The sequence below is a fragment of the Pyrus communis genome, chromosome 3 (assembly GCF_963583255.1).
Source record: "Pyrus communis chromosome 3, drPyrComm1.1, whole genome shotgun sequence".
NCBI lineage: Eukaryota > Viridiplantae > Streptophyta > Magnoliopsida > Rosales > Rosaceae > Pyrus > Pyrus communis.
Window position 1 is genome coordinate 30,461,192 of NC_084805.1, and position 68,667 is coordinate 30,529,858.

A 68,667-nucleotide genomic window follows, 5' to 3' on the forward strand; every position below is an offset into this window, starting at 1 on the left:
GAAGAATGTAGGGGCGGTGTGAACAATAATGCATGACAGAGACAAATACACCAACGTGTATAACATTTCTCTCTCTATATATGTATCAAAATATATATGAGGATGTATATATGTTTTGTTTTGGAGTCTTTGGAATGGAATGGCATGCAGAAAAGAGAAAGCTGCGGATACAAGAGGAAGTAGTGGATTATTGGACGCTTCTTTATATTTTGCAGCAGCACAACTGCATAAGAAGAAATTGATCATTAATCAGAATTGAAATTACTTCGATTCATGACTTCCTCTCACATTATTTGAAATTGATTAAAGCATGGGAAATCATAAATCATAACAAGTCTAATACCGTTTGAAGGGCCAAGTGTTTTTCCCAAATAAGCAACTTCTTGTGTATCAATAATTTAATTGAAAATTCTAAATTAACTAGTTAGTTGTATGAAGTCGAGAATAATATTAGTGATGTTAATTGTGGATCATGGTATGCCTAAAAATGTTTACCACCCATCTCCGTTGCTTCTTGACCTTTTCATTTGTTCACCAAAAATTGAAAAAGAAAAATATATCAAACTATTCCTTTGCTTTGGGCTTTTTATGACGAGGGGAGAGCAAACGATAGCAGCTCCAATATCAGAAAAGTCCATCATTAATCATAACTTCTTGTTGTTTTTGGTTCCTTGTAGATTAGTGAATTTTAATTTTTGTAATTTTATAGGAATTGGAGAGCCGTCTCTAATCTCTATGATGACGTCATTCCATGGTTGGGGACAAATTCAAGACCTGTATTTCACATGATACGTCCTGTGTTCGATTCCTAATGCTAATGAAACGCATAATGGTGTCCAAGGGGAGGCTGAAATTCCTCCATAAATCTTCCCGGCTCACGGAAGGTGGAATGCCATGATGAAGCAACCAGCTAGTCCCTTTTTAAAAAATAAAAATAAAAATCTCTACGGTGACTGAAGAAGGTCTAGGTCTCTAGGGGTTAACTTGGGAATTAGAGGTCTAAGGAATCTGAAACCTCTCAGTTACAAGATCAAAGGATGAAAAGGAAGGGTGCTTCGTTTTCAATATTTTAAACCTTGCAAATACTAATAAGCCTCCAAAACCAAAGTATAATTCAATTTCATCAACAAAAACAATTGCATGTACAAGAGCCTGGCTAGCTCTCAATTTTATGGCAAAATTCAAAGGAGACTAGTTCTTTTAGTTACATGCAACTGGTTGGTTTTGGACTTTTGGTGGTTCCTACTCACAGAGCTGCCCGGCCTACCACCTGCTGGCAGCGGCGGTCTTGTTTTTGTTGCCACCGTAAAAGCGGAAGAGATTGAAAGCAGACACACAAGAGAGCAGCACTGTGCTTAGACTGACTAATAAAGCGCCGGCAATTCCCTCCCCAACTTGGTTGCAGAACTTGTCATACATATTGCATATCTTCATCCATTGCAGCTCTGGCTGCCCCAACTTGGCCAACACCGCCGACTGTGCGGCAGCACCTACTGCTGCCACACGCACATATGCCATCACCTACGTACACAAAAAAAATCTTGACACATTTTTTTACACATTAATTTAGTACAAAATTCTGATTAATTAAGAGGAGGTGAGGATTTTCTGCTGACTCTGACTGTCTATTATAAGTGCAAGGTTAATGCACAATCACAAACTAGGTATAGTATAGCACATATATCTTTGTCGGAAATGGAACTAATGAAGGTGTCCCAAATCAATCACGAGAGGATATTGTCTTGAAATACCGCCATAAGGGCATCTGGCCATTGAAGAGAAGTTCTTCACCTTCCACAAGAGTGGGTATAAATTACTCCTCCAAGTCAATAGCTAACTGAATGCACTTAAAGATGCGAAAACTAACAATAAATAATAATAATCGGTAGTACTAACTAAAAGGAGCTACTTAATAGATAACACTAGTGACATATCAGCTTAAGTGAGCTGATGTGTTGTCTTAAGATAGTTTAAGTGGTGTAAATTTAAGTTTGCTTTATGTAATGAGCTATATATACTATCCTAAAGAGATAAGGCCTGTAATGTTCATTCTTCACATAAATAACAAAATCAGTCTTCCTCTTTTAGCTTTTATCTTCAAGCTTTCTCTGTTACATTCATGGTGGTTTATGGTTTCGATCACTGCTTAATTTTTATATAAAAATTAGGAGCTACTTACTAATTAGGAATTTAATTGATGCAATTAATCAATTATGTTTACCTGATCCCCAGAGAAAATGATCCAAGCGATGGGCTTGCTGAAAAGCACATTGCCCCTAACCATGCTCGCAACACAACGCATCACTTGCACCAAAGAGTAGGCAGCAACTATCCCATTTGCCACCACCAAAAACCTACATTACAAAACGATTTAGGTAAAATTAAATCGACTCAAATAGCTAGGAAAAGGAAGAAAATTGTCAAATAGGATAGTGATTTTCGCACGCCACTACTTAGTTCTGGTGGTCAAGTTGAATAAATCAAAGAAAATCAAAGAACAAAAATAAGAGGTGGGCGGAAATTATTTTCCTCTCCAACATAATATGATCATTTGCGATAAAGAGAATAGGAGGAAGGTTTGAGATGTACGTACACAAGAGCCTTCATGTCTATAAATTTAGCTTTCTTCTGGACGGTGAAGATCTCTTTGACCTGAGTATCAGTTCCCACAAGAGCAGCAGCAACAACTCCTAGACCGCAGATCAAGCACCTCAAAACCAACTCTGCCACCCTCACCCTCCGATCATTCACTTTTAAATTGGTGCTGTGATACACCGGAACATTTCCAGGACTCACACCAACAGCTAAGTAGCTCATTCTTCTTCCCCAAAAATTTGCACTGCTAACAGCCTAAAAGTGCTTTGGGAAGAATCACTTAAAACAGAGCAAGAAGAAGAAAGACTCAAACCCACATAACACCTCACTCGGACCCAGAAAATATGAACTACCATATCATCACTCACCCACCTAACATCAACTTCCCACTACAGTGGTGATATATAGGAAGGCTTCTATTTTTGTATTAATATTATTTATGTGCAACCTTTTTCTTTTATAAATTCCAAATATTTTGTGATTGGCATGCAAAGGCCCGCCAATTGGTGAAAGGGGCCTGCCAAGTGGTGAAAGACTAGTAGACCTAGGAATAAAGGGCACCCTCACCGTCCACTTAATTACGGGCATAATGGAGCCTTAGTTTTAATTGTGTAACGTGTTATTAAATTCACGTGAGACTGAGTACAATATATCCCCAAAGACTCGTCTAATTCGTAAGAAAGATCACATAAAGACCTTTAGTTGTGTTATTAAGCAATAAACGACGTGGATTATGGATTAATCTATGTTTCTTTCTTGAAATGTGGCCGGTGATACGGATTTTGTGATGATACTGGAATGGAGAAGGCTTGAGAGTTGGAGAGATCAAGGATGGAGTGGTTGTTGACATGACCTTCTAGGGCTCTGGCAAAAGCCAGCCACACATATATGTCTGAAAGTGACGATGCACCCCATCTTCTTTTAATGCCACGCTAAGATGAAAAAGAAGAAGACTAGAAGAGGCTAAGATGATCATGTTGTTTCATTGCTCAACGTGTTCAATCGGCTAGCTAGCTTTCACGCATATAGATGACAGAAATATTTTATGGTCCTACGGACGCGACTCACTTCATGTGAATTGGCACCAGCTACCCATCACTGTGTCAGTTTTAAGAACGTTGCTCTGCCTATAAACATGACTCACAACCCATGTATCTGGGTCCCCAACTTGATACTAATGAGTTATACTGCTCCAAGATCAAGCAACGCAACACGGGAGGGAGGAGAGAAACTTATCTTCGATACCAGTAGAGGAGCCAGAATCTTAGCCTAGGAGAAGCCAAATTGTCTCAATCTGAAATGCTTTCTTGATCTTACAAAAATTACTTTGCCGTGTGGTGAGCAATTGACTGACTTCGTTTGGGCCTGGTATGGTGTCGTCCTCATCATCATCTTCCTTAAACCTAAATCCCAAGCCTTCTTGACTTTCTTCTTCACTCCCTCCACTAATCCCCGAACCAAAGTCCTCCACAAAGTTCACATGCAACAGATTGTCTGAACTCCATTGGAGCCACCAACCTTAAATCAAACCCAATGAAAGAAATTAAAGTAAAAACGTCGGGTTGGGGTCCTGAGCCTACAAAAAACCTTGAAAATCAAAAGCATAATACAACATTTTTTTTTCGTGAAAAAAATGTCAAGATGGACCTTAGACTATCCTAATCACTTCATAGCTCCGCCGCGTTCAAAGGCAATATCCGAATCTAAAGAGAAACATGTGGGGTTACTGGTAGGAGGGAGAAAGACAATAGGAGGGAGGGAGAAGGGATTTTTGTAGAGCAAAAAATAATCAAGAAAATTATGGAGGTGGCACGTGGACTTTTGGTTGAAAAGGAAAAATTTACCCTTGAGGCACAACGGGATTTTCACGCACATGCAACGGACAATAACGGCTCAATTAAGGAAGAGTCAAAGGTGATCAAAATGATATTTATTCGAATCCCTCTCATCACTCCTCATCAAATCCTTATTCAAAATGTAACTCCCAATTTTCCTATTTAATTTAGGATTAATTGCCATGTTAATTGCAAGATATTATTAATAAGCTAAGCCATTATAAATAGCTCTATTCTCCCACTAAAATACTAAGCCATTTGGTACCCACAAAGCTCCCCCATTCATAGTGGGAGCATGAGCCTTTTAGCCTTAATCTTAGGTATTATTATTTTACAGATACATTTTCATCAAAGAAGAAAATGTCGGAAATTTGCATTCACAATCTTTACGTGATTTGACTTACAAGACCTAGAATTTACCACATTGGAAGGCCAGAGATAGGTTGACCTTTATTTATTTATTTATAATCTTTTTGTGAAGAAATGGTTATAGGTCACTTTGCTAAAACCTGCCCAAATATTTGTTGTGATTCGCAAACCAGATACTGGGGCCTTTATACCTAAGACTTGGGCCTACTCTCTGAATCCAAAGCCTACTAACTAGTTTAAGCATAGCCCATTCAAAATTTGCTAAGAGTCAATGCATCGATCACAACACTGTTTGGAAAAATAATCTAAGGCACCTCATTGAATAGAAACTAAAATTTTCATTGGATCTGTATGTATGTGATACCACTTGCAAATCTTAACAACTTTTACCCCAAATCTTCACACGCTTTCCTCAAGGAAGATACTCAAACTTGCACGAATTATGACCTGCAATCAAAGGAGAAAAAAGAAAGAACGGTATCTGTTAAATAGCAAACAAACTAATGAATAATGACTCGTCAAAAGATTGATCCGAGCACAAGATTAGGTTAGTTGCTCAGAGCAATGTGTTTGTCCTATTGTACCTTAATTCGAATGTTCCTCCCCATAAATTAGAATAGTTTGAAATAAAGTATTGTCAATATAAGCGACAGAAACGAGTGCATGCTAATTAAGAGAGTTTGGAGCTCAAAGATGAAATTAGGTATGATTATTACTTGGATCAAGGGCCGTGACCAATGCAGCAGAATTGAAGTAGCAAGTTCCTCCTTGCTTCTTAAATCTTTGGTAGTAATAGTTGAAGACATAAGAGGCGTGGTCCTGCATGGTATTAGGTAAGTAGCAGTCTTGGTTTTCTTGTATCTTGCTGCAGTCGGCTCCTCCCACTTCACAAGCCCACTTCATCGCCATTTGCAGATCCTCATCGGGTGTCTGCTCATCTGCTATGCACCAATCCGGATCTAGCTGCCCATCTAATTTCATTTCACAATAAACCAATTCGAATACTACTTAATTGGCAATTATTACTAGTAAACAGCAAGAATTAGGATAGATGACATGTTCATCTATTATACCAATGATATTTTCTCAACCCGTCTTGTCTTTCTTAAAGAAAAAGTTTCTCCAATATATATGAAACTGCTTCTTAAGGGAATCGCATTCCACTGTTCACGTAACATTACTGAACCAGATTGACAACATGTAGCTAGAACATTTCGACATTCATATAGACATCGATATTACATATCAACACAATATCGATAATAATTAAAGTTTATAATATGAATGACATATCGAGTATCTCACTGTATGAACAGCGAAACAAGATCTACCTTATGAAATTTCTCATAAACACACATTCATGCAAGGCCAACATAAGAAAAACTTTAACAGATAATGATGAGGTTAACTGAATATTACCAGATCTTTGTGGAGTTGGAGACAAAAATAACAGAGCTAGCAGAATGCTAAGGAAAATAGAAGACATGATTATTCAACGGAAGCTGTTCTGTTCCAAGAGCTTTAAGTCCACACTTGGAACTGGGATTTCAAAGATCTCCACCGACAACCAGACAGCCCAGCACTATCTATATTTATGGAGAAACTTTGACAAAACAATATTCTCATCTTTTAAAAAAGTTGAAGTGACATGCTATATACGTTCCTTCTCCTCCACGAAATAAGGGATCAATCTAAGCTAAGCATTACTTTCTCTATAATGCGTAATAAGCCCTCATCTTTTAGTTTTGAGTCGTATGCTAATTTAATCTAAACTACGACGAGATTTTAACATACGTGCAGTGCAGAAATGGTCATATTACTTTGACAAACCTGCTCAAGCCTTTAATTCTGAGAAATTTAAGTAACAAAAAACAAAAACTGAAAAAGAAGAAAATAATTGAAGGTGGGATCGATATGAAACTAGCGACCTGCTCTAAGTGCAGCAGCTATCTTACTAGCGACATCGTCCCGAGAGGATTTGAAGAGATAGCGACATCGTCCCGAGAGGATTGGAAGAGGGGTACCGATTGTATCATTTTCTATTTGTTTATTTTCTTTTATTTTCTTTTCTCATTGATTTTTTTTCTTTCTGCGTTACTTTATTTAGATTCTAATACATTAACATTTAGATTTGTATCCTTCGTCCACCGGCCCGCCTCATTTTTTGTGCCTCGTTTCCGAATGTTGTCCGCCTTGTTTTGCATGCTGTGTTTTCCGTGTGCCAAGCCAATCTTTGTATGAGTGACATATCCCCCTCGTTTTTTGTGAGTAGAGCCCGTCTTGCTTTGTGCGCCAGAAGCCAACCACATTTTATGTGAGTGAAGCTCGCCTCGTTCTGCATGTGCGAAGTCCGCCACGTTTTCCATGCGTGGAGATCACCTCTGTTTGCATCCACCAACCAGGACTTTAGTGAGATTTTGTACGTGGAAGTTAAGAAAAATGCTAAAAGACATTTGAATGTGATCCTAATGTTTATTAGGTCCCGAAACTCATTTTTATTTATTTTTTTAAGTTGAAAAATAGAAAAATCAACATAAACTAGTAGTCCCCCCCCCCCCCCCCCCCCAAAAAAAAAAGAAAAAAAAAAGAGATTTGTAGGTGTCGAACATGGAATTTCCTAAATTAAGTTTATTAAACATGTGGTGCGACTAGAATGACTCAAAATTTGGGTTATATTGAATCTTGTTAAAATCCTCAAATTTCATTAGAAAACTATGGGTTATAACTCACAGTTTTTGTGAGAAAATTGAAATTTTTAGTTTTAAAAAATATTTTGCGTTAGAGTTGAAAAAAACATTATAAATCCTTTACATGTGATCCTACCGTTTTGTGAACGAATGTACTCCTATTGTTGGTTATTGTTCGTTCACTAAGGCATGCTAAAGAAATCATAATTTAATCGATTGAAGAAATGGATAGCTTATTATATAACAGAAAAAGGGATCCACAAAGCATTCAGTTCTTCATTATTCATGCTCTTCAAGTGCAGCATGTGCAAACTTTTCTACAGCAACAAAAGATGGAAAAATAACAAAAGGAAACAGATGACTTATAGAAACCATATGACCTTTGATCTAGATAAATTTACGATGAATTTGTTTTCCACAAGTTCGTTTGGCATCACCCGATCTCCGATTTCCTTGAGCTAATCTGCTTTCTGTTTCGGACTTCTGGCAACAATCAGAACTTTTGGACAACTTCCTGGAACAAGAGTTAAATCCAAACTCCATATTGTTTTCGGATAAGCTTTCATCATGTCGATATGGAGAGTCATAGCCCATCTCATCAAATTCCTGCAAAAGATCAACCCTAATTCAAACATTTATGATTTAAAACCAACCTTGAAAAGCATGTAGGGTTTCTGAGTCATTCAAGAAACGACTAGAACCAAAGGAACACGTAATATGTAAAATGAAATATAATGTCACCTTGGACTTTGTTTTTACATTTAAATCCTTCAGGAACATGTCATGTGGACTACCAGGGCTGGCCAGATCACCAGAACTGAACTCCTATTTGAATGAACAGATTATTATTGGAGAACGGATAGGAAATGAAATTTAAGATCAAGTTGTGATTGGCAACAATGACAGGAGCCGTTTGTAAAATGACTTGGAACCATCAACAAGTTGCTATCGTACTAGCGACAACCCCGCTGAGAGGATTGGAAGAGGGACAAACCTGCTCAAGCCTTTAATTCTGAGAAATTTAAGTAACAAAAAACAAAAACTGAAAAAGAAGAAAATAGTTGAAGGTGGGATCGATATGAAGCTAGCGACTTGGTCTAAGTGAAGCAGCTATAGTATTAGCGACATCCTCGTGAGAGGATTGGAAGACGGATACCGATCATATCATTTTCTATTTGTTTATTTTCCCTTTTCATTGATTTTTTTTTCTTCCTGTGTCACTTTATTTAGATTCTAATACCTTAACATTTAAATTTATATCCTTCGTCCATCGGCCCGCCTCATTTTTTGTGCCTCGTTTCCGTCTTCTTCCCGCCTTGTTTTGCATGTTGTATTTTCCATGTGCCAAGCCAGCCTTTGTATGAGCGACGGATCCCCCTCATTTTGCATGCCTCGTTTTTTGTGAGTAAAGCCCGTCTTGCTTTGTGAGCCAGAAGGCCGCCACATTTTTTGTGAGCAAAGCCTGTCTCGTTATGCGTGCACAAAGTCCGCCACGTTTTCCGTGCATGGAGATCACCTCTATTTGCATCCACCAACCAGGACTTTAGTGAGATTTTGTACGTGGGAGTTAAGAAAAATGCTAAAAGACCTTTGAATGTGATCCTAATGTTTATTAGGTCCCCAAACTCATTTTTATTTTTAAGTTGAAAAATAGAAAAATCAATATGGTAGTCCCCAACCCCACACCCCCCCCCCCCCAAAAAAAAAAAAAAAAGAAAAAGGAAGAGATTTGTAGGTGTCGAACATCATGGGAATTTCCTAAATTAGGTTTATTAAACATGTGATGCGACTAGAATGACCCAACACCCCCCCCCCCCCCCCTCTCCAAACAAAAAAAAGAGGAAAAAAGAAGAGATTTGTAGGTGTCGAACATCATGGGAATTTCCTAAATTAGGTTTATTAAACATGTGATACGACTTAGAATGACTCAACCTATAGCTTGTAATGAATTTTGTATAAGTTCACAAAATCGATTGAAAAATGTGAGTTTCACAATTTTTGTGAAAATTTTTGAAATTTTTAGTTTTAGAAAATATTTTGCGTCAGAGTTGAAGAAAACATTACAAGTCCTTTAGATGTGATCCTACCGTTTTGTGAATGAATGTATTCCTATTGTTGGTTATTGTTCGTTCACTAAGGCATGCTAAAGAAATCATAATTTAATCGACTGAAGAAATAGATAGCTTATTATATAACAGAAAAAGGGATCCACAAAGCATTCAGTTCTTCATTATTCATGCTCTTCAAGACTTCAAGGGCACCGTGTACAAACTTTTCTACTGCAACAAAAGATGGAAAAATACTTCCCAGATGCAACAAAAGACGGAAAAATAACAGAAGGAAACAGATGACTTATAGAAACCATATGACCTTTGATCTAGATAAATTTACGATGAATTTGTTTTCCATAAGTTCGTTTGGCATCACCCGATCTCCGATTTCCTTGAGCTAATCTGCTTTCTGTTTCGGGCTTCTGGCAACAATCAGAACTTTTGGACAACTTCCTGGAACAAGAGTTAAATCCAAACTCCATATTGTTTTCGGATAAGCTTTCATCATGTCGATATGGAGAGTCATAGCCCATCTCGTCAAATTCCTGCAAAAGATCAACCCTAATTCAAACATTTATGATTTGCAACCAACCTTGAAAAGCATGTAGGGTTTCTGAGTCATTCAAGAAAGGACTAGAACCAAAGGAACACGTAATATGTAAACTGAAATATAACGTCACCTTGGACTTTGTTTTTGCATATGGGGTCAAGCAAGGATTTAAATCCTTCAGGAACAGGTCATCTGGACTACCAGGGCTGGCCAGATCATCAGAGATGAGCTCCTATTTGAATGAACAGATTATTATTGGAGAGTGAATAGGAAATGAAATCTAAGATCAAGTCGTGATTGACAACAATGACAGGAGCCATTTGTAAAATGACTTGGAACCATCAAAAAGTTGATACCGATTTCTGTTACTTAAAACCAAATGCAAATTGCTACTTTATCAACTGCAGTAAACAAAAGAAAGACTACTAGCATATGGTGTGCGGTCTTACAAGAGAATTAGAGAATTCTTTGTCATCATATGTTGGGGTTCTTGGAGAAGTGTCACCACGTTGAAAACACGCCCTAACTGAACCCTTGTCAGCCTTCACCTGCTCAATCAAATTAATCAATATATAACGTTTGTAAGACACCAGCATTTCTTTCCTTTGAATTCAATATGCATAATATTCCACATATAATAGAACATGATGTTCCTTCTAACAGACGAACATGCACCACTTGCACAAGCAACTATTCAGCGCCCAGAAAAGGTGAAAAAGGCCAGGAAGTTATTAACCAACTCCAAGTGAATAACCCAACCACGATTATCAAACCAACTACCCATGAACAAAACAACAGCCGAACAAGACAGAATCCAAGACAATTTAGCCAAACTGAATCCTACCAGTAGAATTGCATTATACGCATGAAAAGACTAATTAAAAAGTGGAAAGGGTGATTGGAAATAAATACCTCAGCAAGATCCTCCGCAAGGCACTGAAGCTGACCAGTAAGAGAAGTGACCTGCCTTTGAAGATTTGGGATTACTTGTTTTGCTTGCTTCAGCTCTGACCCCTGCTTCTCCAACAGCTCTTGAAGCTGAGAATTCATAACATCCGGGAACAAAATCGCGCTCTTCAACGATTTGATTTCTTCCCTTTGCTTCAAACACAAATCCTTCAGTTTATCCACCTGCACTTTCCAAACAACCCCACTGCCTCATTATCGAAAAATCGCACCAAAATACACTAATTTATCACAATAAATCAGAACATTACTGCTGAATTGTTCAAAAAGTTTCGAAATTTGCCATCCTAATTACTTAATTCCTAAATTTCCAAATATCGCACTCCAATCTTATAGCTGTAAAGTGAAAACCTGTCAAATTTTCAGAAAGATCTTAATTTACTGACAAATGATATCAAGGAATTAAGCTTTAAACATTTGATTTTGAGAGACTAATTTCTACTTCATAAAAACATAGATTGAACACAGAAAAACTGCAAAACTTATTGAAATTTGGAACGGAATTAGTGGGTGAAAAAACTCACTTCTCTGTTCTTTTCTTGAATCATTAATTTAAGCTCGGTAATTTCAACTTCTTGCTCCTTATTCGAATTCAAGAGCTCTCTCTCACTCCTCAACACCATAGCCAGCGTCCTGGTGTTCCCTTTGACCTCAGTCAAGGCCTTCACCTCCTTCTTCTTATCCGACGACGCCGTTCCCGATTCTTTTCCAAACAGCTTCCTACCAAGCGCCGCGAAATTCGAACCCGACCCGTTTTTAGCCGGCTTTTTCAACCCGCCGGCGATCAGATCCGACGGAATAACCAATCCCGTCGGGTTAATCGGCTTGGGCTTGGACGTCGACCGGTTTTCCATGAACTTTTTCACCATCGTGGAGATGTTGGGATCCGAGGGCTTGGATTTGACGATGGCGCGTGAGGAAGCGGGGTGCTTGAGCTCTCTTGAAGACGAGGGGTCGGAGAAGTGCGAGGAGGTTGAGGAGCGGGCATCGTACGAGCTGTACCGCGACGAGGGCTTCATTGTGAGCTAAAAACTTACTCAGCTCTTCTGCTCTGGTAGGGTTTATGAGGAAGGTGGAGGGACCGAGCAACTGCTACCGCTGCCGTTTGGACGAGTTTATGAAAGAAGATGATGAAAGAAGCGGAGTGACACGTGGCGCTGTCAGCATCGGGTGTTTTACCGCTGTCTAAATTCAAAATTTTTTTGCGCTACCCGCGCCGTCCGGCTTCGTTTTGTTTATTGTGTAAAGCCCCTCGATCCGTGTCTGTATTACGGAAATGCCACTACATGCCTGCAAGACGATGGCGAAATGGGCAAGCTCAGCAAACCTAACTCCTCACAGACCCAGTTACAACGTACGAAAGCTCGGCCCAAATCAAGTCCATTTCAATATCCACTGGTTTTTCCTTTCAGACCAAAATAAAAACTCATTCTTTTCTTGTCTGGCGAACGCCATTTTCTCGCCAACCAAACACAAACCAAGCGAATAACCCAAATAAAAATCCCAAACTCGGATTTTACCTATAAACTACTGCACTACACTCATAGTCAAAACCAGGCATTGTTTGCAGCCTCAGAAAGCTTTGAGCTTTTTGTGACACACAAAAACCTGAAAACCCAAATCTTCACAGAGGAGGGAATATCTCACGAGTGTCTGAATTTCTGAATTGACCCATTGATCCCAGTTCGGAAAACTAGCAGACCCAGTTTACAGCTTCGAATTTTGGGGCTTGAAGAAGGCTTCTTGGATATATACGTGCGTTTGAAGTTTGAACAGGGACAGTTAAAGCAGGTGGTGGTGCTACTCGCGAGCTCTCGCAGCTTCAGGAATCAACGATATGGGTCGTTCTCGTGGAAATTTTCACTCTGATGAGGACCCCACTCAAAGGTTTTAGTTGGTTTTGAATTAAAGTTTTATTATTTTTTGTTGTACATTATTAGTTGAAGTTGCATTTGACCTTTACGTGGTTAGGGATTTTGACTGGTGTTTGGGAAAATTTGGCATTTGGAGTACGTTTTGGAGTTTGGTTTTGTTAAAAACATCTAAAAATTGTTAAATTGTTATACAAGAGAACGACTGACTGTTTGGTCAACTGGAAAATTTGTGAACTTGCCTGGAATTTTAGTCAATCCCAGATGACTTGTAGGGTTTGTATTTTCCCGGAAAATGTAGGGAAGACCAAGTAGCAAGTTATAATTTTGCAAATGTTTTGATTTTATTTTTCGCATTGTTTCTGCTCATCAGGCTGCCTGTGCCCTATGACAGAATTCTTTACTCAATATCCGGTTTGCTACTTGGATTCTACTCATGTTTCATTATCTTTTCAAGACGTTTATTAAGTTTCTCTGCTTACCAACTTTTGATCAAGCAGATCAAGGAGAAAAAAGAATGCATCCAGTGGAGAAAATTTGGAGTCTTCAGCTGCAGGTACTTTCCCCACTATTGTGTAGTTATAAATTGAATCCGTTTAAAAGTGAGATGTTACAAATGGTTTGTAATTTGCTGTTTCAACTTCTTGTTATAGTGGTATTAAGATGTTATAATCAGCCAACAGAGAATCACTGTCTCCTCTTTGTCAAATGACAGTCTTTATTTCATTTGTTATAATCATCCAAAAATAGTTTTCTTTGTTCATTCGTTATTTCATTTCAAATTTTTGAAATTTTGGGTGCAGGTCAGGGAACAAGTGAAGGAAAAAGGGCTTACCACTGCAATTATTGCAATAAAGACATCACAGGGAAGGTCCGAATCAAGTGTTGTATGTGCCCTGATTTTGACCTATGTATAGAGTGTTTTTCTGTTGGAGCGGAGGTGACATCCCATAAAAGCAACCACTCTTACAGGGTTATGGTTAGTATTAAGATTTCAGTATCTTTTTTCTTGTATCTTGTTAAGTAGAGTTCTCCGTGGTTTTTAATTATTTGATGAGCAATGTGAATGAAGTGTCTTGTAAATTAGAAATGAGTGTATCCCTGTTTAAGAAACTAACAGCGAAAGAGTTAGACTTCCTTTTCTACGAAGTTGAGAACTTGAGAGGAATATTGTCATCTAAGACTTTATCTTTTGACTTACTCTTTATGTTCTTATATGTAACTGAAACTCTGTTTGTAAAATGCTTTTCTAATGGTAAAAACAATGTCCAGTCGGGCGTTTATTTTTTAACTTATTTCATTATATATTTAATTTTTCTCACAAGAGGGTTGTTAGTCTAGTTTTTATCCAGTTATGATGCAAATAATAGTGACAATGAAATGCATCCCTCACTGCACTTACGCTTACTTTTGCATTTCCCTTTCAACAGGATAATTTATCTTTCCCACTTATTTGTCCAGACTGGAATGCAGATGATGAAATACTGCTTCTGGAGGTATTGATTTGTTTTTAATCCTTCAAATGAAGTTGCTAGAGATCCTTTTCTATTTGACTTGTATCTAATTTCAGTCTTTGTTGTTTACATTCCTTATTGTAGGCAACTGAAATGTATGGATTGGGGAACTGGGCTGAAGTTGCGGAGCATGTTGGGACGAAGAGTAAAGAGCAATGTATTGAACACTACACAAATGTTTATTTGAACTCGCCGTACTTTCCTCTTCCGGTATAATGAAATTTTAAACAAGTCGGCTCTCTTTTGAGTTTTAACTTTTCACAAAAGTAATCAAGTTGTGGAATATATTTGTTCAAGGACATGTCTCATGTAGTTGGAAAAAATAGAAAGGAGCTTCTTGCTATGGCTAAAGGGCATGGCGAGGACAAGAAAGGTTAGTGATGATTACTTCTTCTCTATGTTTTGGTATTTTTGTTTCCTTCCATTCTGAACCAGTAGCATGTTCGTTAAAAAATTGTTTTCGTATTGCTGGATTTATGCATATAGGGTGGCTGATGTTACGCAAATGGTTCTCACATTTAATGATAAATCTCATGGAAGACACAGATTAGTTGAATTTCCCGCATTCGGCTTTTATATATTTCTCTTCTACTAAAATAGGAAAAAACATTTAAATTCTGGTGAATTAGGAGGTACATACTTGAAGTTTATGTGTGCCTTCTGGTTGTTTTGGTCTTATATTTTTTTCATTTTATAGTTGGTGTTAGTTTTTCTTATTATCAAATACTTGTGACTGTTATAGGATTTCCTACGCTGGGGGATCATAGTGTGAAGGAGGAATCTCCATTTTCTCCTTCAAGAATCAAGTATGGTCATCATCCCAATAGATTTTAGACTATTAGTACACATGATACATTTTTAATGGGAGTTTTCTTAATTTATTCAGAGTGGAAGATACGCACAAGGGTGGCTCTTCTGGCCATGTAATGTCTCGCATCAACTCTGGTCAGATAAGATCTATCCTTGACTCTCTGTTAACAATTTATAAAATGAAGATGACCTTGGACGAATCTCAGGTTTATTCCTTGCTTTCCTGTTATTCAGATGTAGAATCTGGACTTCGCTCTAGTTGTGCAAATGTTGCAGCAGCGGCTGGTAACAAGAAACCATCCAACATGGCCCAGGTTAAAGATGGTCCCAGTGTCATTAAACTGGAAGGTAATACAAAGTTTCCACCAATAAATTGGTTTTATGCCCTAACATAATTTGAAACAAGTTTAAACACTAAGGCTAAGAAATGATGGTTGTACTCTGTCTGTTTGCATGTGTGTTCGTTTATCTCAGGTAAATCACATGACTGATGTTCTCTAAGATGGAATCATGTGACACAAGAATAATTTTTCTTCTGTATCGCTAACGTCTACTCATCTTCTATCTGTATATGATTATTAAGTTAAAAGTCTTGGTGCGGGGTCCATAATTCTATATGGTAGAGATGAATTACTGAATCTTACTTGTTTCTATTGTTTCTGGCAGATCCTCAAGCAGAAAGGAAAGGAAAGAACCCAAGTACTTTGGGGAGTAAGGATCCTTCTTTAGTTGAGATGAGTGGCTATAATGCCAAAAGGCAGGAGTTCGATACTGAATACGATAACGATTCTGAGCAGCTATTGGCTGACATGGAGTTTAAGGATACTGACACTAATGATGAGCGTGAGCTGAAGTTAAAAGTGTTGCGAATCTATGCAAAGAGGTAGTCACTTGCTAAGTTGATTTTGGTGCATATTTATATTTTATACTCAGATTAGTATATCATATCCATTTATTTCATAGAACTTGACGTAGCATAACGCAGGACAATATTTCTCAATGTGAAAAAAAGAATATGAAATTTAATCATTAATGCAATCGATGAAGATTTCTGTTTTGTGTGTATTTTTGGCTCAACTGCTTTTTGCTTTTTGTATTTTTGATGTACATTGAGTACAAGTTGAGTTTACTCAGCAATATAACATGATCCATTGCCTGAAGTTGAGATTTGAGGCAGCAATTATTACGTAAAGCTGTTGATGTTTTTACCTTCACGGGGATAATTTGTTTGCAGACTTGATGAGAGGAAGCGTAGAAAGGATTTCATACTAGAAAGAAATTTATTATATCCTAATCCTTTTGAGAAGGACCTATCGCCTGAAGAAAAAGCTATATGTCGACGCTATGATGTCTTCATGTGTTTCCATTCCAAGGAAGAGCATGATGAATTACTTCAGACAGTTATTTCGGAGCATCGCACTTTGAAAAGAATTCAAGAACTTAAGGTATGATACTTGGCAGAGAACAAACTGCTCTTGGATATTAATCCATTTTCAGTTACCAATTGGAATGTATTGTCCATTTTCATGGACAAGAGCCATATCTTTCCTTTCACCATTAAATCTATAAACACTTGTCTTGTAGCAGACGCTCAAAAACACATGGGTACGGCTTTATTAAGTCCTTTCTCACGAATCTTGTAATATAATCTTGCAGGAAGCCAGAGCTGCTGGTTGTCGTACATCGGCGGAGGCAGATAGATATCTTTTACAGAAACGAAGAAGGGAAGCTGAAGAAAATGCTCGCAGAGCAAAGGAAAGTGGGCAAGTTGGTCCAAGCAGTCAGGGAGGTCCAAATTTGTTCATGTCCTTGGAGTCTGTTGGCATTGGCAAGGACTCAAATTCGAGGCCAGCTGGACAGGCCACTTCAGGCTCTGCCAGCGATTTGGATACATTGGGATTTTATGGATCAGATCTACTGTCTGAAGCTGTAAGTATTTATTTACCAACTCATTAGTTTGTCAATAAGCAAGCACAATTAACTGCTGCGCGCTCCTAATACTGATGGGGTGTGTTCTTTTGTACTCGTTATGTTTGTTCAAAGCCTTTTTCTGAAACAATCTACATTTTTTGTCCCATGGCAGGAGAAACGTCTCTGCAGCGAGATTAGATTGCCACCACCCGTTTTCCTTAAGATGCAAGAAGTTATATCAATTGAAATCTTCAGTGGCAGAGTCAGTAAAAGATCAGATGTCCATCACCTGTTCAAGATTGAACCTAATAAGATCGACAGGGTTTATGACATGCTCGTGAAAAAGGGCGTCGCTCAGCCTTGATAGTTGACGCTGTTGCAGGCTTGGTGTTGTTTTTGTTGTAAATTATTTTCATATGCATCAATTTTGTTCCAGAGAAATAACAAATTTGCAAATGCTTCTGCTATACCTCTTTTCTTAATCTCCCGATTTTCTTAACTACCCTCTTTTCTTAATAACAAATTTACAAATCTGCAAATGCTTCTGCTTTCCTTCTGTTACTTACTGGTCATGTGATCTTTCACTGGCCTGCTATGTTCGTAATCATGTAACAAAGGGTTACAATCATAGAACATAGCGGTCGCGTGAAAGATCAAATGATTAACAGCTATGTTTGTTATCATGTTACGAAAGGTTACAATAGAACATAGTGGTTGTGCAAAAGATCAAACGATTAACAGTTAAGTGCGTCTACCTAAGTTAAAAGATGTCTTAATCTTTATAATCTTTACAATTAGTTCCGAAGACAGAAAACTATGACTCAAAAGATACTATTAAGATACATATATAGGGAATTTTTCAGAAGTTGCTACACAAGGCATGTGTGCAAAAAGCACTCACCAATTACTCCTGCGAGTTAATAGCCCAACACCTGATCGCCATTGGATCACATTTACTTGGAGCACTTGTTCATATCCAAAAAAAACCTTAAAATCTATCAGATATAAAGCTGTACAGCTTCCAATTCTCATGACGTTAGAAACTTAATAGTTCTTTTCCCTTTTTCCCCTGTGCCGACGGCTCGTCTTATCTACAAGAACCATGTACCTAAACCTTCCAAGATCCTATCAGCAAGGTCAAAATTCTCGACCTCAGCCACGTGCAGCCACTTCTGTGGCTTCTAGTGCTTCACATTTCTCAGTTTTGTTGCAAGCACAATCATCACCGCTATTGCCATCGCTTGAATTGTTAATCTCGTCTTCATTACTGGTACAAGGTCACTTCCGCATATTCATTCTCGTCACCTTTCCCAACTCCTCATGCAGTAGGGCTAAATCTGGTGATCCCTGTTTCTCTTCAACAGCTTCAAGTTTAGAAGAAGCTTTTGCCATAGAGCTAGAAGAGACTGAGAAGAGCTTCATGCTAGAACTGATATTTTCAGATACGTATGAGAATACATCAGGCTTTGCCTTCACATCAACCCATCTGTTCTCAACCCAGTCTCTGGAAGCCCTAACATCCTTTCTCTGGAAACTCATAAGCTTCTTCTCACCTAGGATACATTAAAGGAAACATCACTCACCCCAATAACTCATCGGAAAACCAGATAAAACATTTTACCAGTTTCGATAAGTTCAAGCCAACCAAACAAAGCACTCTGTGAAAGGTGAAAACATAATTTGAATCAAATAAAAGCAGCTTTCCATCTGAGAGCATACCAGGGAAGTAGACTTGTATACTATCAGTCCCAGAAATGTTAACTCCAGTAACAACACCTTCCCACCAGCCATCACACCACCACGCATCAACTGCTACTCCAACCTCAAAACAACCCTCTGTAGAATCATTGAGACGACAGGGTCGGATTGTCAGGCGGCCTGAGCATCTCATGCCTAGTTTATCAGGAGCAGCAACTTTGAAGGCAGGGACCCATTCCTACACATTAAAAAACATGTGAAGATCTAAGATTCTAAATTCATTCAGCAATTAGTTTACACAAACAGGCCAATTACCAAAATGATTAAAAAAAAAAAAAAAAAAAAAACATTTCTTGCAAATGCGCATACTAGAACACAATGTTGACTTATAGGCAATCTGTTTTATATTAAATTGACTCATGGAGAACATGCACTCAAATCACGAATAGACGAATAGCAACCAAGCTATATAGTAATATTTACAACAACAAAGCCTTATCCCACTAAGTGGGTCGGCTGCTATATAGTAATACCAAAACAATGTTTTCCCATGCTCCCTTCGTTCTAATATGAGCCAGAAAAGAATTCAAAACAAAGATCTCTAGAAGACTGCTTACCTCCAGATTGCCAGATCCATCCACATCTTGCAAATCATCATATTGAACTTTGAGAATCTTTTGAGATGTTTGCAAGACCTGACACCTAAACCAACATCCTCGTATGCCACTATCCTGACAGAGCAACTCTATCTTTTCATCAACTTTAAAAGAAACTGGGCGTAAGGGCTCCGATCCAGCAATCTTAACTCCCATGGTTTTCCTTGATAATTTTAATTTCAACTTTGGATATGTTGGAACGCAATTTGGTAAATGATTCCCAGTGACCAAATTTTTAACACCAGAATGTCCCTGATTCCCCTTGCTGGTTCTGTTTCTCTTAAGGCTCACCCTCAGAGGATCATCAGGTGCTAACTCTACCTCATCTTCATCACATAATTTATGGTACTTGGCTTTGGCTTTTTGCTTGGAGATGTGGACATCTAGAGAAGACAGAATTGCTTGATTAGAATACCCGTGCAATTTAGCAAGACTGAAGGGCTTAACCTTGTAGTCCCCAAGTTGCCGACAGCACATAAGGATTCCAGAGGAAGATTTATGAGCTACAACAGCCAAGCATTTTTCGTAGTGCTTAGGAGTCAGAACTGTTGCAGGACCACCAACACACTCAGCATTGATCACCTGAACATAAGGTGTGATAAAAACTTCTCTGGGGTGTGGATTCAGATCAGGGATTACACCTGTGACTTCCCAAGTGTGGTGAAACCAATGCACTTTAAGCCTTTTCTGCCCTTTCTTGTCTTCATACATGTCTTCCACGTAACCTAGGTAGTGGCTTTCTTCTTCCAAAGCCAATATAAAGACAAAGGAATGGACCTGAAAATCACGGTCACAATAATAAACATTACACAGCTTATCAATGCAAATTATAAGTTGTACAACAAAAGAAGTAAATCATTTGATGCTTACAGAAATGGTAGCTCCATTCCTGTGAAATGCAGGGTAATGCTTGAGCTGTTTGGCACAAATCCAGGCAATACCAGACCATTCAATGTCTGAATTGTGAACTTTCAATTTCCTTGGAACCTTGAAAAGAAAGAGAGAACTTAGTAAAATATATATATGAACCCAAAATACAGACTTAGCAAATAACTGTATGTGAATACCATCTGATCAGGCATATAAGTTTGGCGAGCACCGAGTCCAGTAATTGGCAATGGTTGTGTTGTTTCATCTGTTGGTGAATCTGTCATAGGATGAGTAGGTTTGCTTTAAATCATACTTCAAAGTCAAATGAGCATTAGTAGAGTAAAATGTGACAAAAGACCATACATGAATATACAGGCATAATGCAAGAACTGATTTTGGGGATTTGAAAACTCAACAGTTAAAAAAATGCTTATCAACAAGTGACAAAATAGCACCATGGTATGCTTTCCAATCTTGACTAGTCAGCAAAAAAATGGATGAGAAAGAAAGGTACACAAGCAGCCAGCTTTCTGAACTTTATTTAATGATTCAATGAATAAGGTGAACAAAATGTTGATTTCACAATATTGATTGATTAAACCTTACAAAACCCTGTAACCACAAAAAAGCCTTAGAAAACCCAAAATGTGATAAATCATTATTCAAATCTATTAATGTCCAAATAACTTAATGCTTCCATTTAACGTTATAGCTTTAGATGAAAACTTTCTTACAATAACAGAGGTTGAATGGAATGAAAAGGTGTGCCATTTCTCAAATCAACAATTTCAGATGTTACTCAAAACAGGAAAAGTTCAAATTAAATATGCATGTCTATTGCTACCCACTTACCATGCTGTATGATACATTACACTCGGTACATAGTCTACGTTGAACAGAAGCAAGGACTCCATAGCCAGATTCTGAATTCCTAGGGTTGTAAACAAATAGACTACTTAAAGGAACTAAAATCTTCCCAAATTTCACAGGTGACAAAGCAAAGCTCACCAAAATTAGGATTTTAAGATTCACCATCCATGCCCCTTCCACAACCACCAACCCCCCCCCCCCCCCCCCCCCAAACAAAAAAAAAAACCCACGAAACAAAAAAAGAAAGGGAAAGTAAATAATTCACATCAGGCTATAATTCCAAATTGTTCAGCAAGCACTCAAATCGTGGTTCCAAAAGGTACATGGAAGATAGTGCAAAACACTAAGAAAAAGAAATTAATAGGCATAATTTAAGGTCGGATACCCATTCTATCATTTGAGGTTGAAAATCCAGTTGACGAACTCATACTAGCTCTCCCTCTCTCTCTCTCTCTCTTTCTCCTTGCTTCCGTAGGTGCAGCGAATTTGTGAAGATTGAAGAAGTAGAAGGCAAGGATGTTTAATGTGACATGAGAACAAGCTGGCAGAGAGAGCTTATAAAGAATGACGGTAGTGAGACACGTATAGCCAACCTCTCCTTTTTGGAAAGATGCTGAGGTATAATTGGCTTTACATATTTCTTTACAAAAAATTGGATTTTATCAAAGGAAACCAAATTAATGTAGGCAATCTCCTCTAACAATAAATCACTAACGTATAGACTTACTGACTTTTTTTTCGGATTCCAAATCCAAAATAATTTTCATTTTTAAAAGAAAGGTGGGAGGAATACTCCCTCCATTCTCATAACAGAAAATATTTAAAGGTAAAAGAAGGTAAAATTCCTCTAATGCAAATAATTGTCGACTAATAGAAAAGGAATTAAGTATCAGCCCAGATATCTTCTGATTACATTACATTCCTAATGAAAAACTTTGATTTGATTAAGAATGGTTTACTTGGTTCCAGAACTATCAACTATACCATGTGGAGAAGCATGAGCTTAGAATTACATTCCTAAAGAAAACCTTATCAGTGACAAAACACAATACTGTGGTATTCTAGAACAGGTCATAGTAAGAAATTCAAGGGCAGGTTCAAGCATGCCTCCTGACCCCAAAATAGATAAATAATGTAAAAGAAATTACCTCGCCAGAGCCAAGACAAAATATATCCTAGATATAAAATTGGAAATGTCCTTTGCCATATATAAAGTTGTCATGTCATAAAACATCTGTTGGGAACAGAAATACCTTACATATTATCACTGTTATGTGTTATCTCAAAGAATAAGTTTCTTTCCTTCTTTCTTCCGATACTCTAGCTATCCGTTCTATGGAAAGAACATGAGCATAGAACTACATACTAAGGAAAAACTGCACCGGCAAAACACAATGCTTTGATACACTAAAATAGGTTACTAACAAAATTCAAAGGCAGGTTCAAGTAAGTCCCCCACTCGGCCACACCCAATTAGAAAATGAAATGCCCCTCTAAGGCAAAGGCAATATAACTCTTTATCATACATAAAAGTACAAATTCCGTGCAACTGTAGTTGGACAAACATATCCTCATTAAGACTAAATTTGTTTTGGGAAAACAAAATATCTTTATTTGTCCTTTTTTGCCTCCTTTCTGTACTCTTGCCTTCTGTAATACGTACATTTTATTTTCTCCCTAAATATAAGTAACACCATGCCATTAACATAATTAAAGCCGACTACCACAGCAATTTACTTAAGACCATATATCCGTAATTCATAAATTATTTATTCATTAAAACAACTCCATACATTTAAACAGTTGGAAAACCTCACATACCATTAACATAAGAATTCACCGTCTACATGTTTAAATGTTCTGAAATAAAATCATTCTACTCTATATTTCACATACAAAGCACATATACGCACACTCATGCACATGCATGCTCACTTACACTACAGAATCCAACGTACAAATTAAAGAACATGGTTTCATTACTTTCAAAACCTCCTATACTAGTATAAATGGAACTGTGCCTTCTTTCAAAAGTGCAATTCTAGGGGAGGACCTTAAACAAATATCATCTCAATTTGCGGTCCCAAATATTATGATAATCAGTTTACAAAATTGAAAACTCAAGATTCTAAATGAGAAGATAAAAGATGCAATGTTGGAGAGACCTACTACTGCTTGCCCTGAGAAATTTACAGCAATGCAACAAAAGGATGACACAATTCAATCTCACAAATATCCCCAATTTGACCTTTTCATAAGGTATCACTACCCCTTAGTAATGTATAAGTATAACCATGTATATGAAATTTGTTATTCTAAACATGGTATGTCAAGGGCTACTCTTCTTTCGTATTGAAATTCTAATCTAAACAGCATATTGAGGCAATGCTTATGACAACCTGTATTCAAAAGTTTAATTCAACTCACAGATCACAACAAAGGACGATATTATTCATCATACTCAGTCAATGCCACTCAAAAAGTTCTATAAAAGGAACCTGAAAAGTGCAATGGATAACATAACATACCTGAAACCTCCGACCAGCAACGCCTCGAGACCAAGGAAGTAAGCCATTCTACAACTTCTCTTCTTGCTCTCCATTTGGTACATACATTAATGAATCCCTTGGACTCGTAAGTCTTCACAAACTCATCCGAAAGAACATACAGCATGTGCCTTATACTCCTCTCAGTCCCTATAACAGCGAGCACTAATTCCCCGGATGCCTCCTTCAAGTAGTAATGGACCACACGGCTACCGCGCTCTTGACACAGAGTGTGCTCCTCCCACGACACAAAACTATGAGTATTCATCATCATCTCTATTATCTAGAGAGCCCCAAATTCACAGAACAAGAAGCCCCCTTTTATCACATTACCTGAAAAATCAAAACTTAACAAGAAATAAGCGTTTTGGTACTCAAATAACCAACCCAATGGCCACAAAACTCTAACTTAGAACCTGGGTTTCATAGAAACTCGATCCCATTGAAGAAAATCTACATTAAATTTCATAAAAATGTTAAATAAATAAAATAAACCTACCGTTGCTAGTATACTCATGGGGCGGAAGTTCCAGGAGCCAAACAGCCTCCAAAAGAAAGAAAAAAAAACTGCCCAAAACTGGAAATGAAGAGAGAGAGCTAGGGTTGCTGTAAAACCTAGACCAAATTCAAAAAGACGAACTGGGTCTGTCACTCTCAGCTGGTTTCAATGGCGGCGGCTTTCGACACAGGAGATTGAAATGCCATTGACGGCGAGGACGACGAAGAAACCCAAAAAACTGAAAAGCGAGAAGCATACAAAAGGTGGGGTTTTTCAGTGGGCTGAAACTTGAAAGCAGAGCAGAAAAGGAGTGAGCTTTGGTGAAAAGGGCACGGAGGAGAGATAGAGAGGGAAGGAGGAAGGAGAGATTGGGAAAGAAGGCTATGGAGGTTGAGAGGAGGAAGTGAGTGACCTAATGTTTAGAGAGGGAGAGAAAGGGGGACGGCAGCCGCAGGGCATGAGTCAGGGGTTTGCAGAGCTTGGAGACCAAGGCAGCCCATGACATCCGGTGAGGGGGAAATGGGAGGAGCCAAACAGGGAGAGAGGGGTACGGTGGGAATTGTGGGATTCGCGTGAGGTTATTCTTGTACGTTTAACCTGCGGTCTTCTTTCGACACGTGGTAGCTAGTACGCTCCACGTCATCTACGACTACCATTGACTTGGGCAAGTGATTTAAGCTGACGAAGAAAACTTTTAATTTTCGTAAAATATTTAGGATTCATCCAAGAAATGCAATTAAGGTTATAATTCAGGTATTGTTCTAACGTAGCCCAAGAGTTCTCTTGATTGGAATACGGGTACGAATTAAGGGTAACAATTATGTGTATACAAGTCTAGGGTTTGAGGTTTAGGATTTAAATAAAGGAATAATGTATATACAAGTTAAAAGATAACAAATTTGTAATTATTGTTATCATTGAAATACGATTGAAATACTCAAGAAAAAATGAACATGCCTACACTCAACTCCCAATTCCGCCTCCTAAAAAACCCCACCAAGTATCTGCATATCCATCCTCAAACCCTAACTCATTTCTCATCCCCATCTCCCTACCAAAACACCCTCAACCTCCAACCATATTATCATCTCTCCCTTCCGAAGCCACAAACAATATTCCTCTACCAACACGAGCATCCGCTACAAAATCCAAGTTATGTAATGTAACGCTCGTCCGGCAAGAGTCCGTCAACGATACTTCCACCCAAAGAAACTCCACCGGAAACAACTTGTCAAGGTTTTGGGTAATGGGAGCTGTTTCCGTGGGAGTTGCGGCGGCACTAATGGCAATGGACGATCAGAAGGTGACGGCATTGGGCCCCGAAGGGCCGCTGATGGAAGAGTTTTGGGACAATGTAAGGAGATTTCCACAAGAAATCTCTATCCAGAACGTCTATTCTTTAGGCGTGGGAGGGAGCAGGGATATTGTATTGACATTGTTAAAAATGCATCAATAACGTGTTCGTGTACATTTTGTTAAGGACAACAGAATTAAAACATTATAGAAGATATTGTTCAAGATGCATGAATGATATGTGTGTTGTTTTAAGTTGTTAACTAGACAATATCAACACATTATCGATAACGTAGAGGCACTACGTAACAAACAAACATTTCATAGCCCAACTACAACATCCATTTCAAACTTCAAACAGTAGTTCATCGATCCTTGCACGTGAAGGCCAGATAGCGAGTCTATAATTAAAAATCAAGTCATATGTTTGATCATGTTTGAACAGTGAAGGACGAAATTCCTAAGCACATCAAAAGAAGAGCGGCAACCAAAGATACAACGGGAGACCTTTACAAGCTTAGACCCCAAGGTTGCAAAAAAAAAAAAAAAAAAACAATAAAAAACTCTAATCTCCAACAGTAAAGGCCACACTGTGGCTGCCGTCACATCCTCAGAGGAAGTCAAACTCTGAACTGAGAAAGTAGACACTAGATGCAAGTCCCCTTCACAAACCCCTACAAATATATATACAAACAAAGTAATATATGGGTAGAGAGTGAGGCTAAGGGCTATGTAAAATACCAACACTTGGCCTCGATGGGATCCATCATGCCAGTTTGGGAGGGAAAGTGAGGGAGGGAAGTAGATCTGATATCCAATTTCTAATCGGATCCTGCCAATCCAATCACATTGTGGGATGGGTATGAAGTATCACAGCTAGGGAGGAGGGAGAAAGGAAAATTAAAAGACATAAAACAGTAAAAGCAAGCGAAAAACACCGGATAAGGGGCATGAAGCCCAAATCTGAGACAAGCTCAGGGGATACTTGAGATCTGTTTCAAGAAAAAACTGAGATAAAACTCAAGGGCGAATAGAGAATGAAAACGAAAGAATGAGACTAGAAAGGGGGAAGGAATATGATAACCTGTGATATTCTCCTTAGTTGTCAATCCTAAACTTAAAATTCGAAACCATCAGCGTACTGAAATTTGATAAGGTAAACTGATAAGACAAAACACCCTTGAGTCATTTTTCAAATTTAAACCATTTGGTATAGCTTGCTTTTCTTAAATCATCAACTTATCACATAAAATCGTGATGATCCCCTCAAATTATAGCTTGTTTTTGTTCTCCTTGGTTTTCTTTTGAGAGCAGATAACAGAAGGAGTAGGATCACAGTTTATGAAAATAATGGTTTTATTTATTTTTTGCTTAAAAAAGTACATCTCTTATATGTACTGGTGACCTTGTACAGTGCTGCTGCTACTGTTCTTAATTATACGATCTCTCCTAATTTTATTAACTGTTCTACAATAATAAGCATTTCTTTACCCTCATGCATCATATGCATCATGCATATGGATATGGACACGTTATATCATGGCAGTCAGTCTTACATGATATATATACACCTGCGTAAAATGTTAGTGGTTATCAATTTTTTAGCTTTTATTTGGGTCCTGTATAGGAGTAATACTGGTGGCAGCTAGAAACTTCAGAGAACTACTTTTTTATTTAAGGTGAATATCTTCCTTCTTTAACTTTGATGTTTTCACTTTTCAGAAGGGTTTCCTGCAGCTGCAGGGCAAAGGGAATTTTGATTTTGATTGATTTGGGTTCCCCATTTTCCCCCATGCATGTATTTTAACCAAGGCCATTTTTGTAAATTAACTCGGAGCCGATGAACTGTAGCAAGTTTTAGGACTACTATAAGTAGCAAATAGAGAGGGCGATACTTGATATTCGCTCAGCAAAGCAGCTCAAATTACTTGGAACAGCCTAATTCTGAAACACACAAAAACCAAGGCCATTCATTCCCTTGTAACCCTAGCTTCGTCACTCACAATATTTGTAAGCAATCACACATACATATGGATCATCAAAGTAGTGAGGATCAGAAGCGCCAAGCTTTTGACAAATTCATCGACAATAAGTACTACGCCAAGTTGTTTATGACGAGGAATTTGAAGTTTGTAGTCTCAGTTTCTTTGTTGTCCTTGTTTCTTTTTGTAACATCATCAGGTTCTTGTGTACTTCCCGATCCCTTCAATCAGTTCAACGCCTATTTCTCCACATTGCTTTTGTCAATCTTTACCCACACCCTTGAGAGGAAGTACATATTTCTTATTTGTAATGGAATCCTTGCTTTTCTTGCAAAAACTTCGACTAATTCTTGCTGTTGCAGTTGCAATGATGAATCCGATGAGCTTATGTCCGACCTTGGTGGAAAGTCTTCAACATCATCATCAGTTAATTCTAACTTATCTGAGATTGGGTCGTCTCTCGGCCAGGATGGTATCGCTTATGTGGCTGACAAAGGAGAAGAAGAACCAACGTTGACTTCAGACGAAGAAGAAGAAGAAGAAGAAGAAGTTGGACAACCACAAGATCTAGAAAAACAACAAAATGGTTCTTTATATACAGAGAACCATGAAGAAATGCAGCCTGAAGCTTTCGTTGAAGAAGAAGAAGAAGAAGAAGAAGTGAGTGAGTCTTTGATGAAGCAAGGAGAAGAAGAAACAGAAACACAAGAGCTAGCAACAAATTCTGACGTTGGAGACGATCAGTACGGCTTAACGAGCAGTACAGATGAATTGAACAAGAAAATCGAAGAGTTCATAAGAAAAATGAAGGAGGAAATCAGGATTGAAGCCCAACGCCAACCCATTATTGCCGCTTAATTAAGGGGATCTTAGATTTTTGTCCAAAAGCTTAAGCTGCATCTGTGAGGCATGTTTTCTCTAGTTTGTAAACTGAGTGTATCATCATCATCATCACTATGTCTCCTCTACTATTGTAGCTAGACTAGATAGCACTAGAAACTCCCTTTTACGTTGTTATTTCCATCATATATATTATTTTCTTGTTAATTAATTACGAGTTTTATAAGCCTGTACAAAGTTAACTTAGCTTTTAAGTTCAAATCTCTTTCATCGTATTCATGTATGATGAGTAATATGATGTATAAGAGTATGTTAGGCTCAAGTGTTTATACCCTAAACCTAAAGTAGCAAAAAAAAATTCGAGACTAACGACGTACCTAGTACATCAAATGCAATTCGTGCTATCACTGCTCAATTTCAAAAGGATTTAATTAAGTTGCTGACAATGAAGCACCAGAATATTCCACTATAAACTAAAACTATATTAAACAATAGTTTGACTGCGTAGTTTAAACAAGTTAATCCACTCTAAACACCAGCGCTAGCCACGTGCACGGAAAGAATTCACTAAAGGACTAATTAATTAAGCTTACCTACTCCTCTATCACTACTAACAGTGAAATGAAAATCAGTATCAAGTGGAAAAACAGTGAAATGACAATTAGGCAAATTATTAGGATACTAATCAATGGATTGGAGGACCATCACATCACTGTTTTTCCATTTCATGTCAAATTGGTTTTTGCCTTTTTGTCATCTACTAGTTTTGTGGAGCGCGAGGACCGACCATTCGATGCGCTTCTTCAACTTTTGTGGCTACAAATAATCAAATATGCAACTTTCACTTTCATTCTTGATTTCTATACATACTGTTAAGATTACTAATATCACCGACGCTTTGGACTCTCTCGATCTCTTTTCTTTCCCTTGTCTTTCCCTGTAGGGTAGTCTGCTGTACGTAGGGCCCCCTGTCCAAATGTTGATCGCTGAAATTGGTTGGCGTCATCGTGCCAATTCAATGAATTATTACCTAATTACCTTCATAAAAAAAATATGCTTTTTTGGAGAGAGATACTATTTCTCCAATTGAGGAATATGAGTCGAAACAATAACAAGAATATTTCTAGAACATCTTTCATAATTTCTGGAGAGAGAGTTTACCAATAGACTGAGGGATAAGTAATTCCCAACGATTATTGTCTTAGTTGTCAAAGAAAAATAGAATATGTCTGCCAAATTTACAATCATCACTTATGAATGAAGGGAAAGATCTAGAACTAGATGGGGCAAGTAATGGATAAGAATGTCCGCCCACATCACTCGTGCAATCTCTCACGAGAAAGGGATTCCCTGTATTGGAGGTGTGATCAGTGTGGAGCTGGTCGGTAACCAAATACAGGGGATCTCCTTTACTGCGAGACGAGGACAAGATGTGAGTGGCAATTACCAAACATATGTGGCATGCCATCAGTTCCAGTACTATCTACCGCAAAATATTAGTACAAGCAAATAGCTTGGTCGCACACTTTAGGCACCCACCATAATCAGATTCAAATGCGCATTGTAAACCTAAGGCTTGCTAAGTCATCCAAAAAGAAGGGGCAAGAGCACACAAATTAAGAGGAAGAAACCATGCTTCCCTATTCAGATCTCGCTAAAGTAATACAGAGAGCACATCACCTTAGGTAAGTTCCTCTCTCCACATCCTGTGTGTGTTGTGAATCTTGTCGTATTATACATCAGCAAGTTACAAAGTTTATTTTCAAGGTACTTCTGAATTCTGATTATCCCTTCTCAACACGTTAACAGTTTCCCGCTTGAAACAAGAAAAACCGAATGCAAAGTAATATTGTACCATCGCCTTACCTTGGGATCATAGCTTTTTTAACTCTGAATGTACTCTCAATTCCACAAAGCATGTTGCAGTTGCATTTGTTACCAATACAATACACATGATCAACTGCTTTAAATTAGCCAGTAGGGGAAAATGTCAGATCCATAGCTACTCCTCCACATTCTGGCATATTTCTAACCTCATTGAGAATCCTTGTGAGTTGTGTTGTCAATTCCCTGCGAACATAATCAGAACGCTCCTTTGTAATTGATGACTCTGTAAACAGGGTTTCAGTAAGGCATTGATAATCTTGAATCCATTCGTCATCACTAGTCCGGGCAATGTGGTCATTGTAAAAATCAAGAGAGCCTTCTTTCCGCCATCTGTTTAAACAGTATTTGTCAGGAAGCTGAAAGTAGTTCTTTACTACATATATACGCAGAGAATGTCTGCATAACAATCCTGAAGATTCAAACTCCTTACAGGAACAGTGAATCTGTTCCTCTTCTGGTATCCATATCACAAGACGCTCTCCATCAATCTTCTTAAAGTGCTGCACAAGATATGACCCATTGGCCATTTCAGACACTGCATATTGCATGGCGAGTACAAGTTCCTGCTGCAAAGCATTGAAGGCAAATGGCGTCAAAATACTCCTCGCATGCTCCTCCATGGGAATGGTTGTTTTAATATGCATATACTGCATATCTCGATGGGCCTGACTTTGAAAATTGGCAGAAATACCAACCTGCAAGCGTTCAAGCATAAGAAACCATATCAATTGAAGAACTATAAGCATATACCAAAGGCAAACGTTACCAACCAATATACCTGCTCGAAAAAGCTACGCAAACATGTTTGTGCACTGAAAACTCCTTTCAAAAATGCATCTACAGACTTTGAATATGTTGTCGTTGCCATACAAGCAAGAAAGTAACCCCTAATATAGGATTGAGCCCAGGAATCCCGGACTGAATAAAGTAAAGCAATATGTTTATCAGTAGTAAGCCCAAACATTGAAATCATTTGATTCCACTGAAGCTCAAAATCCTCTGTACTCTCCAGCCGATATAACACATCAAACTCAGATTTAAATTCTACATAGCGCGGTCCAAGTGAAACAGAGAACCAGCTAGATAACTTGGGAAGAATATTCCAAAGGGAAATGACATGCTTAGTGCCCAGTAATTCACTTCTTATTGCATCTCTAAGCCCAGGATCAAGATCAGTTAGAATTGTTTGTGGGAATCTCCCTCTCATGAAACGAACAAAAGTCTATATGAAAGAAGAAAAAATCATTGTAAGTGGACAGATACAAAGACACAGCTAATAAAAAATCAATATAGTAGGTGTATTGGATGGTAACCTGTAAAGCCCATGAGAAGGAACGAGGTGTTTCATCTTGTAAAAGAACACAACCAAAGAAAATGGTACTTCCATGATTATCAATGCCAAGCCATGCTCCAAAAAGCATGCCATATGTGATTGATTGATATGAAGTGTCAAAATAAACTGCATCACCAAACATAGTGTATGCATGGACTGAATCACCATACGACCATGCAATGTGTTCAACCTTATCATTCTCATCAACTGTAAAATCATAAACGAAATCTTCGTCTGCTTCTTTTGTTCCCTTGCATGCCTCAAGAAGTTCCAATGTATCGTTCTCCCGTTTTTCAGTGAGCAAAGCATCATTTTCTTGAACAACCTTCTTACGGTTTTGGACAAAATTTCTAACATCCCGCTCTAAGAAGGGTAACTGTCCACCTTGAATCCCCTTTTCCAACTCCAACACCTTCACTATACGATGTATGGGGAACCCAGCTTTAGAAAGTAACAGTATCCGCTCTTGATCCGCCTCATGGATTTTACGATAGGCAGGAAGAAGCCGCACTTGGTCATCTTCCAAAAGCTCATGGTTATGGACATTACTGAATTGCACGACAAACCATTGAGAAAACCCATCAACAACCTCCTTGGACAAATACATTTTTGCATCGCATCCACACCGAACTGACTTCCTATCCCTGTGGTGTTCCCCTGTAGGCTTCTTCTTCATGGGTGCAAACCCCGAACGATAACAAACGAAGTCACGCTTATAAATACCCAACTGTGGGCTAAGTCGAGAGCGCTCTTTCCTAATTGAGAAACCGTTTTTCCTAGCGAAATTGCCATAATACTCAAACGCATCATCGTCACTCTTAAACACCATTCCAACATAGGGGGAAACCATAGCCTCTGATGTCGTACTATCATTCTTAACCAATTGGGATGCTATGGATGATGCCTCTTCAGAGTCTCCCTCATATGTCACATAGCATTTCCAATCCCCACAGGGGCATTGCTGCCGCCGAATCCATATGTTTTTCGATGGGATAGACGTCATTGATTAGTATTTACACTTCAAAATCAACTCCCACTCCAAGACTCAACCTTTAGCTACTCTAATAATCTTTCTTGACCAAGAAAGATAGCTCGCAGTATAAACACAAATCCTTTAACAAAATAAAAAATTGAAAGAAATAAGAAATGGGTTGTTCTAATTGTTCAGAATGCAAAGAAAAACAATCTATGCAACAAAATGGCAGAGAGAGCGGAAAGGGGGTTTAACATAACAGATTGGAGAAAGAAAATCAGACCCGGAAAACAAAAAAGATAACATTTTTGAGAAATATATCGAATAGAATAAAAGAGCAAGGACGGAAGGGGACGATGAAGAAGGACGCACCAGTGAAAGAATGACTAAGAGTGAGGGAGGATGTGCTTAAACCCTTGTTCCGTCTTCAGCTTCTTCCTCCTCCGCATCCGACTGGACTGACCGAGTGTCCCTGTCCTTTTACCTTTTATCTCTTTCCCCTCTGATACAAGTAAAATTAAATGGGTCGGGCCTGTTAATGGGTAGTGTTATGTTAGCCCACACTGTTGGGCATACTCTGAATTCGACAGCATTCGGGCTTCAGCCCTTCATTTGTTTTCTAACGGAGTGGGATTCTCTTCCCTTTTTTTTTCCTCCCCTTTCCTCTCCTCCTATTTGAACGGTCACGGTTAAGCCACGTTAACATCTTATATTAATTTTTTATAGCAATAGAAAGACAAAATAAGAGAATATGAGAAGAGGGGATAGAAGGAGATGGAAAGAGAAGGGGAGAGAATCCTAGTCCTTTTTTGACGGCTTCTGTAATAGTTAAAATGCATTTTTTTGGGCGTTAATATTATTTTGTAAAAAATATTTAGAAAAAAGTGTTTTATGACGTTTTGTAGTGTCAATAATAACCTCTCTTTACCTTTTTAGCTTTGCATAACCCTCATCTTTCTTTGTGCTAGAGATCCCACGATTAGGAGTCCTAGTTAAATGTGGAAAAGGCGACATGCTCAACATAACCTTCGGAAATTGAGTGATGAGAATTATGCTTACAAGAGTTTATAAGAACGGAGAATCTCTCTTTGGAAATCTCATTGCTTACGAAAAGTTTGAACCAACCAGTGCAAGTAAATTGACATCTTCTTATGCTATATGTCACCTTAATAAATCATATCTTCCCACAAGGGCGCATAAGGAGCATGTATTAAGGCCATGCTTGGGCTTAAAGCAAGGTTAAGATTGACCGAAATTAAGCGCATGAAATGGAAAGGATGGGAGGAACGTAGACTTTTGCACTTGATGAGATGTGAAAGGGTGAGAGTCAAACATGCGATGCGTCCAAGTGGATTTCAAATGCCACAAATAAGTTGTTTAGCGGTGTAAATCTACCCAGTTGGAAGCACCAGAGTGATTCTTGGTTGCTTCTTTATCACTCCCCCGCCAAAATAGAAAATAATAGTAATGTTCCTTGCATTTCCCTTTGCTTGGTAATTGGTAATTGGTAATTTGGTATGATATGCAGAGCATCAGCATGCATTTAGTTTCTCAGTTTCTACATTCTGCAGGGAATCCCATCGGTCCGCTTTTCTTTGATTGAGGAAACTACTGGATTAAGATCTTGAGGCTGCCAAGATACTTTTAATCCCTTTTTTCTTCTGTTCAGTGTTATTTAGGTAAGGTAGCAAGTCATTGAATTTTTTTCCTTTTTAATGCAGAAAGTCATTTGATTTTAACAACCATGAGAATTTAATTGAATTTTGAAATGGACATTTTGTTTGATCACTGTCCTTCTGTGTTTCAATTCTTATTAAATAATTTGGTTTGGAAAAAAATTATGTCGTTTTCAATTCCGTACTGCAGGTCCTTTGCTTTAGCAGATGAATCTTAACGTAATGCTTTAAATCTGATGGCTACTGATTTTAGTGACGATGTTAAAGAAGCCTTACTTTCTGAAAAGAAAGATCATTCTCAACTCAATAATGAAACTAATGTCGTCCACAGAAGAAGAAATCGCCTTTATAGCATTAGCACTACCCCATGTCCATCATTCAAGAACCGCCTACAACAAAATGAAGCGGAATCTCAATGTCCTGTAGATTCTGATCCGCTCTATGTAAAACCACAATTCAGTCTAACGCAAGTACTTTTGTTGTTGATTGCGTACATTGGTGGAGGCACATTTTGCTTTTTCCTGATGAGGCATCAGATAAAGGGTAAGAAAACGAATGCGATTCTGGATTCCATGTACTTGTGTATAGTCACAATGAGCACTGTTGGTTACGGGGACCTTGTGCCAAATAGCATGTTGGCAAAGCTAGTTGCATGCGTTTATGTGTTCATCGGCATGGCCCTTGTTGGCATAATTCTTGGCAAGGCAGCAGATTACCTTGTAGAGAAGCAGGAAATCCTTTTGGTTAGAGCTATACATTTTCGCGAAAAATTTGGGCCACAGGAGCTTCTTAAGGAGGTTGAGACCGAAAAAGTCAAGTTCAAATGTATTACTGTCGGAATCCTTCTTTTGATTCTTATTATAGTAGGTACTGTCTTCTTATGTGTAGTTGAGAATCTGGAAGTTACAGATGCTCTCTATTGCGTTTGTTCCACTATAACTACACTAGGCTATGGGGACGAGAGTTTCTCAACGGGAGCTGGTCGTATTTTCGCTGTTTTTTGGATACTGAGCAGCACCATTTGTTTAGCACAGTTCTTTCTCTACCTTGCTGAACTATACACTGAAAGAAGGCAAAGATCACTTGTGAAGTGGGTTCTTACGAGGAGATTAACACCCTCGGATCTTGAGGAAGCAGATCTTGATCATGATAAAGTCGTTAGGTATGAATATAAATTACAATCCTCGTGCATGCTTTATCTTATTGTTTGTAAATAATTAAGATATATCAATTCTCATGCGTCTGGCTTGTTGGATTCATTTATGTATCAGTGCGGCAGAGTTTGTCGTATATAAGCTAAAGGAGATGGGGAAGATCAACCAGGAAGATATTGCACTGGTGATGGAAACGTTCAACAAACTTGACATTGATCATTCAGGAACTTTGACGGCATCTGATTTAATATCAATACCATCTCAACCAACAACTTAAAGTTTAAGTTGATACGTCTGACATTGGCAAGAACTATATGACAACTCCAAAATTCACATGCCTATAGACGACATTGGAGTCGGAAGGAGCCTTTCCTTCTTTCATTCATTATTTTTATTTCTATGTAATTTCTACTTATCTCTCAATGACACTTTAGCTAGGGTTCCATCATTTTTCAAATAACTCATCCGAGCTGCAAGACAACATTAGACATCACGAGGAAAAAGTAAATCTCAACGGAAAATACCAATCGTACTACTAAAATCGAAGTCGAGGGAAAAGTTGGGCACACATCCTCCCCCTCCACCCTATTCTCTGAATCAAAAATGAAGAATGGATTATATCCCATTTTTAACAGACAATTCCACGCTAGTTGTATAACTTAATTACGCAGGACCAATTTCAACGCAGTTTAACATAAACATCCAATGAAACAAAGATATACAAAGAAAGTCAAAGTTACCATGTCTCCATTCAAGTTTGTTTGCTCACACAACTAACCATAAATCGTAGCCTAGTATTAGATAAATTTTGTAACATGCGCATTATCATGTCTAGATAATTTAAGCATCGAATTCACTTCCACAAGCATACAAATTCAATCCTAAATAAAACACCAGCCCAAGCTAGCATTTTTTTTCAGGCATTCTACAGTAGTTTAGGTTTGATCCGTATATCCACTGTTGGTACCCTTACTTATCGGTTGTACGAGTCTTACGTCCGCACAAACGTATATGACCAAAAACACAAATTTTGGGTCTGTGGGACTGAGGGTATTGCACGTGCCATGCACCAGTTTCAAGAGACAAGATAGGACTGGGCATCTTGGCATTTGTAACATCGGCACGTATGAAACAACATAAATACAACAAACACATACAAGAAACTAGTTTTCCCGATCACATTTACCTGGAAAATCTGTTATACTATTCTTTAAACTGTACAAATACCATGACGCCAGAGGGAAGATAAAAACCCAAAATCCTATCATTCAAAAATGGTGCACCTCTGGAATGATGGCCAAACAAGGCTGCCATTTTGGAGGCTCTAACCCAAACCTCCCTGACAATCGAACACCCTTTTCTTTCGACAGGCGCTTGTTCGCACTCTTCAACAACTCCAACTCTTCCCTAGTCACCACGATCTTAATCTTCTTTCTTTTGCATCCTTCTTGGCGGACTAGTTTCGAAAGAACCAGGGGCTTTGCGAGGAGAATTGCAAGGTCTGGCACGAGATGGTAAACCTCAACGGGGTCTAGCTTGGTGTTGGGTGCCAATGGCATATGCGGTTGGGCCAGCTTGTAGCCAGTGTGAGGGCTGGATGCGATTGCTTGGACTGGTGTTGAGGCTTTGAATTTGTGTTGTCCACCCTTACGGATTACTACTTTAATCTTCTCGTGGGGCGGGTGGGACATAAAATTTATGCAGTTTCCCATTGTTTGGTTTGACTTTGCAGAGAGAAATGCAAATGATGGATTAGGAATTTCGGGCTCTCGTCGAATTTATAGTGTGTGGCTTTGATCAATTTCACGTGGGAGGAAGTTTGACGTGCAAGCCATGACACTGCTTCTTTAGTCATGATATATTATCTAAGTACCTCCAAGTCAATGGTCTGCGGAGATTGTTCATTGCACCATAGCCACAACATGAAGTTTATATAGTATCCAATGTCAACTCCAAAAAAAATATTGAACTTAACTATATGTTTTATGTCTTCGTTAAATAAATGTCAATGAGGCCTCAAATCGAATTACATAGGAAGCCTGAGTCACTAGCCACAATATAATAGCTTCGGCTCTCAATTTCAACCAAAAGAGATGAAGAAGACCAAATGTCTACATGATTCTATCACAAGCAAATAACATCCCCCGTATCTCGAGAATTATAATAGCAGAAATAAACCTCAGAAAGTAAGCACCTAAGGTCGCTTCAGTCTGTGACGGTGCCAATTGGCCTTTCCTATAGCTTGGATGGAAACAGAAGTTACAACAATACACTTGTTTTGTACCTCCTGTCATTCTCATGTTGCAATAAGGAATTTTCAAAACTTTCGTAGCATACAAAAGGAAACTGGACTTTTTCACTTATTCGATTTCTTAAAACTCATTCAGCTATGATCTAACCGATGATGTTACTCAAATCACATCACACATATAGACGCATTACTACCAAGTACGATGCAAGATTTCTAAGAACTTCACTAACTTTGTAAGACTAATGAAAGAAGATTTCATAGTTGAATTCTAATGGTACAAAACTGTTCTCTACGCCTAGAGAGAATTCCAAAAACATATAAATAGAGAACTGAGAAGCAGCAAATACCAGTTTCACATTACATTTTCAGATTGATGAGCTTTTTCAGTAAACTAAACAGCCCAACATCTAAGCAGTAACTAACTCAGATGAACTTCTAGATTCTAACCATGACTTGACTGCAACCTTTGTTGTCAAAAACCAGCCAGCCTTGTCTGAGGCCTCATGGAAGGGAGCATTCAATTCCTTCAAATGCGACTCAAATACACTCGCCAGACCTTTATCTGAATACTTATGTTTCCCATGTCCAGTATTAATTCCAAGCAACGGCGGAAGCTCCTCACCAGATTCCAATACCCGAGACAGGTCATTGATCCAAATATGTAATGCAGTCAGAGCTGCCCCAAGAGAGAGGCCCTTGAGATACAAAGACCATTGGGTCTGAGACCTTGACTGTAAGCCTATGTATATCTGAAGTGTGATCCCCAAGTCTAGTAGCTCGCAGGCTCTCTCCAAGAGATTGAGGTTCACACAAAGATCAATCAGGCAATTGCAGTAAGCCTTCTTTACATCCGAACCAATCGAGTTAAAAAGTTGTGATGCTTCGTTCTTGAAATTTTCACTACCGTCTTGCTTTTCCACCAAAAGTCTTACCACATACCCTAGTTTTTCATCAGCCCTCTCAATGCAGTTCGCAAGCTTGCAAAGTTCTTCCTTTGGTGTTTGAGTCATCACATTCAGGAGACAACCACAGAAACGCTCATCTGGTGTTATACCCAATTCTAGGAGTTGATTGAATATCCTGACAACGTCATCAGTGCGTTTTGCCTTACCGTAGCATTGGATGAGTGATGTCAAAATAAAGATATTTGGCTCAAAACCAGCTTTCAACATCTCATTCAATGTTGCTTCTGCTTCTGTGACTTTCCCGCTACAGGAATATATGGTAATCATGGACGAAAAGGTCCAACTGTCAGGCTTCAGTGTTTCAGAACTCTTCATTTCTTCAAAAATCTCAACGGCTTCATCAGTGTAACCAACATCAGCACACATAGCTAAAAGGGTGTTATAGAGAATTACATTTAACTCCAGTCCCTTTTCCTTCATCTCTTTATAAACATTAAGAGCATCATCACTGTAGCGAGCTCTACCATAGGCCCTTAAAAGAGTTGCATAGGTTACCCAATTTGGTGAAAGCTCCTTGCTGATCATCTCTCGGTAAATTTTCTTGGCCTGCCAAGGCCTCCTAGCTCTTCCCATAGCATCCAACAAAGTGTTATAAATAACCAAGTTTGGCTTAGCCCCTATAGCTTTCATTTCCTCATAAACATTCAAGCACCCATCAAAATTCCCCGATTGCCCGTGAATTTTGATCAATGTAGAAAACGCCACTGGATCAATGCGCCACTTCTCAGTCCTGGCCCGGTCATACAAACTGAAAGCAATTTCAACCTTACCAGCACGTCCATAGGCGTCAATCATAGCCGAATAGGTAACATCATCCGGATTACACCCAAAACCGGGCATCTTCTCAAACCACTCCACAGCCTTATCAGGCAAAGAACACATCCTAGAGCAACTAATCATAGTCGAAAAGGTAACATTATCGGGTTTAACACCTCTCTGGAGTATTTCGTCGAACAGCTTCTCCGCTCTCTCCATATCCTTACCCTTCCTACACACTTTCAAAGTCACATTATACAAAATCACCTCCCGCTTCGGTTTCAACCTCTGCTGAAAGTAGTTAAGCGCAAGCAAAGCATTTTCCGGATTGTCCATGTTATTCAGAACCACCACAGCGTCTTGTTCCAAAATATTATCCCCTAAACCTTTTAAAGCTTCGAAAACATCACTTTCAATCGGGGTGCAAGAGTTCAAATACTCAGCTACTTTCACCAAAGAAGCGTACCTGGAATTGTAGGACTTGTGCCGCAGCTGTGAAGCTCTGGGGCTGCTGGGATTGACCCAGATATAGCTTTTCGACAAAGACCCGGAATTTCCATCTGGGCTCTGAATATTTCCAATTTCTTGAGCTTTGGAGTTCTGGGCTTCTTCTGCAACTGGGTCTTGCAAAGAAACATGGTGTATTTGCAGAGAGGTTCTTGACTGAAATTGCAGTGAAGGAAAACTGAGTCTGTGGGTGTTAATTGCAGAGCTTCGGAGTCGGAAATCAATCGGGGAAGAAGAAGAAGAAGAAGGGAGAGAGCGGGAGGAAGTTTGGGGGTTGCGGAAGAGAAAAGAGGGTGAAGAGCACAAGTGATGAGCCATTTTCCTAACCCTGTAGGGGATTATGAAAGGTGCTTTTCTTTTGCTTTGCATTCACAGAGGCAAATTTGTCAGCCTGCAGCGTGGACAAATATCTTTTTGAACTTGTATCAGGGCTGGAGGTGATTTTACGGGTTCGGAAGATGTTCGAAGCCCAACTTGAATTTCCAAGAGCTTTGCGATTAGATAAAAAGTTGAATAAAATAGGCATTGTTTTGTATTAAGGAAAATGTTATGATTAAGCTTTTTCATAGCAGTTTTATCATCGTTTTGTAGGTCCAAATGTTCAAAAGCTTACGTGTAGGAAAGATGAGTTTAATATAAAGAAATCACAAACGAAAACAAAATTGTGAGTGTTAACACTCACAAAATTTGTAGAAAATGCAACAATTTATGTTATATAAAGAGTTCAGAAGCATTCTTATCGTAATAGAAAATCAAGAATAAAATCAACACCACCGTCCAAATCTCTATAATGTCTCATAAGAATTTTAAGATTCTTACGGTTTGGAAAATTTGACACGAATATAGGTTATATATAGTTCTTAAAAAAAAAATCTCAAAATCGACAAAAAAACTGTAAATATTAGCTCACAAGTTTTGAGAAAACAAATTAAATTAATTATTGAGCATAAGAATATCTTGTAGAGACAGAAAAATGTTACGAGCCGTTAGGAAATGGTGGGTTTAGTAGAAACGGTATCAGCCGGAATACAAACATGGTGTTGGATTAGACACGTGGGGTTTTGGCTTTTGCTTATTTTTGTATAAACATGTCAATCAATTCTCGAACAAACAAAAGGAGAATGGAATGAAAACCAGGCCTAGGAGTAGTTCTTCCTTATGGGAACACATTATTGCACACGTATCTAGGTTGTTGCTACTACTCTCTTTCTCTGTCTCTTGTTGACATTTGGAGGGGCCGAGGGATCAAGGATTTGTTTAGTTTAGAGTAATGTTAGATAAACTAAATTTTGTTAATTAAATGATGTGTCACTAATAAGAAATTAGCATATTTATAAATGTTTAAGTAATAATCCAAGCATCAATTTTGATGTCATTTAGTTTACAAAATTTTGTTTACAAATTTAGTTTCCCTAGCATTGCTCTTTAGTTTATGGTAGAATCTAATGATGTGGGGATTGAAAATAAGGATATAGTTGAGCATTGTTAAATGAGGAATGGTAGCTGAATTTCATTCTTTAGTTTACTCATATGAGACCTAGGAGGCCAAGGGTTTGCTTCTGGTTGGGAAATTTACGTGAATTGGAACACACTATCCTAACCAACTAGTGTAACTCATATAAGTCCCGGGAAGCCAAGAGATTGCTTCTGGGTGGGTTTTTGTTTTGAAAAATTAATGAAAAGGGCTTCAAAACTTTGAGTTTTAACCAAAAGCCACCTATTAAATTTATTTAATGATAAGGACAGAAGAGAGAGAGAGAGAAAATAAATAAATAAATAACCTAACACTGATCGGCGGGTCGGAAGTTGAGAAATGGAGAAAGCATTGAAAATCTACGCGGAAATTATGAGATTGGTGAAGAGGTTGAAGAAAATCCCCTCTTGGCAAATCGAAAAAGTAATAGGGAAAGAGGGGTGCTAAATCCAGAAGATTCGCGAAGAGACCAATGCCAATATCAAAATCGTCGACGCCATTGCTGTGTGTAACACTCTCTCGGTTTTGTTTCGTTAAGGTTTTGTCAGTTGGGTTTTTCGATCGATTTTGTTGCTTTTTTTTTTTTTTTGTAGAGACACGAGGAACATGTGATTATAATAAGCTCAAAGGATAGTGATGATTCAAGTAGTGATGCTGAGAAAGTGATGCAGCAGATAGCTGGGTTGATTTTGAAGGTAATCAATAGATGTTACTTTGTGTTTTCTGGGTTGGCATGGTGAAGTTTGAATTGTCAAGTCGTTGGGTTCGAATGCTTTTTCATGTTAGTGAATTTGTAACGAAAAATGAATAATTATGTCAATTTACAATCATTGAAGTATTTACTTTAATTTGATAGTGCATTTAGTGTTGTGTTAAATTGTAGGGCACAACATTTGCATTTGGTGGAGGAGAAGAGGAAGCCGCTGATGGGCGAACAATAGAAGAAAATTAAGTAATTGGTGTAGAAAGTTAAAAAACTGAAGAGATATAGAGAAAATTTGATGAGTATCAAAGAAAATTAGAAGAAGAAAATGTGTTTGGAAGGTGAGAATGTGCCAAGAAAATTCAAGAAGAGGAGAGAGAAGAATGTAGTACCGTTAAGTTTCATAAACAGTGTAGTAAGTTTCATAAACAGTGTCGTAAGTTTTCATAAACAATGTAGTAAGTTTCATAAACAGTGTCGTAAGTTTCATAAAAACAGTGTAACAGTTTCATAAACAATGTAGTAGTTTTATAAATAGTGTAGTACCGTTAAGTTTCATAAACAGTTTGTGTGAGGATGCGTGGGTCCGCATGTTAGATTTTTTTAATTTTTTTAATATTAAAATTATGTCATTTTCATTAAAATTTAAGTTCTTTTGTCATTTTTATTAAAATTTAAGGGTTTTTATTAAAATTTAAGTCTTTTTAATTAAATAAAGTTATAAAATAGTTTTTTTTTATTAAAATAAACATAATACAAGCTCTTTTCATGAAAGTTCTCTTTTTGTTTTTGGTAAAGAAAGAAAAAAAACATAGTTTAGATTAGAGCATGCGAGTTGAATCTGGTAGGAGAGAAAAAAGGTTAGCTTTTGGAAAGGTAAATATAGAAAAATAATAATGAGTTTTTTTAAAGGAAATAAAAATTTTGTTTTTGTTAATAGAATTCATGTTACACTTAATAAATGAGAAAGATAAGTGAAAAATGCAAATGAGGAAGGTAGCTAGATTCTTCTGTTCACACCTCCTCAATTCCACTCTTGACCAATCTCTTGTTGGTAGTTGATGAAAATCAACTTGCAAAATGGGAAATAACTAATAAGAACGCATGTGCACTGTGCAGGACAAAGAAGGGAATGTGGAAGGGAAACTTTAATTGCATTCAAAATTGTAGCAGGCACCAACTTCTTCATCTTCATCTTCATGATAGGATGTATCTCTTTCTCTCTGTAGTCTATATTAACGATATAATGAACAGATTAACGTGATTGTGACTTGACAACTACCAAGATCAACAACCAACTTTATTATTCACTTAACAATATATGCCATATGGCACTCCTATAATATTAATATCAAACAACAAACACTGCTAAAATATTATCCCGAGATTGAAGAAGGTTTCACGATCCAACAAGATGATCGATGATTTACATGACTGTGCAAACTGAGGGATTTTCTTCACAATACCCCCTGCTGCAACCGCCGTAACTGTCATACACAGGCCTCCCATAGTAACCATCATACTGGATGCACGGGGGTGGCCCCCGTCCATAACCACTGTAACACGGCCCACCTGCATGCCCATGGTAACAATCCGTACAACACGTTCGGACAGGCGGTGGGTACCCTGGCACACAAGGAACCGGCTGCATAGGAGGAGGACAAGGCTTAGGTTTTTCAGGCTCAGGCGGTGGTGGCGGTGGTGGCTTGGGTTTCTCAGGCGGTGGTGGCGGTGGTGGCTTGGGTTTCTCAGGCGGTGGTGGCTTGGGTTTCTCAGGAGGTGGTGGCTTGGGCTTCTCTGGCACTTTGATCTCGATGCTTTTTATGGCACATCCACCTTTGCAGCAAATCTTGTCCCTTATCTTTTCTGGACTACAGCATACCACCTTGATCACCACTTGGTTTTGCTTCTCGTCGTATATTTGGTCTCGTATTTCTCTTGTTCACAAACACACATTAATGTACTCAGTTTACATTTAATCTAAATTAATCTTAATTTCCCAAAAAGGAAGAACTTTAACTTTGATTTTTCATCAAATAATTATAGACGAATCAAGGAAAAGAGAGACTCACCAGGGAATTTACAAAGAACTTTTTTGACCTTCTTGTAGCATTTGCGACACTGAAGATCCACCTTCAGCACCATAGTCGTTACCTGAATTGCCCATATTAATATTAATAGAAAAAATATGTACATTAACCAAATATTGACAATAATGAATCTTCAGAAAATATATAAATAATACAGAAGATTGTTGTGCAAAAGTGTAGACAAAAAGAAGTGGAACAGTGCTGCTGGACAACCAGGGTTCTGACTAACTGACAGGGAAGAATCATCGTGAAGGTATGTGGCAAAATCATTAACAGAGAGAGAAAGAGAGGCAAAAAACAACAAAATAGCAGAGGAGGGGACTTGGATTCTTATTAGGATATAAATAAAAGAATAGGAACAACAAAACTTAAAACAAGAGCTTAAAGCCTTCTAGTTTTAGCCTTTAATCATCATTTTGGTTATCTGCTTATCCTCGGAAGAAGAAAAAATGAAGAGAACACAAACTATACCAAATATTGCGTACCTTTTCCTTTTCCCCCATTGTAGTGAGTAGTGGATGCTCTCAGGCTCAGACCTAAATGATAACTTCTCAACTAAAATGATTGAATGGGACGACTGCTCTCACGAAACCGACTCATATATATATATATACAAAAATATATTAAAATAGGAATACAATTCGGTGGAACAAAGCAAAAGGAAAGAGAAGGAAAGCAATATTTGATTGAAGTGGTTTATTAAAAAAATCATGACAAAGTGCTTGTTAAGAAAGGAAAAAGAGATTCTTTTCTTAGGGATATCATGATTGTGACCATTTATTGTACATCATGCGGTCAGTTTTCGTTAGATATTATTTATATTTAATTTTAATTTTTAAATTTAAAATAATTTCTAACCACACGATGTACGATAAACTATCATGATTACATGATTCCTAGAATCCCCAAGCGATGATCCTTTTCCGTTAAGAAAGAGTGAAAAAAAGAGAGAGCGTACAATAGTTCGTACATAGGGCTAATGGGATGTGAACACGTTGATATTGGAAGGTTGATTTCATGATATGGTGAACAACCATATGCAAGTGATGGGAAATTTTATTTTTTTAAATTATTAATTTTTTTTTAACACAAGTAGCTCACATTTTTATAATAGTACGCGATGTATCATTTTATATTTTAGACGTATTAAAAAATCTCACGCTTAATGATTGAGGGTTGTCGTTGTACGAAGTGACATTCTGATGACCTCTAAAGTTGCAGTTTCTTGCATATGCTGTGCTGGCTTTGATTCACCCACCTCACCTTCCTTACCTTCCAACTTCCTGCTAATATTATTATAAGTAAATGATAAATTATCAAAATAAAATTACATCCGAAGTTAATTAGAATTATTAAAGTTCCCATAAAGTTTGGTGGAGAGGAGAGCTGCCAATATTATTTCAAGATGATCAAATTAATGGAGAAAAAACTATATTGTAAGGTCGATAGTTTGGTCAATTGCAATTATGGATCATGCACCCCCACATGGCACATGGAAATTCTTCCAGTTGTCCCTACATCTTAAGTAACAACAGGTACCAGCCAACTTTGACTAGCTACTTCAAGTTTGGTTTGTTAATCCAAACCGGTGAAGAAACGTCTAGTAATTACGGCAACGACTTCGATGCAATTGATACGTCATCATTTTAGAACCACACGTACATACATGATGCAATCATATATATGTGGAATTTGGAGTAGAAAAAAAGAATTTGATAAACCCTATTATCAAAATTCAAAAAGCGTGGGCTCCATATGACAACGGTGTGGCTACTGCCTCGAAAGCCGTTCCAACTTCCAAGTGTCCCAATTTCATAGAGGTGGGTTGGCTCTCACGATCAATCCGACTTGATCTTTTCTTCTTGGTTAAGGTTGGCTCTCACGATCAATCCGACTTGATCTTTTCTTCTTGGTTAAGGTTTTAGTGGTCCATTTATTAAGTGCATCACAGATCATTCACTTAATCATCTTTTTGGCTCGCACGATATGTTTCGTTTTGATACAACCGACATGGGAAATGAGGATGAGATTAGTGGACATTAGGTGCAACGATATTTAAATTAATTAGTCCTTCACTTAATCATCTTTTTGGTGCAATGAGGTTTCAAGGCTAGAATGTAGTACACTACACACCCTAACAATGGTCAAACGTAGTGTGCTGCTGTATCGTGTTGCCTAGCTAGCTACTTATTCATATTTTGTGGTTGCGAACTGGCTTCTGGGATTGTGGTGGCAACACAAAAAATGATGAATTCTCAGGCAACACGCATGTGTGCCGATCAGCTTAGGGTTCAAAAACGTGAAAATATGATGTACACATTATGTATACCGGTTCAATTAATCGTTTTTACTTTATACAAGACCAACGTGCGTTGTCTTGTTATTTGATTGACTAAAAATTGTTATGCTAATATATATTTGTGACCTCAGCTTATCAAGAAATATGATTTAATAATAATAGTTTTGTTCTCCTTTGGCTCTCTTGATTTGATTATATACATTAAAAATTGATTTCACTTTCCTGCCTGCTTCCTGCTTCTGCATGCATACAATATTGCTAAGCTTTGCATTTTGGACATATTGAATGTTTTATAACTCTTTTGTCTTTGAATTACGTTGTTTTGTGGATGCGCGGGATCGGTGGTTTGAGATCGCTATCATGCAAATAGTACAAACGTAAATACAAAGATTAGGCAGAGGTAACTTGTGTAATTTCTGGTGCCGCTCTATGCTGTGCGCAGGTGTGCTCATCGCCTGCGCGTAACGTGTTGGAGATGAAATCCCAGTCTTCCACCCCTAAGGCCTTAAAACCAACGGATGTGATGAGTGTTAAATCCCTTGTAGGCAACCGTGCGCAGGGGAGAAATTCTGCCGACACTGTTTTCTCACCCTGATTGAATGAACTTATGATTGGTTTGGTATTGTTATGCTTTGAAAAAAAGCTGTTTTTGCTGTGCTGTGAGAATAAATGGCTGTGAAATAAAGCAGCAGAGTGTTTGGTAAATTTTTTTGTAAAAGTGCTTTTTGGGAAGAAAAAAAAAAAAAACAGTATGACAGTGTTTGGTAAATTTTTATGTAAAACAATTTTGACTGTGTGAAATGACAAAAAATGGTAAAATACTAGATCTGCTATTAATTTAATTTTCTTAACAAATAAAGGTGAATTACTAAATATACTTTATTTTTAAAAGAAAAATATTTATAAACTTTATCTTAAATATTAATTAGTATGACAAACTACTTTAATTGAAATATTTTAGATTGAATAGCTCGGATTCATTAGTACAATATTGTTAATGTACTTGAAAGTAGTCTAATTAGATGCATTCATCAAACTTGCCGCTATTCTATTTCTTAATGCCTCTATCTCATGTGATTCTTCAACTTCATAATTTTGGTATTCTTCATCATCATCATCACTACTATTGCTCTCTTCACAAAAGTCTCTAGGTCATCAAAATGACGATCACGTTCAGAATACCTCCGTATGTAGTTATGAAAACCATTGTAGCAAACAATCTTCACTTGCTTATTGAACGGGTGAAGAGCCATTGTAGCAATTCACAAAACAATCAAACAATCAACAGCAACTCACAGAACAATCAAAATGCTAGGAGCCTTAGGAGCTCTTTTCTCCCTCCCTAGCTTTAGGAGCTCGTTGTAGAATCTTTATTTTAGGAGGTAGATAGGGAGTGACGGGGTGAATTTTTCCAAATCCTCCCTAAATTTTAACTAGGAGGTCATTTAGGGAGCCCATTGTAGATGCTCTTAAAACTGAATCAAAAGTTCCTGGTATATTTGATGCTTATAACTGTTGCCCTTAGTTCTCTAATGTGCGTGTCTGCGACTTTGCGTGTATATATGTGCTTCTTGTGATAAGTTGATAACCCATGATTACATAAATAAGCTTGACTGGTTATTTTTTTCTCTGTGAAGGGCTTTGGCAACAATAAAGTTGGATAAAGAGACAAAGAAGGCTCTTTTCTCTGTGAAAGGCTCTTTTAAAAGGCTCTATCCTGTACAAAGTGACTACACACACAAACAGATTATTAATGCATGCAGATGATTACTTGTACAGTTACTTCCCATGATATCGTTTTCCCAGATTCAATGAATCAGTCAGTAGGACCTAAGAGGAAGTCGCGAGAGTATATTGGCAACGATATCCATTGAAAGGTCTGGCTTGTCTACTTCACTTGACACTGAGATATCAGATGTAAGTAACTTTGAGTTTGTCAACAAAAATGAGTCAACATAATGCAAGTAACTTTAGAACTGGTGGTTTGGTATTGCTGTGCTTTAAAAAAAAGCTGATTCTGCTGTGCTGTGAGAATAGCAGCTATGAAATAAAGTAGCAGAGTGTTTGGTAAACTTTTCTGTAAAAGTGCTTTTAAAAAAAAAAAAAAAGCAGTATTAGAGTGTTTGGTAAACTTTTATGTAAAACAGATGTGAAAAAAAATCGATTTTTCAAAGCTGGGTTCTGCAGCTTCTTGTTTTTGGCTTTTTTTTCATCCAAAACTGTGAAAAAAACTGAAGCTGAGTGTTTACCAAACACAAAAATAGCTCCCAGCTTATTTTAGAATCACTTCATTACCAAATCAGGTCAATCAGCCTGGCACAAAACAAGTAAAATATGAGTCAACAAAAATAGAAAGAATAAAAAATGGAGTCTTGAAAATCTGAAAGGGGAAATTAGGCAAATCCTAGAAATGGGCATTAAGAACTTCAAGGTCATGGCAATGAATCAGTAGGAGCAATGCAAACCCTAATTTTTTCTCCAATTTTTTTTTCTCTCTCAATTTTTCTTGTTTCCTCCGCAAACCTTATTTTTTCCCCGAATTTTTTCCCCAATTGTTTCCTCCATCTCCAGTTTTTTTTTTCCTGACACCCATACAGTCAGCAAACACCTCTTCCCACCCCTCTTTCACTCTCACTCTCCCCATTCCCAAATTTAAAAATTTAAACAAATAAATAACGAAATTTTAGACAAGAGAAGCTTACCAGAGGAAGGAGGGAAGGCGATGGCGGTGTGTGAGAGAGTCTGAAAGGGTTTTGATAGAGAGGGCATGCGAGGGATCTGAAAGTGTGAGGAAAAACCAGGGCGAAGGCAGAGAAAAGGGAGGGCAAGGTTGGCAAATTGAAAATTTCATTAAAAAGGTTACTGTAGCTCCGTGTTTTCAACCAGAAGTTGTTTTCTAAAGCTGCTTTTTGCAGCTTATTTATTTTAACTTTTTTCATCTGAAATTTCGAAATAAAGTTGTTTTGAAGTATTTACCATACATCAAAAACACCCCCAACTTATTTTGACAACCAATTTTTGAAAAATCACCTCAATTCCAAAAGCAGCTTCAATATACCCACCACAGGCCTAAGTTTGTAGATAAAAATCACCAAGAAGAATTTGAGCTGATTCTGAAATATCGGAGCCCAAACTTAGAGTAGATTTTAAAATGGATTTGAGATTTTTCGTCACCAGACTTCACCCAGCAAAGTTGGCCACGATTACAGTACACCCACCCTCGCCCACCTAGGAAATCCCTTGATCTGAACGCACAAAACCCTTTGGAAAATTGACCTTTTGATAAGCATCCTGGCTCAGAAAATGATAAAACCATGCGACCAAGAACCATATTCTATTGTCTTAGTGCACCGTACAATTGATTAATCCGTGGTGTCTATACATAACACATAAAAGTTAACATATTCCCGCTCATCTATCTCATTTGTAGAAGAGATGCAAACGTTTCTATTCAACTTTTAATAAATTTCTCTTCCTATTGAGTAGAGAAACGTAAAGAGTGAGGTTCTTTACATTTTGATCTCGTTAAAATTTGAATGGTGTTGTTGTGTCCCATATATTGGTCCCATTGAGTAAAGAAATGTCTACATGATTCTATCACAAGCAAATAACGTGTCCTGTATCTCGAGAATTATGATAGCGGAAATAAGCCTTAGAAAGTAAGCATCTAAGGTCATTTCAGTCTATGACGGTCAGGGCCGACCCTGAGGGTAGCCAGGTAAGGCGATCGCCTAATTCCGCCGACTTCTAGGGGCCCCCAATTTTTTTTTATATGTATGTATTAGTATATAAATACTTTTAAAGTAAGATGGATAACACAAAAAACTTGGTGGCGTAGTGAAAAAGAAGACATTTATTTGGTTACCATCTCTTGTTCGAAACATGATGAAGACTCCCCAAACAAGTATTGTTTTTCCAAATGTAATTAGAAAGCCTAATCTAATAACAATTTAGATTATGTAAACTCAATTAGTACATTTGCATCTAAAAATGCAAGACATGTATTATCTAATGTTTTTATATCTTTCTTGTAGTATTAATTTTTAGGGTAGATCTCAGTTTACTACCCTCATGTTTCGTGGTTTTAAACATTTAGTACATCAAGTTTATTTTCGTCCCAGAGTCATACCTAAAGTGTTAATTTTGGGACAGTCTCATACATCCGTTAGTCAAACTGTTAAGTCTACCGTTAACTGATGATGTGGCGCCTATGTGGATAATGACTGGTGACACACCTCGACCAAAAGCAAGGCGTGCTGGCCGTCACGCCTTGATTTTGGTCGGGGTGTGTCAGTTTGGTATCAGAGCCAATCCTTTGCCGGATGTGTGTCGACGAGGACGTCGGGCCCTTAAGAGGGATGGATTGTGACATCCCACATTGCCCAGGGGAGTGGATCATGTAAGCCTTATATGTATATTCTCATCTCTACCTAGCTTGAGGCCTTTTGGGAACTCACTGGCTTCGGGTTCCATCGGAACTCCGAAGTTAAGCTAGTTTGGGCGAGAGCAATCCCAGGATGGATGACCCACTGGGAAGTTCTCTTATGAGTTCCTAGAAACAAAACCGTGAGGGTGTGGTCGGGGCCCAAAGCGGATAATATCGTGTTACGGTGAAGTCGAGCCCGGAATGTGACAACTGGACGCCACGTGTCATTAAAAATATTAAAATAATTAATTAAAAAAACTATATAAAAAATTAAAAATTAAAAAAAAACAAGAAAAAAACCCAGAACCCCCTTCTCTGCAAATCAAAACAATAAAATATTCCGATCAAATCATTCCCAAAACCCAATTTTTCAATTCAATCCCCACTCTCAAACCCTAAAGTTCACTTCTTTCAGATCAAAAGGAAAACCCCAATTCAATTAGTTTTCAAAGTTTCAGTAAAATTCAAACTGAAAAACGATGTTGAACTCAAACCACCACCAACCCCCATCTCCCTCACTCCCCATTCGTCTTCCCCACCCGACATCCTTCCATGCCCTCCACCCATCCATCCTTGTGAAACCCTCATAACCACCACTGTGAACCCCTTACTCCACATCCTCCATTTGAGAAAATATAAAGGTCTTATCTTCTTCGTGGGTTTTTTCCAGGCAATGGGTGATATGCGGCAGTTTCAAAGAAATGCCTCCAGCCAGTTTTTAGCGCCGGCGTCTCTCGGGTTGAGTGGGGATGGCAATTTGGGTCCCCCAATCCCACTAGTGGTTGCGGCGTTTCGAGTAGACAAAGGGAACCCTGTCAATCGCACATGGCAGCAACCTCGACCTGGGTCAGATGACGGCGGCTCATCTTGATTGCAGATTCGAGGCTTCGTTTGACTATGTAGACCTGGAATTTAAGGAATAGACGCTTAGATGTGTCTGATTTGATAAAAAGGTAGAGACTCAAAGATGGTTATGACCTGTGAGATCCAAGATTAAGGGTTTTCGTTGGTTTTGAAGAATTCAGGGAAATCAAAGGCGTTGTTTTGGTTTTCTGCGAAATGGAGGATGCAATTGTTAGGGTTTTCTGGTAAAAGACGAAGAGGGAGGTTTTGGGTTCAAGCAAGTCGCCGTCACCACTGCCCACTCCCTTTCCATTCTCAAGACCTCGTATCCGCCGTCCGTCGGTGCTTTCTGTCGAGATCTGACCGCCTGCAGTACGCCGATCCTCAATTTCCACACCAAGGGCTGTTTTGTTGTTTTGATTTGCAGAGAAGAGAAGGGATAAAGGGAATTTTGGGGGAAGGGAAGGGGATGGGTTTTTGGGGAAGGAGAAAAAGCTTGGTGGTAAGGGTGGGTATCAGGGAAGAGGAAGGGTGTCGGTGGGTGAGGGGTGGTGGGGATGGAGGGGTGGTGGGGTGGAGGGTGGGGAAGACAAAGGGGGTTCAGGGTTTTTTTTCTTGTTTCTTTATTTTTTTTATTTTATATAATTTTTTTAATTAATTTTTTTAATATTTGTAATGACACATGGCATCCGGTCATTGTCCACATAGGCCTCATGTCATCAGTTAACGGCAGACTTAACAGTTTGACTAACAAATATATGAGACTGTCCCAAAATTAACATTTTAGGTATGACTCTGAGATGAAAAAAATTGATGTACTAAATGTTGAAAATCACGAAATATGAGGGTAGTAAACTGATATTTACCTATTTTATTAGTATTTGATGTAGAAATACTTTTTTTTTTCATGTATTAACGAATTATTTCTTCTACATATCAATGTACAAAAAGTCGGATGTTCGATAATTCTAGAACCCCACTTTTAAAGCTTGCCTAGAGCCTTCAAATTCTTAGGGCCGGCCCTGGTGATGGTGCCAATTGGCCTTTCCAATAGCTTGAATGGAAACAGAAGTTACAACAATACACTTGTTTTGTACCTCCTGTCATTCTCATGTTGGACCGACTCCCAAATGGTTTTGATCATAAGGAATTTTCAAAACTTTCGTAGCATACGAAAGGAAACTGGACTTTTTCACTTCTTCGATTTCTTAAAACTCATTCAGCTATGATCTAACCGACGATGTTATTCAAATCACATCATCGACCTTGTTCCCATCTGATGTCCTATCCTATATATATTGATTATAAATTTAAAAAGAGAGAGGGACAACAGGAAAAATGGGGAAGGGTCCCTTCTCTTTCAAGCGAATTACTACTGAGTATGATGCAATATTTCTCAGAACTCCACTAACTTCGTAAGACTAATGAAGGAACATTTCATAGTTGAATTCTAATGGTACAAAGCTGTTCTCTACGCCCAGAGAGAATTCCAAAAACATATAAATAGAGAACTGAGAAGCAGCAAATACCAGTTTCACATTACATTTTCAGTGTGATGAGCTTTGTCGGTAAACTAAACAGCCCAACATCTAAACAGTAACTAACTCAGATGAACTTCTAGACTCTAACCATGACTTGACTGCAACTTTTGTTGTCAAAAACCAGCCAGCCTTGTCTAAGGCCTCATGGAATGGAGCATTCAATTCCTTCAAATGCGACTCAAATACACTCGCCAGACCTTTCTCTGAATACTTATGTTTCCCATGTCCAGTATTAATTCCAAGCAACGGCAAAAGCTCCTCACCCGATTCCAATACCCGAGATAGGTCATTGATCCAAACATGTAATGCAGTCAGAGCTGCCCCAAGAGAGAGGCCCTTGAGATACAAAGACCACTAGGTCTGAGAACTTGACTATAAGCCTATATATATCTGAAGTGTGATCCCCAAGTCTACTAGCTCACAGGCTCTCTCCAAGAGATTGAGGTTCACACAAAGATCAATCAGGCAATTGCAGTAAGCCTTCTTTACATCCGAACCAATCGAGTTAAAAAGTTGTGATGCTTCGTTCTTGAAGTTTTCACTACTTTCCTGCTTCTCCACTAGAAGTCTTACCACATACCCTAGTTTTTCATCAGCCCTCTCAATGCAATTCACAAGCTTGCAAAGTTCTTCCTTTGGTGTTTGAGTCATCGCATTCAGGAGACAACCACAGAAACATTAATCTGGTGTTATACCCAATTCTAGGAGTTGATTGAATATCTTGACAACGTCATCAGTGCGTTTTGCCTTACCGTAGCATTGGATGAGTGATGTCAAAATAAAGATGTTTGGCTCCAAACCAGCTTCTAACATCTCATTCAATGTTGCTTCTGCCTCTATGACTTTCCACGCTACAGGAATATATGGTAATCATGGACGAAAAGGTCCAACCGTCAGGCTTCAGTGTTTCAGAAAACTCTTCATTTCTTCAAAACTCTCAACGGCTTCGTCGGTGTAACCAACATCAGCACACATAGCTAAAAGGGTGTTATAGAGAATTACATTTAACTCCAGTCCCTTTTCCTTCATCTCTTTATAAACATTAAGAGCATCATCACAGTAACGAGCTCTACCATAGGCCCTTAAAAGAGTTGCATAGGTTACCCAATTTGGTGAAAGCTCCTTGCTTATCATCTCTCGGTAAATTTTCTTGGCCTGCCAAGGCCTCCTAGCTCTTCCCATAGCATCCAACAAAGTGTTATAAGTCACCAAGTTTGGCTTAGCCCCTATAGCTTTCAGTTCCTCATAAACATTCAAGCACCCATCAAAATTCCCCGATTGCCCGTGAATTTGGATCAACGTAGAAAACGTCACTGGATCAATGCGCCACTTCTCAGTCCTGGCCCGGTCATACAAACTGAAAGCCATTTCAACCTCCGCACGTCCATAGGCGTCAATCATAGCCGAATAGGTAACATCATCCGGATTACACCCAAAACCGGGCCTCTTCTCAAACCACTCCACAGCCTTATCAAGCAAAGAACACATCCCAGAGCAACTAATCATAGTCGAAAAGGTAACATTATCGGGGTTAACACCTCTCTGGAGTATTTCGTCGAACAGCTTCTCTGCTCTCTCCATATCCTTACCCTTCCTACACACTTTCAAAGTCACATTATACAAAATCACCTCCCGCTTCGGTTTCAACCTCTGCTGAAAGTAGTTAAGCGCAAGCAAAGCATTTTCCGGATCGTTCATGCCATTCCGAACCACCACAGCGTTTTGTTCCAAAATATTATCCCCTAGACCTTTTAAAGCTTCGAAAACATCACTTTCAATCGGAGTGCAAGAGTTCAAATACTCAGCTACTTTCACCAAAGAAGCTTACCTGGAATCGTAGGACTTGTGCCGCAGCTGTGAAGCTCTGGGGTTGCTGGGATTGACCCAGATATAGCTTTTCGACAAAGGCCCGGAATTTCCATCTGGGCTCTGAATATTTCCAATTTCTGGAGCTTTAGAGTTCTGGGCTTCTTCTGCAACTGGGTCTTGCAAAGAAACATGGTGTATTTGCAGAGAGGTTCTTGACTGAAATTGCAGTGAAGGAAAACTGACTCTGTGGGTGTTAATTGCAAGGCTTAGGAGTCGGAAATCAGTCGGGGAAGAAGAAGAAGGGAGAGAGCGGGAGGGAGTTTGGGGGTTGCGGAAGAGAAGAGAGGGTGAAGAGCACAAGTGACAAGGCATTTTCCTCACCCTGTTGGGGATTATGAAAGGTGCTTTTCTTTTGCTTTGCATTCCAGGGTATAGGAATAGGTTAATTACTATGTTTGCATTCCAGTACCTTCTAATATTTCACAGAGGCAAATTTGTTCGCCTACAGCGCGGACAAATATCTTTTTGAACTTGTATCGGACCTGGAAGTGATTTTTCGGGTTCGGAAGATGTTCGAAGCCCAACTTGAATTTCCAAGAGCTTTACGATTAAATAAAAAGTTGATTAAAATAGGCATTGTTTTGTATAAGCATTAAGGAAAATGTTATGATTAAGCTTTTTCATAGCAGTTTTATCATCGTTTTGTAGGTCCAAATGTTCAAAAGCTTACGTGTAGGAAAGATGAGTTTAATATAAAGAAATCACAAGCATAACAAAATTGTGAGTGTTAGCTCACAAATTTTGTAGAAAATGCAACACTCTATGTTATATAAGGTGTTCAGAAGCATTCTTATCTTAATAGAAAATCAAGAATAAAATCACCTCCACCGTCCAAATCTCCATAATGTCCCTTAAGAATTTTAAGATTCTTACGGTTTGGAAAACTTGACACAAATATAGGTTATACTAGAAATTTATGCATGCGCGTTGCTGCGAGATTAAATGAACTATAAGTTATAGTTCTATCTCTACCTTTCCAAAAGCATTTAAATTGAATTTCTATCAACAATGAGAAACAACACAATTGTAAACATAAAGTTAGGTGATCTAATGATTAAAAACTATGTAAACCGCCTAGTAGAAATCAAAAAATAAAATGTACACGAAAATTAAGGACTCGCTTCTGCTCGGAGTTCACAGGATTAACCTATGTAAATCTCCCCCTAAGATCCTTAGATGTTATTTCTGCTATGTATACAGGCACCTGCTTATGAGAAGGAATTTAGTCATTATGTATGTGTTCTATGGATATTTTATAAACTAATACAAATTTTGAAGAAGCAGCAGAGTTTGTTTGCAATTTGCAATTACCACATGGATAACAGAAGGCAGGCAGGAAAAGAAGAAGAAGAAAGAAACAGAAAACAATAAAAGAAAAACAACCATTTCAAGGAGAAAGAAATAGAAAACAACAAAAGAAAAACAACCAAGGAAATGTTACTTTTCAGTTCTTAATAATGTCATCCCATCGTTCAGTATAAAGATCAAATGAATTTGCCTGTTGAAAATTTCCAGAAAATTTGCTATAAAATGTTACCACACATTAGACTTCTTAATTGCATTCATCATATGTATATGGAGATGGGAAGGGAAAAAAACCTTTGCAAATGCTATACTGAGCCGCCATGCAAAACTGAATATTTCAGATAGGCACATTGTCTGTTTCAAGATACCAACACGAAAAGAAAGAAAAATACCTTAACAAATGCAGTGCCTAGTCAGAAATATGTAAAGTTAAAAAAAAAACCATTATATTTCAGAAAATTGTGTTCAAATTTCAAAGTTGATATAACAAGGGCAGCACTAAAACACAACAATTTAGAATAGAAAAGGAAATGTAACTAAAAAAAGTTAACCAATGAAATTATGGAGAAACATGCACGAACCTTTGAAGTAAAAAATCAGCTATATCTGGAAAGCCTTTTTGCTGAATTCTTTGACAATCTAACACAACTCAAACACTAAGCTGAAAGGAAAGAAAAAACATTCATCAAGTGGACTAAGTTTTAAACACAAACCAAATACAAAGTTACATTTATACCATTGCAACATGCTATCAGTACGGAATTCTCATGTAAAACCATACGACACAGAAAATAGAGTGAATGTACAGAATTGAAACACTAATATAAACTAATAATGTCTAAATTACTTTTACAAACTCTCTATAATAGAGATATCCAGTCCAGTTTGTTAGATATTTTGGTCCCACGATATTGCACTATCTTTCATATGACTAACGAAAAATAAGCAAAATTGAAAAGGTATGATAAGCAGAAAACAGAAGGCTGGATGGGAATGGGTACTCCTTTTACTGTTTGTTTTGTTGAAGGATTAATTACATTTACCATTTCACACATCACTCAATCTATCCATATAAAAAATCACTTCTTGGTATAGAAGCATCGCATTGTAACTTATATAACTCATGAAAACAACTGCGATTGCGTTTGGGACAACTTAATTTTTTTTAAAAGCTGGGATGAAAAAAAGTTGTTGTCTGAATTGTGTTTGGTAACTCAGAAAAAAAAAAGCACTTATTTTTAAAGTTGCTGCCAGAAACAGCTGAAAAGTGGAAGCAGCTATTTGCTGCTTTCAAAAAACAGCTTTTTACTATGAAAACACAGGTGAACAGTACCATTTAATGAAATTTTTCAAATGGTCATCCTACCCTCTCGCGTCTCACTTCTCGCTTCTCTTCCTTACTCTGGCATCTCACTTCAATCCCTCCCGTCCACTCATTCACTCCCAACTCCCAACTCGTCGCCCCAAAACCCAATCTCCAACCTGAAACTTCCTTCCTCCCAGCGATCTTTGTCGTTCTCCAGGTCGATCTCTCTTGTTATCTTTTCTGGGTTCTGTTGTTTTTTTATGAATTTCAAGTTTCTTTGCTTTTTTGTGGAAAATGTGTTAACTTTTCTGGGTTATTTTTTTTGGGTTAATAGCTTTTTATGCGTTTAAAAGCTTGTTTTAGACATTTAATTTATGGGTTTTGTTGCTTTGTTTGTTAAGCATGAAGCTCTATTCCCAGAGTCTCTCTTTTAAGTTTTTCTTGTTCAATTTTTTCTGTAGATCTATTCGAATCTGGGGTTCATATATCTATGGGTTTCATTAATATATTGGTTCTGTAATTTACTATAATTTAAGGACACTTCTGATTGCATTTTCTTGCATTGTTGCATTTTCAAGAATATTATATGCATTTTCTTGATTGTTTGGGAATTGGTTTCAGATTCCGGAGCCACTTACTGGAAGATTTTGAATCACATCCTGCTTACTGGTGAGTTCTTGCTTTGTGTTTTTCTTCAATGGTGTTTTGGATGGTTATTTTTTGCTTGATTTTCTTATTATCTGTCATATTATATATGTCATGTATTGGATATTGGCAATTAGTTAGAGTGGATTTTTAGATTAATTAACATGAATGATGGATTCTTAAATAACAAATCTTGAACGAATATTCAACTACAAGAGGAGTGCCTTCGTGAACATGGATGCATGTGGTGCATGGTTGTCATCAGGTTGTGCTGTAAGGTGGTGTGTTAAGGGTTGCATTCTTATAATGGATTAATAAACTAACCTCTAATTAAAAAAAAAGAAGAAGAAGAAATGATTAGGTCACATGATTGAAACTTGATACAGAGATGCTTCAACTTTTCTAATTCTAGACTTCTAATGTGAAGGCTTTCACTAGTACAATACCCAGTTAGAATAGGACAACTTTAATCTGTAAGGACAATACGCAGTTATAATAGGACGGCTTAAACATCATCTTACCATGCAGAATAAAAGCAAAAGAGTTACCATTGTAAAATCCACCAGCTGAATGTGCAGCAGAGGGATCTTCATAGACTAAACATGCGTCGCCTTTGTTTTTTCCAAACTCGTTTGTGTATATTTTGATATTATATGGCCATTGATCCTTATAGCCACGTTTCTCCTTGATTCTTCCCACCTTAACAATAACTTAGCATTAAGTAACCAAATAAATGTATATGAATTTGTGGAGCTGACAAAGCAATTTAACTTGTTCCTACAACTGCTAGAGAAATGAAAACTAAAATGTATTTTAACTGAGTCCAGTATTTTAAAATGTATCATATTTTAATATGTTTCTCCCCATATATAGCTTTGTATGTTTCTGCCCAGATATAGCTTTCATAATTTGTTAATGCGAACTGACCCAAATACACCTATCCTACTTTTACTCATCCCCCCTCCTTCACCACGGGGCTAACCCCAGTGGCTTGTCATGAGTTCCAATTTTTGTTTTACTCTTCGTCGTTGTTTTACAAGTACAGAACAAGGCTGCTACAACTATATGTTATGTTTTTGTCCTTTACATTCACTTGTACAACGTTTGCACTTGATATACATCGTCTTCTTATAGTAATAGAAAGGTGAAGCACAAATAGGTGTCTAAGAGAATGAAGATATGAACCCAATATTTAATCTTTTGTTTTTATCAAGCAACACGATCTTAATGCTTAGAATAAAATAGAAGTGTCGTCATTCTGTATTTGCTACAGCTGGTAAATGATGTGCATGGTATTGCCATTAGTATGGGTTGTGGCACTCAAAGTATTGCCATTTGTAAATGATATGCATGGTATTACCATTGTTAAAGCTGGTAAATGATATGCATGGTATTGCCATTTGTAGCTGAATATTCATGGATTTTTAGATTAATTGACATGAATGATGCATCCAATACAACAGACCTTTTAGTTGAATATTTGTTCAAGTGTCTTTCCTTGTCTAGTTGTTTTAGTTGTTTGATCATCTATGATTACGTTCATAAGCTGTGAAGCTGATTGCAATTGGTTTTTGTAGATTTGGTGAACAACTTGGGTACAATTGCAAGGTCCGGAACCAAAGAGTTCATAGAAGCATTGCAAGCCGGAGATGATGTGAGCATGATTGGGCAGTTTGGTGTTGGTTTCTACTCTACCTATCTTGCTGCCAAGAAGGTTATTGTGACCACCAAGCACAACGACGATGAGCAATACATCTGGGAGACACAGGCTGGTGGCTCCTTCACTATCACAAGGGATGTCAGCGGCGAACAGCTTGGCAAAGACACCAAGATCACCCTCTTCCTCAAGGAGGATCAGGTAAAGAATCAAGCTAATTGATTAAGTATTTCCTTTATATGATTAAAGAGAAAAATTGGGTACTAATTTTTTGTTGGGTTGTGATCAGTTGGAGTATTAGGAAGAGATGAGGATCAAGGACCTTGTGAAGAAGCACTTTGAGTTCATCAACTATCTAATCTATCTCTGGACTGAGAAGATCACCGAGAAGGAAATCAGTGACGATGAAGAAGAGGAAACCAAGAAGGAAGAGGAAAGAGATGTTGAGGAGGTTGATAAGGACAAGGATAAGAAATCAAAGAAGAAAAAGATCAAGTTGAAGGATCACATGAGATAGAGGTATTAAGAAATAGAATAGCGGCAAGTTTGATGAATGCATCTAATTAGACTACCTTCAAGTACATTAACAATATTGTACTAATGAATTCTAGCTATTCAATCTAAAATATTTCAATTGAAGTAGTTTGTCATACTAATTAATATTTAAGATAAAGTTTATAAATATTTTTCTTTTAAAAGTAAAGTATATTTCGTAATTCACCTTTATTTGTTAAGAAAATTAAATTAATAGCACATCTAGTATTATACTCTTTTTGGTCATTTGACACAGTCACGGCTGTTTTACATAAAAGTTTACCAAACACTATCATATTATTTTTTTTTTCTTCAAAAAACACTTTTACAAAAATGTTTACCAAACACTATGCTGCTTATTCTCACATACCAAACCAGCCCTACGTTCGGTTAAAGAAATTCCCTCAACAACGGAAAGATTCAGAGAGCGAGAAAAGAGGATTTGGTTTTGGTGGGTTTAGCGGAGGATGAGAGGAGATAAAGTCGTGATTCAACTTGCAAAACACATAGGGAAAAGATTGAGCGAGTTTAAAGATATATGATTTCGATTTTCCCTTGAAAATTTGAACGATCTGGATTTCCAAATGATGATTGTATGCATATATGAGCCATAAGGGAACCAAATTAAAAAAATTATTTGGAGATGAAAAGCCTAATGCAAACCCTAATAAAAATAATGGGGAAGCTACTTGACCAAATGGAGTGAAAAACAACAGAAACATCAGGAAGCCACTCGATGCACAAAGATAACACGGTGATCGGAGACACATGGACACAAAGGGCATAACGGTCTTTTTATTGTAGAGAAGCCGGTAGAAAATGCTAAGAAAGATTTTTTTTTGAGGGCATTTTCGTCTGCACACTGTACATGAATAGTGCACGTTGGTTGACATAAGAATAATATACTTGTTAACAAAATTCTTAAAATTGACCAAAAAAACCGTAAATATTAGCTCACAAATTTTGAGAAAAAAAATTAAAGTAATTATTGAGCATAAGAATATGTTGTAGAGACAGAAAAATGTTACGAGCCATTAGAGCATCTCCAAAGGAGATGCCAAAGTGTCCACATAAGTTATAATAGTTAAAAAAAAAAAAAAAAAAAAAAGACAGCCACTAATTGTTTCCAACCAAAATGCCAAATTTTATGTGGCATGACATGGAATGGCAACAAAGGGGCTTGCTGTCAAATTTGACAGCAGCTTTAATTTTTTTTACTAATTATTAAATGTCTTTTATTAATATTTTAATGTCATTTATTATTTGATATTTCAATGCTGTTTCAATACCAATGCAATGTGTAAATAATATTATAGTCGTTAGTGCATATTACCAATGCAATGTTTAATTTTTTTACTGTTAGTTCATTGAATTTAAAGTATAAGACAGAAATTAAGGAAAAAATAATAATGTAATAAAATAATAGTTTAATTTGACATATCGAGTGGAGAGTAAAGCATGAAAATATGTTAAAATGCCTGTCATGTCACATCCCGGCCCAGGGGGGGACCACTTCCCGGGCTTGCTCCACCACTATAACACTATATTGTCCGCTTTGGGCCCCGACCACGCTCTCACGGTTTTGTTTCTGGGAACTCACACGAGAACTTACCAGTGGGTCACCCATCATGGGAGTGCTCTCGCACGCTACTCGCTTAACTTCAGAGTTCGAATGGAACCAAAAGCTAGTGAGCTCCTAAAAGGCCTCGTGCTAGGTAGGGATGAGAATATACATATAAGGATCACTCCCCTGGGCAAGGTGGGATGTCACAATCCACCCTCCTTAGGGGCCCGACGTCCTCGTCGGCACACTCGCGACCAGGGTTAGGCTCTGATACCAAATTGTCACATCCCGGCCCGAGGGGGGATCACTTCCCGGCCCCGCTCCACCACCGTAGCACGATATTGTCCGCTTTGGGCCCCGACCACACCGTCACGGTTTTGTTTCTGGGAACTCACATGAGAACTTCCCAATGGGTCACCCATCCTGGGAATGCTCTCGTGTGCTACTCGCTTAACTTCGGAGTTCCGATGGAACCCGAAGCCAGTGAGCTCCCAAAAGGCCTCGTGCTAGGTAGGGATGAGAATATACATATAAGGATCACTCCCCTGGGCGATGTGGGATGTCACATGTCACATCCCAGACCAGCTCCGCTATAATATGATATTGTCCGCTTTGAGCCCTGGCCACGCCCTCACGATTTTGTTTCTGGGAACTCACATGAGAACTTCCCGGTGGGTCACTCATCCTGGGATTATTGTGGCTTCGTCGTAGCATGATATTGTCTGCTTTGGCCACGCCCTCACTGTTTTGTTTCTAGGAACTCATGTGAGAACTTCTCAGTGGGTCACCCATTTTGGGAATGCTCTTACCCGAACTCACTTAACTTCGGAGTTCTGATGGAATCCGAAGCCAGTGAGTCCTCAAAAGGCCTCGTGCTATAGGAGGTGGGCATGTACATATAAGGCACATCACCACCTCTCCGTTGATCGATGTGGGATGTTAGAATGCCACATAAGTTGTCAAATTTAAATTTTAGATTCAAAATTTGACATCTCTTTTGGAGATGATCTTAGGAAATTGCGGGTTTTGTAGCAACGGTATCAGCCGGATACAAACATGGTGTTGGATTGGACATATAGGGTTTTAGCTTTTGCTTATTTTTGTACAAACATATCAATCAATTCTCGAACAAACAAAGGGAACATGGAATGAAAAGCAGGCCTAGGAGTAGTTCTTCTTTCTGGGAACACATTATTACACACGTGTCTAGGTTGTTGTTGTTGCTGCTGCTCTCTCTCTCTTGTAGACATTTGGAGGGGGCGAGGGATCAAGGATTTGTTTAGTTTAGAGTAATGTTAGGAAACTAAATTTGTAAATAAAATTTGCGAATTAAATGATGTGTCATTAACACTTAAGTAATAATTCAACCATCAACTTTCATGTCGTTTAGTTTACAAAATTTTATTTACAAATTTAGTCTCCATAGCTACTCTCTAGTTTATGGTAGAATCTAACGATGTGGGGACTGAAAATAATGATATAGTTGAGCATTGTTAGACGATGAATGGTAGCTAAATTTCATTCTTTAGTTTACTTATATGAGCCCTGGGAGGTCAAGGCTTTGCTTATGGGTTGGAAATTTACATGGATTGGAACACACTATCCCGACCAACTAGTGTAACTCATATAAGTTTTGAAAAGCCAAGAGATTGCTTCTGGGTGGGTTTTTGTTTTTGGTAATGAAAGAAGAAAAAAAATAGTTTAGATTAGAACATGTTATGGTAGGAGAGAAAAAAGGTTAGCTTTTGGAAATAAAGGTAAATATAGAAAAATAATAATGAGTTTTTTAAAAGAAATAAAATTTTTGTTTGTGTTAATAGAATTCATGTTACACTTAATAAATGAGACTGGAAATGTATTAACCAGAGTAGCTAGATTCTTCTGTTCACACCTCCTCAATTCCACTCTTGACTAATCGCTTATTAGTAGTTGATGAAAATCAGCTTGTGAAATGGGAAATAACTAAAAAGAACGCACGTGCACTGTGCAGGACAAAGAAGGGAATGTGGAATGGAAACTTTTGAAAATTGTAGCAGGCACCAACTTCATCTTCATCTTCATGATGGGATGGGATGTATCTCTTTCTCCCTATAGTCTATATTAATGATTTAATGAACAAATTAACATGATTGTGACTTGACAACCACCAACTTTATTATTCACTAAACAATATACATGATAACGAAACATTTCTGATACTGTTTACTTTTAACGAAAAATCATATTTTTATTTTTTTCTGGTACTATTTACTACACATTTATTTATCATTTTTCATTAAAATTAAAGTTTTTTTAAACTTTTCGTTAGTTTTCTTATAATATTAATAGCAGCCAACAAACACTACCAAAATGTTATCCCGAGATTGAAGAAGGTGTCACTGTCCAACAAGATGATCGATGATTTACATGATTGTGCAAGCTGAGGGATTTTCTTCATTGAAATAGTCAGGGCGGGTAACACAATACCCCATGCTGCCACCGCCGTAACTGTCATACACAGGCCTTCCATAGTAACCATCATACTGGATGTACGGGGCTGGCCCCCCGCCATAACCATTGTAGCACGGCCCACCCGCATGCCCCTGGTAACAATCCATACAACACGCTCGGACATGCGGTGGGTGCCCTGGCACAACATGATCTTTAGACTTGCCGTCATCTTTTTTCTTGCCGTCATCTTTAGGGTTGCCTTCATCTTTTTTCTTCCCGTCATCTTTTTTATTGACTTCATCTTTTTTCTTGCCGTCATCTTTAGGGTTGCCTTCATCTTTTTTCTTCCCGTCATCTTTTTTATTGACTTCATCTTTTTTCTTGCCGTCATCTTTTTTCTTCTCGGGCTCTATGATCTCGATGCTTTTGATGGCACTCCCACCTTTGCAGCAAATCTTGTCCCTTATCTTTTCTGGACTACAGCATATCACTTTGATCACCACTTGGTTTTGCTTCTCGTCGTATATCTCGTCTCGTATTTCTCTTGTTCACAAACACACATTAATTTACTCAATTTACATTTAATCTAAATTAATCTTATTTTCCCAAAAAGAAAGAACTGTAACTTTAGCTTTTTATCAAATAACTATAGACAAATCAAGAAGAAGAAAGACTCACGAGGGAATTTACAAAGAACTTTTTTGACCTTCTTGTAGCATTTGTGACACTGAAGATCCACCTTCAGCACCATAATCGTAACCTGAATTACCCATTTTTAATATTAAAAGAAAAAATATGTACATTAACCAAAATTGACAAGAATGAATCTTCAGAAAATATATAAATAATACAGAAGATTGTTGTGCAAAAGTGTCGACAAAAAGAAGTGGAACAGTGCTGCTGGACAATCGGGGTTCTGACTGACTGACAGGGAAGAATCATGGTGACGGTATGTGGCAAAATCAGTAACAGAGAGAGAGAGAGAGAGAGGCAAAAAACAACAAAATAGCACAAAGGAGGGGACTTGGATTCTTATTAGGATATAAATAAAAGAATAGGAACCACAAAACACAAGAACTTAAAGCCTTTTAGTTTTAGCCATACAAATCATCATTTGGGTTATCTGCTTATCCTTGGAAAAAGAAAATGAAGAGAACACAAACTCTACCAAATATTACGTACCTTTTCCTTTTCCCCCATTGCAGTGAGTAGTGGATGCTCACAGGCTCAGATCTGGACGACAACTTCTCAACTAAAATGATTGAATGGGACGACTGCTCTCACGAAACCTACTTTTATAATTATATATACATATTTGTACAAAAATATATAAAAATAGGAATACAATTCGGTGGAACAAAGCAAAGAGAGAGAGAGAAGGAGAGAGCAATATTTGATTAAAGTGGCTTATTCAAAAAAATTATGACAAATTGCTTGTCAAGAAAAAGAGAGAGAGAGAGAGAGAGAGAGAGAGAGAGAGCACAATTGTTCGTACATAGTGCCAATGGGCTGCGAACACGTTGATATTGGAAGGTTGATTTCATGCTGCGGTGGACAAAAGTTTAATGGTAGCTGTAATACGAGTGGTACACCACATGTAAGTGATGAGAAGTTTTATTTTTTTAAGTTATTAATTTTTTTAACACAAGTAGCTCATCATTTTTATAATAACAACTAATATACTACAATGTATTCTGAACACACTGAAAAATCTTGTTATAATGATTGAGGGTTGTCGTTATACGACTTTCTTATGATCGCTAAAAGTTTCAATTTCTTGCACATGCATGTGCTAGAGAGATTTTTCAGTGTGACTGTCATACGGGACGGTACACCATGTGTTGCTATATAAATAGTAGGATATGTGTGTTAAAAAGTTAATAATTTAAAAAATAAAATTTTTCATCACTTACATAAAAACATATGGTGTACCATCTGTATTTCCGTCATAACTAAAAATTTCTCCATGTGCTGGCTTTGATTCACCCACCTCACCTTTCATACTTTCCAACTTCCTGCTAATATTATTTTAAGTAAATGATTAATTATGAGTCCATTATCAAAATAAAATTGCATCCTAAGTTAATTATAATTATTAAAGTTCACATAGAATTTGGTGGAGAGGAGAGCTGCCAATATTATTTCAAGATCGTCAAATTAATGGAGAAAAAAAACTATATTGTAAGGTCGATAGTTTGGTCAAGTGCAATTATGGATCATGCACCCCCACATGGCACATGGAAATTCTTCCAGTTGTCCCTAAATCTTAAGTAACAGGTGCCAACCAACTTTGACTAGCTACTTGAAGTTTGGTTTGTTAATCCAAACCGGTGAAGAAACGTCTAGTAATTAGGATACCGACTTCGATGCAATTGATACGTCAGCATTTTAGAACCATACGTACATACATGATGCGTCATATATACGTGGAATTTGGCGTAGAAAAAAAGAATGTGATAAACCCTATTATCTGCAATGTACTGGAGAGAGAATGGACGATCAAATTTCAAAAAGCGTGGGCTCCAGATGACAAAAGTGTGGCTGAGGTTCAAAATGTCCCAACTTCATCGAGGTGGGTTGGCTCAGTCACACGAGAGTGGTTGATCTTTTCTTCTTGTTTAAGGGTTTAGTGGTCCATTTTTTAAGTGCATCACAGCTCATTCATTTGTACGTAAGACTTGATATGTTTCGTGGTGATACAACCGACATGGAAATGAGGATGAGATTAGTTGATATTTGGTGCAACGATATTTAAATTAATTAGTTGTTTACTTAATTATCTTTTTGGCGCAATGAGGTTCCACGACTAGAAAGTAGTGCACTACACACCCTAACAATGGTCAAAAGTAGTGTGCTGGTGTACCATGTTGCCTAGCTAGCTACTTGTTCATATTTTGTGGTTGCCAACTGGCTTCTGGGATTGTGGCAACACAAAAAATGGTGAATTCTTTAGACAACGTGCATGTGTGCCGATCAATTTAAGGATCAAAATCGTAGAAATATGTTGTACGTACTACGGTTCAATTAATCTTTTTTACTTTATACAAGAACAACATGCATTGTCTTGTTATTTGACCGACAAAAAGTTGTTATCGTTTGCTAATATATATTTGTGACCTCAGCTTATCAAGAAATATGATTTAATAATAATAGTTTTGTTGTCCTTTGGCTCCCTTGATTTGATTCTATACATTAAAAATTGATTTCACTTTCCTGCCTGCTTCCTGCTTCCTGCTTCCTGCTTCCTGCTTCCTGCTTCCTGCATCTGCATGCATACGAACTGCGCAGCCATAGCTGTTGGTGGCGGTGATTCCGCTGCGAGAGACGGTTGGAAAAAAAGTAATCAATAAATCTTACAGAACTGTAATAATTCAGTCATGAGCTTCGAATCATTGACATTTCAATTATAAGGATTCATAATTTAAATTTTAAGATAGTATTAATGGTTTACAAAATTACAAAGGTACAAAGCCATTAACAATTATGTAACTCAAACTCTTCATACCTAGACTCTGCTCACTACAATCTCTATTTTAATCTTCGCGGCAAAGTTCTCTTCATATCTCATTACTTCACTCTTCTTTCTTCTTCGTTACCAAACTGATTTTCTTCATGTACTATCTGATCTATTCAGCTATTCTCCTCAGACAACAAATTGATATCTGGGAAGAAAGAAGAAAACATGCATCAATAAAATTTCGAATTTTTAACCACCTCTAATTCATAATTAATCTAAGTAAATACACATCAACCACAACAATAAGAACTTTCAAATAGAAAAGTATCTATTAACTACCATGCAGAGGATCTTCCTAGATCCAACTTCCCACAGCCCTATGTCCCCCATATTGGTACCAACTGAAGCATATACAGAGAACAATCAACAGTCAATCATAAGCAACAAGCATCTAGGGAAAAACTGTAGAGCCGAAGGTATACAAATAAATGTAAGGAGCTACTTAAAAAATACAACCCAAGAAGCAGAGTCTGCTGTGAAGGATGAAAATCCATGCTCATGGGAATTGAGCCCTGATTCAAAGTCCGTGTGACATTCTTAGGCAAGTCA

At 37.9% G+C, this 68,667-nt stretch overlaps 10 protein-coding genes, 2 long non-coding RNA genes and 1 pseudogene across 12 annotated transcripts in view; 3 read left to right on the forward strand and 10 right to left on the reverse strand.

Moving 5' to 3' along the window:
* Positions 1-1,203: 1,203 nt before the first annotated feature.
* Positions 1,204-2,944, reverse strand: LOC137727420 (CASP-like protein 2B1). The gene is made up of 3 exons (XM_068466283.1): positions 2,594-2,944; positions 2,222-2,354; positions 1,204-1,521 (listed from the first exon to the last, which is right to left on the reverse strand). Exons 1-3 carry the CDS (start codon positions 2,815-2,817, stop codon positions 1,264-1,266), a joined length of 615 nt encoding a protein of 204 aa, XP_068322384.1. The 5' UTR covers positions 2,818-2,944; the 3' UTR covers positions 1,204-1,263.
* Positions 2,945-5,126: 2,182 nt separating this feature from the next.
* Positions 5,127-6,330, reverse strand: LOC137727523 (PLASMODESMATA CALLOSE-BINDING PROTEIN 5-like). Its single transcript, XM_068466371.1, has 3 exons — positions 6,219-6,330; positions 5,516-5,770; positions 5,127-5,246 (listed from the first exon to the last, which is right to left on the reverse strand). Exons 1-3 carry the CDS (start codon positions 6,283-6,285, stop codon positions 5,212-5,214), a joined length of 357 nt encoding a protein of 118 aa, XP_068322472.1. The 5' UTR covers positions 6,286-6,330; the 3' UTR covers positions 5,127-5,211.
* A 3,340-nt stretch (positions 6,331-9,670) lies between these two features.
* LOC137730222 (uncharacterized) lies at positions 9,671-12,171 on the reverse strand. Its single transcript, XM_068469290.1, has 5 exons — positions 11,578-12,171; positions 11,000-11,218; positions 10,537-10,635; positions 10,218-10,319; positions 9,671-10,082 (listed from the first exon to the last, which is right to left on the reverse strand). Exons 1-5 carry the CDS (start codon positions 12,070-12,072, stop codon positions 9,864-9,866), a joined length of 1,134 nt encoding a protein of 377 aa, XP_068325391.1. The 5' UTR covers positions 12,073-12,171; the 3' UTR covers positions 9,671-9,863.
* Positions 12,172-12,371: 200 nt separating this feature from the next.
* Positions 12,372-17,762, forward strand: LOC137729935 (transcriptional adapter ADA2b-like). Its single transcript, XM_068468983.1, has 13 exons — positions 12,372-12,940; positions 13,425-13,480; positions 13,728-13,903; positions 14,355-14,420; positions 14,523-14,648; positions 14,736-14,811; positions 15,181-15,244; positions 15,325-15,383; positions 15,483-15,596; positions 15,915-16,131; positions 16,483-16,693; positions 16,905-17,177; positions 17,332-17,762. Exons 1-13 carry the CDS (start codon positions 12,891-12,893, stop codon positions 17,521-17,523), a joined length of 1,680 nt encoding a protein of 559 aa, XP_068325084.1. The 5' UTR covers positions 12,372-12,890; the 3' UTR covers positions 17,524-17,762.
* A 131-nt stretch (positions 17,763-17,893) lies between these two features.
* LOC137729934 (uncharacterized) lies at positions 17,894-24,831 on the reverse strand. The gene is made up of 7 exons (XM_068468982.1): positions 24,299-24,831; positions 23,782-24,132; positions 20,581-20,660; positions 20,384-20,500; positions 19,475-20,290; positions 18,879-19,095; positions 17,894-18,712 (listed from the first exon to the last, which is right to left on the reverse strand). Exons 2-7 carry the CDS (start codon positions 24,071-24,073, stop codon positions 18,438-18,440), a joined length of 1,797 nt encoding a protein of 598 aa, XP_068325083.1. The 5' UTR covers positions 24,074-24,132; positions 24,299-24,831; the 3' UTR covers positions 17,894-18,437.
* A 4,786-nt stretch (positions 24,832-29,617) lies between these two features.
* LOC137729620 (putative protein FAR1-RELATED SEQUENCE 10) lies at positions 29,618-33,078 on the reverse strand. The gene is made up of 4 exons (XM_068468600.1): positions 32,979-33,078; positions 31,614-32,745; positions 31,079-31,522; positions 29,618-30,995 (listed from the first exon to the last, which is right to left on the reverse strand). The coding sequence occupies exons 2-4, from the start codon at positions 32,634-32,636 to the stop codon at positions 30,384-30,386; spliced, it is 2,079 nt and encodes a 692-aa protein (XP_068324701.1). The 5' UTR covers positions 32,637-32,745; positions 32,979-33,078; the 3' UTR covers positions 29,618-30,383.
* A 1,440-nt stretch (positions 33,079-34,518) lies between these two features.
* On the forward strand, positions 34,519-35,745 carry LOC137727472 (two-pore potassium channel 1-like). Its single transcript, XM_068466327.1, has 2 exons — positions 34,519-35,444; positions 35,554-35,745. The coding sequence occupies exons 1-2, from the start codon at positions 34,519-34,521 to the stop codon at positions 35,711-35,713; spliced, it is 1,086 nt and encodes a 361-aa protein (XP_068322428.1). The 3' UTR covers positions 35,714-35,745.
* A 2,168-nt stretch (positions 35,746-37,913) lies between these two features.
* LOC137729883 (pentatricopeptide repeat-containing protein At4g16390, chloroplastic-like) lies at positions 37,914-40,357 on the reverse strand. Its single transcript, XM_068468933.1, has one exon. It carries the CDS (start codon positions 40,282-40,284, stop codon positions 38,095-38,097), a length of 2,190 nt encoding a protein of 729 aa, XP_068325034.1. The 5' UTR covers positions 40,285-40,357; the 3' UTR covers positions 37,914-38,094.
* Positions 40,358-43,379: 3,022 nt separating this feature from the next.
* Positions 43,380-44,825, reverse strand: LOC137728036 (heavy metal-associated isoprenylated plant protein 43-like). The gene is made up of 3 exons (XM_068466910.1): positions 44,668-44,825; positions 44,165-44,246; positions 43,380-44,027 (listed from the first exon to the last, which is right to left on the reverse strand). Exons 1-3 carry the CDS (start codon positions 44,683-44,685, stop codon positions 43,519-43,521), a joined length of 609 nt encoding a protein of 202 aa, XP_068323011.1. The 5' UTR covers positions 44,686-44,825; the 3' UTR covers positions 43,380-43,518.
* An 8,332-nt stretch (positions 44,826-53,157) lies between these two features.
* On the reverse strand, positions 53,158-55,568 carry LOC137730231 (pentatricopeptide repeat-containing protein At4g16390, chloroplastic-like; annotated as a pseudogene).
* A 2,784-nt stretch (positions 55,569-58,352) lies between these two features.
* On the forward strand, positions 58,353-60,712 carry LOC137727378 (uncharacterized). Its single transcript, XR_011067792.1, has 3 exons — positions 58,353-58,440; positions 59,994-60,274; positions 60,363-60,712. It is a non-coding gene; the product is annotated as an uncharacterized lncRNA (long non-coding RNA).
* Positions 60,713-64,534: 3,822 nt separating this feature from the next.
* Positions 64,535-65,987, reverse strand: LOC137728034 (heavy metal-associated isoprenylated plant protein 39-like). Its single transcript, XM_068466909.1, has 3 exons — positions 65,784-65,987; positions 65,280-65,361; positions 64,535-65,142 (listed from the first exon to the last, which is right to left on the reverse strand). The coding sequence occupies exons 1-3, from the start codon at positions 65,799-65,801 to the stop codon at positions 64,574-64,576; spliced, it is 669 nt and encodes a 222-aa protein (XP_068323010.1). The 5' UTR covers positions 65,802-65,987; the 3' UTR covers positions 64,535-64,573.
* A 1,596-nt stretch (positions 65,988-67,583) lies between these two features.
* Positions 67,584-68,667, reverse strand: part of LOC137729488 (uncharacterized) — a 3,686-nt gene continuing 2,602 nt past the window's right edge. The window contains exons 3-5 of the long non-coding RNA XR_011068001.1: positions 68,398-68,667; positions 68,107-68,263; positions 67,584-67,916 (exon numbers count right to left, since the gene is read on the reverse strand). The exon at positions 68,398-68,667 is cut by the window's right edge and continues 134 nt beyond it. This is a non-coding gene — a long non-coding RNA (uncharacterized lncRNA). The remainder of the gene's footprint in view (positions 67,917-68,106; positions 68,264-68,397) is intronic.

Bases quoted from the DNA above. Each gene is read 5' to 3' on its own strand.
- LOC137727420 (XM_068466283.1), bottom strand. From the start codon at position 2,817: ATGAGCTACTTAGCTGTTGGTGTGAGTCCTGGAAATGTTCCGGTGTAT. The intron at 2,355-2,593 runs GTACGTACATCT...TTTGTAATGTAG, and splicing joins ATAGACATGAAGGCTCTTGT to GTTTTTGGTGGTGGCAAATG. The intron at 1,522-2,221 runs GTAAACATAATT...TTGTGTACGTAG, and splicing joins TCATTTTCTCTGGGGATCAG to GTGATGGCATATGTGCGTGT.
- LOC137727523 (XM_068466371.1), bottom strand. From the start codon at position 6,285: ATGTCTTCTATTTTCCTTAGCATTCTGCTAGCTCTGTTATTTTTGTCT. The intron at 5,771-6,218 runs GTAATATTCAGT...AAATGAAATTAG, and splicing joins TCCAACTCCACAAAGATCTG to ATGGGCAGCTAGATCCGGAT. The intron at 5,247-5,515 runs GTAATAATCATA...CTTTGATTGCAG, and splicing joins GGTCACGGCCCTTGATCCAA to GTCATAATTCGTGCAAGTTT.
- LOC137730222 (XM_068469290.1), bottom strand. From the start codon at position 12,072: ATGAAGCCCTCGTCGCGGTACAGCTCGTACGATGCCCGCTCCTCAACC. The intron at 11,219-11,577 runs GTGAGTTTTTTC...TGGAAAGTGCAG, and splicing joins TTCAAGAAAAGAACAGAGAA to GTGGATAAACTGAAGGATTT. The intron at 10,320-10,536 runs GTAAGACCGCAC...TCATTCAAATAG, and splicing joins AAGAATTCTCTAATTCTCTT to GAGCTCATCTCTGATGATCT.
- LOC137729935 (XM_068468983.1), top strand. From the start codon at position 12,891: ATGGGTCGTTCTCGTGGAAATTTTCACTCTGATGAGGACCCCACTCAA. The intron at 12,941-13,424 runs GTTTTAGTTGGT...TTGATCAAGCAG, and splicing joins GATGAGGACCCCACTCAAAG to ATCAAGGAGAAAAAAGAATG. The intron at 13,904-14,354 runs GTTAGTATTAAG...CCCTTTCAACAG, and splicing joins ACCACTCTTACAGGGTTATG to GATAATTTATCTTTCCCACT.
- LOC137729934 (XM_068468982.1), bottom strand. From the start codon at position 24,073: ATGATGATGAATACTCATAGTTTTGTGTCGTGGGAGGAGCACACTCTG. The intron at 20,501-20,580 runs GTATTCACATAC...TTTCTTTTCAAG, and splicing joins CTTATATGCCTGATCAGATG to GTTCCAAGGAAATTGAAAGT. The intron at 18,713-18,878 runs GTATGCTCTCAG...AATGTATCCTAG, and splicing joins TATACAAGTCTACTTCCCTG to GTGAGAAGAAGCTTATGAGT.
- LOC137729620 (XM_068468600.1), bottom strand. From the start codon at position 32,636: ATGACGTCTATCCCATCGAAAAACATATGGATTCGGCGGCAGCAATGC. The intron at 31,523-31,613 runs GTTACCATCCAA...TCTTTCATATAG, and splicing joins CCTTCTCATGGGCTTTACAG to ACTTTTGTTCGTTTCATGAG. The intron at 30,996-31,078 runs GTATATTGGTTG...GAACGCTTGCAG, and splicing joins TGCGTAGCTTTTTCGAGCAG to GTTGGTATTTCTGCCAATTT.
- LOC137727472 (XM_068466327.1), top strand. From the start codon at position 34,519: ATGGCTACTGATTTTAGTGACGATGTTAAAGAAGCCTTACTTTCTGAA. The intron at 35,445-35,553 runs GTATGAATATAA...TTTATGTATCAG, and splicing joins GATCATGATAAAGTCGTTAG to TGCGGCAGAGTTTGTCGTAT.
- LOC137729883 (XM_068468933.1), bottom strand. From the start codon at position 40,284: ATGCAAAGCAAAAGAAAAGCACCTTTCATAATCCCCTACAGGGTTAGG.
- LOC137728036 (XM_068466910.1), bottom strand. The intron at 44,028-44,164 runs GTGAGTCTCTCT...TGTGAACAAGAG, and splicing joins AGTTCTTTGTAAATTCCCTG to AAATACGAGACCAAATATAC.
- LOC137728034 (XM_068466909.1), bottom strand. The intron at 65,143-65,279 runs GTGAGTCTTTCT...TGTGAACAAGAG, and splicing joins AGTTCTTTGTAAATTCCCTC to AAATACGAGACGAGATATAC.